The sequence below is a fragment of the Lolium rigidum genome, chromosome 4 (assembly GCF_022539505.1).
Source record: "Lolium rigidum isolate FL_2022 chromosome 4, APGP_CSIRO_Lrig_0.1, whole genome shotgun sequence".
In the NCBI taxonomy this organism is placed as follows: domain Eukaryota; kingdom Viridiplantae; phylum Streptophyta; class Magnoliopsida; order Poales; family Poaceae; genus Lolium; species Lolium rigidum.
In genome coordinates this window covers 274,885,638-274,944,517 of record NC_061511.1, presented here as the reverse complement: position 1 = coordinate 274,944,517, position 58,880 = coordinate 274,885,638, and the positions used below count along the sequence as shown (strand labels likewise).

The window sequence follows — 58,880 nt, the reverse complement described above, 5'->3', positions numbered from 1 at the left end:
TTTTAAATATGTTTGTGCGATTATTAAGCTAGGTTTTGTTTGGATTATTGGCAACTTTGAGTTTAATTACCAAAGGCATCATCACATAAGCACCTTTGATTCTAACAACAACTATCATGCCAACTAAACGACGGAATTGGAATTGGAGCCATCTTCTTTCCATCTTGGTATTGGTATTCCCACTTCAATTTAATTTCAAGGCCCAATTGCCTCCAAGCACATCATAAGATGTATCTTTGTCTACCGTCATCGACAGAGTTAACACATGAAGTATGATGCAAAAGAAAAAGAAATTATTCCTGGTGTTGTATTTTTGGCGAGTAAGTGTTGGAACTCGTTTTCCTAGGAAAGCACAGATGGATGATGATGCGTGTTAATTCAATTAAAGACTTCATATGTACATCTCCTTGAAAATTGTCACTCTCGGATGCTAGAATTTTGTGGAAAGAAAAAATTGGAAAAAATCTTGCGAAATAAGAGACCGAGTATTTGGAACTGGATAAGATAGCTTAAAGAATATCTTGCCTTTATCCACATGGTAAATAAAAAATTCATATCCATCGGCTCAAGTTCTCCATGTACTTTGTCTTCGTCGAAGTCCGTTGAAGACCGAAGTGTTATTCTTGGGACCGAGATGTAGTGAGCATCGACTGTTCTGTCCATATTGTGATATACAAAACACTAGTACTCCCTCCGATCATTTTTAATTAACTCAAATATATTATAACTTTATATTAAATTCGAGTCACTTAAAAGGGATCAGAGGGAGTACCTTATCACCAGAAGATTTATCATTAATGTCTAAAGTTAAAAGTGATGACATATCCATACCATATCCCATGTTAATTAGTTCTTACTCTCAACATGGCTGAGGCTTTATCGTAACGCCTGAGTTTCATTTACTACTAACATGGTTGTTGATGGATAATCTTGATGGCCAATCTAATGCCAAAATAAAACAAAAAATATGTTTCCTAGTCAGGTATGTTTATTCGCGAACATAATTATTAGATGGTATGTTATTATGGAATCATTGTATGTCTCCTTCTTTGGAATACTTTATCTTGTAATTACTTTCCGAACATGGTGAATGCCTTATCCTAATGTCTAAATAAAAGATGGCCGATGGTGGATAATCTCGCTGTCCAATGTTTAGTGTGACAGAAATAATTATGTTATCCTAATGTTGTATGTTTATTGACATACATAATTTTTGGTTGGTTTGTTACTATGGGCTCCTTTTTATATATTTCTTATGAAAACTTTTATAATAAACCTTTGATATTAACTTAAATAAACTTTAGGTATCGAAGTTCTTAGTGAAAAATCAGGAGATATTAACTTACATAAACTTGTGGGAGTGGAGCAAAGTTCTTAGCGAAAAATCAGGAGATGTCATCTGCATAGTTAAATCCTTTTTTATCTTTTAAATATGCTCCACTGCCACACTTATCTCTTGTCTCGTCATCTCTAAATATATTTTTAGGTCTTCAAGGGTGACCAGTTCAATTTTCTTGTTTTTTATGTGATATACCCACACATCAATGCTATATCAGATTTCTGTGTGTAAACTTTCATTTCTTCGAGATGCTATGCATTTCATAATGTTGTGATGTTTATAAAGTCACACAATGTCGTAATCAGTTTCTTCACCTAAAATGGTGAAACTAGACACTTCGGCAAACATGGGTCTGTCTCTTGACTTAGTGCAGATCATTTAAAATGTAATGTGTGCCAGTGCACTTAGAGGATCTGGAAAGCTTTTTATAAATTATGAAAGATATATTAGAAGTAATGCTTATCGGGGGGTCATTGGGCTTAGTTTCTGCTGTAATATATAAAACCTATAAAACTTTACCCAGACAATATGAGTGAGTATCGTTGGCCTCACAGCTGGTCATTTTTTTAATGCAATTTCGTAGGCTTACATGTTACAGACTTACAGTATGACAACCGTACTTCAACAAGATATGTTCCACCATACCGCGGCATCCTTTGACTCATACGATAAGCATATGTTACAGCATGACTTGCATACATAATTTCTACGCGTGCCAGAACCATGTGCGCATGCACATACGCTAATATAAACGAGTATCAGAACCTTCAATATCAAAGGTTGTCACAGTTTGGCACTTTTCTTGTGACACATCATCTAAAAGGATAGCCATTTCAAACATCACGAAACCGTAAGCCGGACACCAATATCAACTAGCTTCCCACCACCGTACAGTACAACAATCTCAAATTCACATGACAGTTCATCAGTTTTATAATGGGGATGACTGTGATGCAAATTTGGCATAACATGGAGCATCCTGAGTTGTTCTGACCAGACGAGTGAAGAAGCAATTTCAAATTATACCTGCAAGATTCTGCAGGTTCTATCAGGTCGGATCAGAGAACAATGTCGGAAGCTCAATTTTTCTCGCGAGAAGCTGGATCCTTAAGAGATAAAAGAATCAGCTGAGTTTCCCTATGCCCAACGAATCAAATCTTGCAGACATCACCACGACAAAGTGGACAAACCCTAGAAAAAGGAGACATAGGTTCACCTTAGCACAATAATAATAAATATTACTAGCAGCTCAGGAAGAGCAAAATTCAGACAAGAAATTTCCCAACAATTAAGACCTAGGTCAATTGAATATAGAAACCAAGCTGTCATACTGTATTTTGTATATAACAACAAAATTCAGACAACCGTGCTTTGTTTATGACTGAATTTTGTATTTTGTACAAAAAAATCTCTATAAGTTTCCAAATCATTTACGGGAAATCAGATCACCAAGCATGTGGCTTTTTCACCAGAAAATGTCAATTTTCATGTTAGATAGCATGTCAAGGAATAGCTTTAGAGCAAGTCAAAGAAATAATCATAGCATGTCGATTCAATCTTTTCCTTGACGAGTTTCATGAACATTTACAGAAAATCAGATCACCAAGCATGTGGCTTTTTCACCAGAAAATGTCAATTTTCATGTTAGATAGCATGTCAAGGAATAGCTTTAGAGCATGTCAAAGAAATAATCATAGCATGTTGATTTGATCTTTTCCTTGATGAGTTTCATGAACAATACCTGTGAATCTCTTTCAGCCATTTATCTACACATGTTAAATGGAACTCATGATTGCATGGAAGTATACGAACAGAGTCTCCCTCTTCATATTCAACAAGGCAAATATAGCATCTACATTGTGGAGGAAAAATTAGAAGTAAAAAAAAAAGACATGGTTGTTTAAATTCATTCAATAGATATGTACAAACATCAATACAAAACCCAAAAGATAATATTTACAAATAAATACATGGAAAAACAGTGTCAAACAGTGCCCTGTTGTAACATTATAACATATATCAGTGCTAGACAGCTGGAAATGATCCTGTAGCTTAAACTGCAATTGCAGAAACCACGTGCACCACTGAAGGAATAGCAGCTGTGCTCAGGATCTCGCAAGGCCTAGAATTCAACAATCCAAAGCACATTTTTTATAAGTATATACATGCTGCTTACGGTATTTGGACACCTTGCCCTTCAAGTTCAATTACAAATGCCCATAAATACCTTTTCATTCATACAGCTATTTTGGCGTTAATGGTAGATTGGGGCATACAAATCTAACATATTGTTGTCCAAGAATTTGGTTTGTGATTGAATGGTTCAGGTAATTTCTAATCAAATGGTTTACCTAAGTATGCAATTGCAGTTTGAAGGCAGTGAATCTGAATTCTTATGGATACTTGCAGTCCTTTAGAATTATCAGCAACAATAATGTCTATGCAGAAGTGAAAATGGGTATTGACATTTCAGGTATACTAACTTCCCATCATGTGCACATCTAAAAAAAACTTCCCAGCTTGTGCATGCATACTGCGTTATGCCCAAAAGTGCATCGCAGAGTACTAGTAACAAAACAGTGACACATGTACCAAAAGCTGCTTCTGCTTAAGTCGAAATATTTAAGTAACATTTGTGAACGAATTTCCAAATATGCCTAATACTTACTGTGCATCCTCATCAGTTTGGTGCTTTAATGGCTTCCTGTACACCTTGACAGGAAGACACTCGACAATCTCCTTTGGAGCAGGAACAGATCCAATTGAAGGAAACGATGGCCTTGAGGATAAAGCAGCAGACTGTTGGTGGATTTCATCCAGGACCTATGACAGGCATAACCATGTGGATGTAAGACCGCAGCCTTCTCCAGTGAAGGAAAAAAAAAAGCAATACGTGCACCACATACCTCAAAAGTGCTTCTGCTAGCATAACAATTCTTGATATGCTAGCCCTTGGGCCGGTTTCTTCATCAGAATTACCTGGTCGACTACTTGTTCTGCAGTTGCAGTTTCCTGTTCTATGCTGACCAGATAGAATGCATGATCTCTCGTGTCCTGATAAATTTTCAAACCTACTGCCCAATCTTTGGAGAGCTCGGACCTGCTACGAGAGCAAAATCTATAAATATACATGCAGGCAAGTCAGAAAGGATCAAAACAGTTTTAACTGTAGAGCGAAGACCACCTGAGATCGTATCCTCCTCCTCCTCTCAAGAAAAGCTGATCTGCGCTCAAGCAGATCTCGATTACCGGCCTCTCTTAGAGTTGCAGAGCCAGAATTGTACACGCTGTTAGCTGAAGGGTGTGGTTGCGGATCGGAACTTCTGTCTGAGTTAGTCCGTTGCATCATTGACGAATCTTGCATAGCATTACCATTTCCTGGTGGCCACACTGGCCTATCATAAAGAAGTGAAGGGGTGAATAAACCATCTGAGAATGGAGTCCTCCTGAGAACCCTGTCACGAAGTCGTCCAACACTTAGTGTTCGGCTAAACCGGACACTTCCTTCAGAAGGTTCCTGGGAACCTATCCTTCTGTTTGAATACCTCAAAGTAGCATCTTCGGATTCCAGCAAATTTCTCCTAGCCTGGTGAGCCGCTCTAGCTTGTGTTGTGACGCTATCTCTAAGCATATCCAGACTTGAATCGATCCCAGAAGTCGATGTGCCACCTTGTTGGGGGATGTTCACATCAGAAGAATTGTCCACAGCTCCACGGCCTCCAACAGGATTAGCTGAAGTGGAGAGGCCGGATGACAGAATGGAGCATGCCGCTGATGATCCCAAGCTGACAGCTCTGCTCAACCCATAGTTGACACCGAAGCATGGGCGCGACCTGTCAGAAGGATTTGGCAATCGGTTGTCCCCGACTGCAGTGCTGGTGGCAGTGGCATCCTGCAATGCATCATCATCTTGATCTCTGTTGTTACCTGATGGAGGCGCGTTTCTGCCTTCAGTTGGATTAGGTTTAGGAACCGCAGGAGCATCTTCATCTGATATGCCGATGCGAGTGAGTGAGGGCAGCCTTGCAGGCTCCCCTCCCTTGCTTGACTGCAAACACAACAATGCACCATTCAATTACAAGGGTAGAATTTGACTCTGAATACTACATATCCCTGGCATTTAACACAAGCAAAACTTATCATGTACCAAAACATATATTCCAAGTTTGAATTCTGCATTTCTCAAAATTGCAAAATAATGTCTGCCCAAGAGGACATAACCATTTTTTTCACTGATAATGGCTAATCATCAGAAGTCACGCATACTGACAAAATTATGAATCCACCAGCGAGGCACACTGAACAATCATCTCCCCATCCAACAAAAAAACACCGACTGGACAAGCCTGAAGAAATCCTGGCAGGAAAATGGGAGAAGCCAAACTCCTGAACCGAAACCGAAGTTCAAAGGCAGACAGAGAGAGAGAGGCAGAGAGCAGCCACCAAACAAACGCAAGATCTACCACGGCGGCGGAGGCAATATACTACTACTAGTATTATTTCGAACTAAAGGTCAACACCCGATTCACCAATGGCATAGAGAAAAGAAAGCGGCGGTCTCGTTACCTCAAGCCCTGGCGGCGGCAGCGTAGAGGAAGCGTCGCGCTCCGGCGAGAAGCCCCGGAAGCAGGAGGAGCTCGGCAGCCGCAGCAGGGTCCTGCCCCTCCCCTTGCCACTCCGCTTCTTGGCCTCGCCGCTGCCGCCAGACGACGACGATGCCGCCGTCGGCGCCGAGGCGGCCTTGCTGCTCCCAGATCCCATCCCGCGCCACCCGCCGCGCCGCGCAATGCCTACAGATCCGCGGTCTCGGCGGCCATTGTTTGGATTCCACGCCTCGCGCCCGCGTGCGTAGGTGGGCGCGCGCGGAAGGCAGCAGCTAGCTCCTGCTCCGACTACTGCTGCTAGCCTACCAAGAAGCAAGAAGGCTGGCAGAGAGAGAGAGAGAGAGATGGTTCGGTAAAATTAACCGGAGCGTGCAGCTCTCGGCAGCTTCGCTCTTTTCCCTCCTCGATATGATTTTGATTGGACAGTTACTACGCCTCAGGGATTAATGATGGCGGCCTCGTGGAGTTGAGCCTACGATGAGTGTGCAATAATGGCGTCCTCTACTTTCGCTGTTTCAATTCTCTGTTTTTTTTTCTCGTGTGAAAGGGCTCCTCCTTTCCATATTATTACTCCGTTCGGATGGATTAAGCTTATAAATTTAGTTAAAAGTTAATTTTTTTAAGGTTTAACCAAATGTAACGAAGAAAATATAAACATCTGAAACATAAAACAAATATACTTCCTCCGTAAAAACATATTCAATGATGAATCTAGTTACTAGCATTGATTTGTCATTATAAATGTTCATATTTTTATCTATAATATTGGTTAAATTCATACGATGTTAATTTTCGAGTGAATTTATAAGACTTATTCGTTGGAATGGAGGGGTATATAAGGTTTGGTCAAGGTTAAAGTTTGTAATCTTTAACCAACTATCTATAATAAAATATCAATATATGATGTGCGGTACATTGCATCATGATGCTAATAATATTATTTTTATTTTCTAAATAATAATACACTTTTACAAATAATTGGTTAAACTTGAAAAGGTTTGACTTTGACCAAAGCTTATATGTGCAGTAAGGGCACTTCCAACACTCAGATCCATTTGAAACATAAATTTTGTCCATTTTAATCCATGTGGGTTTGGCGGCAGACACAAAACAGGGTCATGTCCTCCTTATTGTCTGTTTGGGTCGAGGCGGCGGACCCATTGGCATGATGCATTTTATCATTTCATCTTTATTTTGAGATGAAAAACATTGTTAATTGATGGAACACATCATTCATATGGAGGAACAAGAGGAAGAAAATCATTCATTCATCAAATTGAAAAACTAGTACACGGTGTGCTTCCTTGTCTGAGGCTTCGTCGCCTGGGTCGGGAACCCGTGACGCTAGAGGCCGCCGGTAGCCTCATTAGAATCGAGGATGAAGCCTACGTTGCATTTTCGATGACGTCCTTGACGTGCGGCCATGCCTTGACCAGAATGTTATATTGTGTTCTAAATTCATAAGAAGGGCTCGTCACCGGAGGCTTGGGCCGAAATAGGTCGATGCTACCGTCTATATATACCTCTTATCAGTCAGCTAAGGAATATCACAATATAAGATAACACCCGTAAACACTCCCTGGTATAGTGAAGTTTGGCTGGCGGGCGCCCGTGTGTTGGAGGGGTTTTCCATGTTAAGTCTTGTGTCTCCACTGCGATTTCCTTTTCAATGTTCATTATTTGCTTATCGCGTTTATAACATAGATTGCGCTCGACCATGTTCTTCTCCGGTGGTGGGTGCTCGCCGTCGAAATGGTTCAACGCCGCCTCTCACTTCTCACGAAATAGCGTTGGCGAGTAGCCTCTATCGGCGTCCTACTTTATGTCGATCCACATCGCATACTTCTGCCTACGGCGAAAGACCTCTTGGCCAAAGTCCTTGCCGACAGGCAGCGGTGGCATGGGCACCTCACCGAGGTTGATGGTGAAGCTCCTCAGCACCGCCGCTTTTCGTGGCATTAGTATGTTGTACTTGACGCACTTAGTGACTTCGTGCTAGGACATCCATACCATGTCCATGCCGACTGTGGGAGAGAAGGCTTGAACTACCGGTGGTACGAGGAGCAAGTGGAGCTGGAAATTGCAATGGTGATGGACGTGGGGACTTGTGCGTGCCACCGCTTGCCTTTAAAAGTACGGCCAAACGACCATCATCAATGTCGATGCAGGAGTCAAGCGGCCTACGTTGACGATGGGGGTAGATTTGGACCTACCACTACTGGTGAGATAGGAGGTGAAGCAGCCATTCGATCGCTGCTAGATGAGCCCTAGGACTATGTAGGTGGACACGCGAGGACTGAAAATGGGTCCCTCAATTCGTTTGCGTCTAGCCGTTAGATTGGGTTTTTTCACATCCTCTATCCGCGCGGACTAAAACAGACCACATCGATCCAAGGTACGCGTTAGGACACCGAAGATGCACAGGTATAAAAGGGCGAGAGTAGCTTGTTAATTAGGTGAAAATGTATGGTAGAAATTTTTTCCTGGGAGACGTGACTTGACTGGAGATGCAATCCGGCACTTCTGCCGCCGGATGTGATCAAGGAGAGCTGCTATACACACGACAATATCTGTCCGATACCCGTACGAACTTTGGTAGCAGCGACCTTTTCTTCACACGGTTGGACGTCTCTGCATTTTGGGGGATGTCGCTCCCCAGCCGCGTCCCCCAAACGCTCCCCCAAATAAATAAAAATGAACAAAAATAAAGTTTTTATTCAAATTTGATTATATATTACAAGTTTGAATGAAAACGGCTAGATTTTATCTAACCCTAACCTATCGTCGCCCGCGGTGCGTTCGACGACCCCGCCCCGTCGTCACATCCCCTCCACCGCAGCCTCCCGCTCCGCGCGCCACCTCTCCCTGCGTAGGGTGGTGAGCAGGCGCTGCTGCTCCATCAGCGCGTCGTCGCCTGCCCTCCCCTGATGCGCCACATGGAGGGAGAGTTCGATGGCGCGATGAATCTGCTCGTTTCGCGGGCACGGGCGTCGTCCTAGAGCTTCTTCTCCGACTCGGAGGACTCTACGAGCGCTCGTTGCTGATTCACCGCCTCGTCCGGGTGCGGCCATCGTCATTGGGCCACTCGAAGTCGTTGTCGTCTTCCGCCTCCTCCATTTGCGCCGTCAACGCATCCACCAGCGCCCCCCCAGGCCGCCTCCGTTGCCGCCAGCGTCGCCTCCCACTGCTCACGCTACTTCGCCGTCTGCCACTGCTGATGCTCCACCGCCTCCCACCGCCGCTGCTCAATCGCCTCCCACCATTGACGGTATTGGAGATCCACTCCATGTACAGACGTAGATGCTCTGCACGCCACCGCTCGCCCATCTCCTCCGTCCGGCGCCACCGCGCCTCTTCCGTTGTGACGGCGTCGAACACCTCTATAGTGTCCGCCGCTTTACGGACGCGGCCGGAGATGCTCGAGGTCTCGTCGGCTTGGACGAGATGCGGGCCCTTGGCCGTTGTTGCTCGCATGTTGAAAGGACAATATTTATGTGCAACTTGGTTTGCAATTTTGTGGTTGTGTGGCGTTCCGCAACGGGGGACATGGGGGCGGCGGCCTCGGAAGGTGGTGATGGGTTGATGGCGGGCTATGCAGGGCATGATAGCTAGGTAGAGGCCGTGGTGATAGTCGACCATGTCCGTCACATCGACCCCTTCCGCCACAACGCGGCCCCCTTCGACATGCGACTCCGTCTGCCACATCGAGCCCACCCGTCGCGAACTCAACTATTGCGGACTCGCCACCTACAGGGCCTCGCCCGTCGCTGGCTCGCCTTTCGTGGACTCGTTACATGTCAAATAAATACAAAGAAAAAGTTCATTGTATATCTTGACATGTTACTTGATCATAAAGTTGTTTCAGCAAAAAAGACGACATGTTTTGTGGACTATGTAAAAAAGACAAATTTTGGTGCTAAAATAGTCCATTTCTCAACAATATTTTTGAACTTTTTGAAATATAATCTGTACATACCGGGTGTCTATGAACTGGGATCAGTTCTGAGTTTCCGTTTTGTCCCGTATAAAAGAACTGGGCAGGGGCTTGGGTCGTGGGACGGGGCACTCGATTAGGCCTATGGTACAGTTAGTTAAATAAAAAATAACAAGTACCGCTGTGGGAATGTATCGGACAAAGATCGTATAGAGATTATCGTGTGTGAAGCAATTCCGGTGATCAAGTGTCACGACTGTAGACATTGCGTACGGTGGAGTATGGCCACCTCGAGTGAAATAACTAGTTTGTCTCGTCTCATCGCGTCACTGCAGACACCCATTGACGATGGCAGTACCACAGGACGAGGACCAGTGTGCAGCATGGGGTAGGGTTAAAGCGACAGTACTCCTCACTGTACCACCGTCGACGACGCGAGTTCAGTCGAGAAGGGGATAGCTGACGGTGCAGTGAAGGGGGCAGGCTCCAGCCGAGCCGCACGAGATCCAGCGGCGCGTCGTCCAAAGCGGCACGCACTGCCTCCGCATGTGGAGGCACGAGACGACGACGGGCGACCCGCGCCGATGACCGCGCTCGCTGCGCCGGGCCTCGTGGCCCTGTGCGCCATGGAGCGGGACGCTGCCGCCTGTGCGCTCCCGGCGCGGCGGATGGCTGGATCCATCCCGTCCCGGTGCTGGTTTCGAAATTGGGACGGTGGTGTCTCGTCTGCGTCGGCTCTGTTCCGGCGGGGTGGTGGTACCGCGCGCGGTACGGAGGTCCGGTAGGTTTCGTTGTTTCGAGCTGCCCGTGAGTGAGGTCTGACACTGACAGGCGGCAGAACGGCTACTTCGTTGGAGGGCACGGGAGGGTTGACAAACTGTCAGGCTTTCAAATCGACCGGAGTGGAATGGAAAAAAACTTCTTACTTTCATTTTTTTGGGGGGGGGGGGGGGGGGGACCATGAAAGTATATTTTTTGGGGGTGCTTATTGGAGGTCGATATGTGCTTATATACCAAATTAATGGAGGACATGCATAGAACTCTGTCCGTTCAGTTTATTAGTTCTACGCGTATTCCTAGTTCGTTAATTTAACCAACTTAACATAAGAAATATATTACAAAAAATATACTATTATAAACTTTAGATTTATACTTTCTAATGATATAATTTTGTGTTATATAATTTATGTTATACGTAGTATAGATTAACTTGACGATCTAGATACACGTGCATGTCTAGTAAACTGAGATAGATGGAGGCGTACTTCCTCAATGTATGTATGCTTGTCCAGAGTCCAGGTGGACCCTTTGGGTGTCTAGGTGGCCACTTCCACCGAATGCCCCACATCACCTGTGAGAGTGGCGTCAGGCACCACCGACAGAAACCTCTAACGAGCTTTAGAGGCCGTCCATTACCGGTGTATGCTTGTCATAGCTGCCCTAGCCGCACGAGTGCGTGTTTAAAAGACGATGGCCCAACTAATGCACGTTAGTGGTATTAGTCACTGATCACGGGAGCAGGTGGTGAGTGATCGATCTACTCACATGGCCGATCAACCATTAACGCAATTTGTAGACGTCGCTACTAACAGATGGCACGGGGAGAGTGATGTGGGGCGAAACAATATTGCCGTGAATAGCAAGACGTGTGCGTTGACTTTATCAATTTTAAACTTCATGAACCTTAGATGAATTGTGTTGAGGGCATGCATATCATGTTTGTGTGTGTGTGTGTGTGTGTGTGTGTGTGTGTGTGCGGGCATGTTTTTATATTGTATTTGATGTTTTTGTAAAGGAAATTTCACACTACATATTTTAACAAGCGAACTCGATAGAGTAAGAGAAAATGAGAAAGTTAATCCCAAACCACCATTGAGCTAGGGATCTGATTTTCGTCGGTCCTCTCCCCTTTGCATTAGAAGGCAGGGGAACCACAATTTGTCGATTGGAATAACTTCCAGATTTCCTCTTTATAGGCTTTTGTGTCCTTGGCTCCATCTCAGCGGCGAAGGCAATGTTGCATGGAACAAAATTTCCAATGTTGCAAGGTCTTGGGTGTGCTCAAGCTTGTGTTGTTACGTTCCTACATATCAACGGCTCTAGATATTAGAGCATCTCCAGTCGCGTCCCCCAAACCGTCCCCCAAAGGGATTTGGGGCGCGCCGGACAAAAAAAGCGTTCCAGCCGCGTCCCCAAAGCCCTTTTTGTCCGGCGCGCCCCTATACGGTGTCCGGCGCCCCGAGCCCGTCCCCGTCCCACGGGGACGCACCGGGCACGCCGGACACAACGAAATGAGAGGCGAGGAGGCGCGGGGCCGACGCGTCGGCCGGCACGCTTAATTTTAACCTAACCGTCGCCTACCTCGCGACGGAAGTTATTCGCGCGCAGCCGGCATCTTTGCCTTAATGGCGACGGAGGGGCAGGCGAGACGTCTCGTCGGTCGCCGCGCAGCCTCCACGCGTCGCCGGCGTTCGCACGCCACCGCCCGTTCCCGCGCGATCTTCCCGCCTCTTCTCGTCCGTTCCCGCGCTTTCTTCCCGACGCCGGCGTCTATAAAAGATCTCCCGGCTCATCAATGGTAGCCACCACACCCCGCCGGCAACAAACACGGCCCTCGTCGCTCCACGGCCGTCTCCTCCATCACCGGTGGCAATGGCGAACCGCCCGGCGATGGCCACTTCCTCCACCGCCGTCTCCTCCATTGACGAGCCGGCAGCGGCGTGCGGCACTCGAGGAGGCACTCGAGGAGGAGGCCCGCCGCCGGCGTGAGGCGCGAGCAGGCGGCGGATCTAGCGGCGTTCTCCGCCCTCGCCTCCGCGGCTCGAGGAGGCCGCGGCGGCGGCAGCGTGGCGAGAGCAAGCGAGTGCGACACCGTTGCGGCGTTCGACGCCTCGACGGGACAAGAGGCGCGACGGCGCCGTGCACGGGAGGAGATGGAGCAGCCGATGGGCCGACGAGCGCCGGCGCCGGCGCGATGAGCGGCAGGCGCCGTTCCGTGAACGGCGTGACTTCGATCGAGCGCCGGCGGCGTGAGTCGATCGAGCTCCAGCCAGCAGGCGACGGCGGAGGAGCGTCGACGGCGGGAGTCGGCGCTACGGCGCTATGGGGGAGGCGGGCGGAGCAGTTGGCGGCGGCCGACGCGTTTGCGGCGGCGATGATGGAGGCGCCAACGGATGTGGAGGAGGAGGCGCCAATGGAGGAGGAGGCCGAGGCGGAGGAGACCGAGGTGGAGGACGACGACGACGACGAGTTCGACTGGTCCGACGACGACGCCCCGCACCCGGACGAGACGGCCGATCGGCAACGCGCCCTCGTCGAGTCCTTCGAGTCGGAGAAGAAGCTCCAGGACGACGCCCGTGCCCGCGAAGAGGCGCAGATTCGTCGCGCCGTCGAGCTCTCCCTCCGTGCGGCCCAGGCAGGGAGGGCGGAGGAGGACTATCGGCGGGAGCGGCACCGTCTCGGCCACCGCCGAACGCAAGGAGAGGAGGCGCGCGCAGGAGGAGCTGCGGCGTAGGGGAGGCGACGACGGGGCGGGGCCGTCGAACGCGCCGCCGGCGGTCAGTAGTCTAGGTTTAGATGAAATCTAGCCGTTTTCATTCAAACTTTGTAATATATAATCAAAATTGAATGAAAACCTTTATTTTCGTGCACAAATATTCATTTGGGGGCGGCGTTTGGGGGACGCGGCTGGGGAGCGACGTCCCCCAAACGCGGCACGAACAAAACACGTCCCCAAACGCTCGATCCGGCGCGGTTTGGGGGACGGTTTGGGGGACGCCACTGGAGATGCTCTTACAGATTGCTGCCTCATGCTTCGTCCGGACCTTATGATAGTATTGTTGAGTTTGGTATCGATTCTCTCTCTCTCTCGTTCGTGCCAAATCCAGAGCATATCATCCAATATGTGAACTACGAGTCTGTTTGATTTCACACATGCTGGCTTGTGATGCTCACCAAAAGAAACATAAGTAGTAGAGTAGCGCCGTGATAGTTGAATTCAGTCACTGAAACAGCATTAGTACCATGTAAGATTGCATTCAATGATCTCAAACATATATACTATACACTGTAGAGAAGTAGAACCCCAACAGCCAAAATGTTCACCCAAGTGAGTCCTTAGGTGATAGTGAGAACCGTAGCCAAAATGTTCACCCAAGTGAGTCCTTAGGTGATAGTGAGAACCGTAAACCAGTGCATCATTTGTCGTAGTGAATATGTTCACCAACCTTGGAGCACGCAAGTACGCAACAACAACAAAGGAGATAGAAGCTGCAAAAGAAGCATTTGTCAGAGTGTACGCAACAACAACAAAGGAGATAGAAGCTGCAAAAGAAGCATTTGTCAGAGTTTCAGAGAAGCAGAGGAAGAAAGTTAAACGAGTAGATGTATGCATCATCGTTATACATTGCACTTTAATTTAGTTGACCCCTAAACCATTGCCACTAAGCTTGACTGAACTGCCCTTTCTCTTTAAATGTGTACAAATTGAACGAACTGATGATTTTAGCGGTCACATGTCAAGATTTTTTCATTACTTAACTGAAGATCCAACTTACCATGACCAGAAGAAGCCAGCAAACCCAAGCCCACAAGAACCAGAGCCACTCGGGAATCCAGGCCCTCCAGGTGTTACCAGACGTCATCCTCCAGGGCCTCCTCAACCTGGTCGCCCAGGCATGCGGATCCATTCCGCCAACAGAAGCTGTTAGAGAATGCTACAGCAAGCTTCACAAGAACTCACTATAAAAAAAATGCTTCACAAGAATTCAACCAGCATAAAATCCTTAGAGAAGAAACCAAGGCTTGACGCAGCCGTTATTCAAGGTGAAGAATTTATAAAGGTACAGTGAGAACTAATAGTTGTGCTTGCATCTGCCTTCGATTACCTGCTATTCTGAAAAACTGGTTTATCTTCCAACTACTACTCTGAATCCTCTGCTTACTCTTTCCTTCCAAGGACACGTTTGAGCATACAGTCCGCACTAAATAGTTTCAGGTGAAGTGACCTTTAGATCGCCAGTTTGATATCACATACACATGCACTGGATCAATTAATATGGATGCTGAACATACTTTTACAACTTCTACGCTCTGAAGCAAATGATCAAAGTGACTTTCAACTTGTACAGCTATACTGTCACACAATTGGCATGACTCTATCCTGCTTGAGACATGAATACAATGTGGGACATGACCCAGACCATGGCAAACCATTTTTGCGCTTATTAGTACAGGTTTCGATTCTCAATTTAATTTTCAGATTTTGCATTGCATGAAGTATTAACCCTTAAAATGGTTAGCAGGCAAAGGGAAATAATAAGGGATCGCTCCAAACAACGCAACGTAAAAACACTGCCAGAATGGATACACAAAAAGGTACTTATAGATTTTCAGGTTGTAGTGCCAATCTTTTCTAGAAGAACGTTACAGCTCCTCAGAACGAGAAAAATAGAACCATGTCCAGTTCTCGCTATAATGGCAAGCTTATTGTTCTCCTGACCAGATGCAGATGATTAATGAAGAAAACTGAATTAATATAACATCTCATTGAGAAGTGTACTATGAATCTATGATGCAACCATTTAATTTAACGAGTCGTGCTCCAAACCCTTCTAAAAATCAGATACAGCTTGCAAGTCACAGAGGAAAACTGCTTCTCATCAACGTCAGCTACAACATAGGGTAGAAACAGGAAACACCCAAAATATTTACTATCAAGAATACCACTAGATAAAAAGGTAAAGTCAAATCTTCAGCTAAAGAAATAGGGATTTGAGGAACATAGATTCCTAGCAATTCTGTACTAAGAAGTACCTCAACAAAGTGAAGTCAATTCTTGAGGCCAAGAATAAATAAACATGAGGCGGTTGAGTTGGCAAAATTATAAAATCAGAGCAAAATGACTAGTTAATTTTACCAACACACGCTGGAGTCACTTCCCCCCTGGGTATGGAAGCAAGCATATATTTCATGCAAGCACATATCACGCTTCTGACCACAACTTCATATACATCAACATAAAAAGGAGAAGCCATCATCTTTATACTTGGTCCAATTCATAGATATTACAACTCAAAGGATACAACAGCTAGCTAGGCAGCTAAGAAGCACCACCACTTTGAAGAATCAACATCAATCAGATGAAAGGTGGTGAAGCGTTCACAGCATAACCTTCGAGTGCCGTGAAGAAGTTATGCCGCACAAGAGTTTGTTTGAGACGAAATTTACAAGCATATACTTGTTGCCCATCATGAAGGAAGCTGTCAACCAGCTTGCCATGAGTGTCAACGTAAAACAGCCACCGGCCACAAGCAAGCAGCAAGAGGACATCACCATCTGCCGACACCACGCTCACATTCAATTCATCTTCCTCCCCTCCTAACTGCCCACTGATTTCTGCGATCGGCAATTCAACCCGGTACTTTTTCTCCCAGACCTCACCTTCATAGTTTTGCAACGCCCATATATCAACAGTTTGCATAGCATCGTCATGGCTATAGATGCCAAGCGTGCCATCCATCTCAAAGATGTACGACTTGGTGGGAACATCTGGAGCACGCATCTCCCGGAACGACTCAGTTGTGGTGTCAAATACCCATAGCAGGCTGCTTTGGCCCTGATGGTGCGATGGAGACCAATGCAAGCTCTCACGGACGAGGGCAGGTGTGCCGCATAGAAAATCCGCCGCTTCCCCCCCAATGTACCTTCGCTGGTCGGAGCCGAGCGTGAAGATATAGAAGCCAACTCTACCATTAGGCTCCTCCTCGTCGTTGCTGCTCCGGTGCATTAACACTCTGTATTCGCCGGTAGGGCGGTGTGGATACATCCCCAAGAAGGAGAATAGCATGAAGTCAGGCGGTCCCCACAGGGAAGCATGCTGACGCGTGGCTGGGTTGCAGACGGAGACGCAGTCGCCATCCTCGCTAGCGACGGAGAGGATGAGAAGACCGTCGCATGAGGTCTCGGGGTATAAGCCCTCCAAATCGTCAAACCGGGCGACGGGCTGGAGATGGGGGTCAGCGGCCTGGTGGTCGAAGGTAAGGATGCTTTGGCAGCGTCCTCTGAACCCGCAGACGACGGGGAGGGTGGGCTGCCGGCCGTGGTGCGCCAAGAGGAAATCTTGGGCGGAGGTGGCGCGGCGCCAGGAGCGGCTGACGGCGGAACAGCGGAGGACGCATTGCGGGGACAGGCGGAGGAGGATCTCCCAGACGACGATCTCGTCGGGGAGGCCCGGGAGGAGAGGCGTCGCTCCTGCTGCTGTTGCGCCCTCCGCCATGGTCGCCGGGCTGGGAGCTCGTCCTGTAGATCCGTCCCAGAAAGAGAAGAGCTTTTTGTAGAAGATCCGTCCAAGAACATGAGAAAAGGAAGTCCGACCCGGACACCAGCACCTTTTTTGGTAGTGCGCCAGCAAGAACCAGAGCTCGCCTCCTTTCTTTTTTGGTTGTGTGCCAACGACCACCGTCCACCGATGCTAAAACCCCACACAATCTGGGCGGCTACCCTCCCTCTCTCCCTCGGCCGCCGCCTCCTCCTCCCCAAATCCAGCCCCTCGAATCCCTGCGGCCGCCGGCTCCCCTTCCGCCCGTAAGCAGCGCATCCCCCACTCCCCTGTTCCCCCGATTTCCTCTCCTCTTCTCATGTTCTGACGGCGGTTCAGGCTTTGCAAGCGGCGGATGAGCGCCCAGGCGCAGCCGAGGTTTGCCCCTCTCCCCACAGCGCAAACCGAATCTGATGCCGGTAAATTTCTTATCCGCCCTACCCTGATAAAACGGACCCATCGTTGCTCGTCTGCTCATGTATTTGGGGGGGTAAGCACTGATGGCTTCCTGTTTGGCTTTCCAGGGGCAGAGGAAGGGTACCAGTTCAGGCTGGTTTCCTACAACATACTGGCCCAGGTATGACGGTCTTCTGCTATTTCATTCGATATCATTCAGGCGTATGGAACTATGGATAGTGATGGATTGAACCCCTGGAAGAAAGGGAACGAACCAACCTTACGGCACATAATGATCTGCTCTGCACTGCAGGTTTATGTGAAGAGCGCGTTCTTCCCGCATTCTCCGTCCGCGTCTCTCAAGTAAGATCATAGTTATTAAGTGGAATGACTAACTATTTCTTAGCGAATTTAGAAATTCTTATTTTTAGGCCGAACTATCATGTCCGTTGGTTTTTGTGTCCAACGAAACAGCAAGTATTAACACATTTTAGAATCATATGTAACTTGGCCTTCTTGGAAACAAATCTCAAGTAATGTTGGATTTCTATGTCGATTGGGTAATTCTTATTTTTATATGTCGATGATCCTGAAAGTTGATTTTTTTCCATCCAAAGAATATCTACAATTGTTTGGTATAACTTGGTCGACTTAGACTTAGGAACTGCAATTTCTTGGCCAACTTAGAAATAACAAATTCGGTTGTTAAACTATTAATACTATTCGTCTGGATTTGATATCCCCATTGAACTCATGGTATCCTGAGTTACCTCTTGATGATTGAGCATCGTGCCTTGAAGGTGTAGTGACCAGTTCCCTATTTTCTTATAACTTGCATCTCATAATTCAGAATTCCATGAGCAATGTACTTATTTCTTTTATCATATATGCGCATTTTGTAAAGTTATCAAGAAATATACAAGCTAAGTGTATGCTTAGTAAAGTTTGCGTTGCCTCTTATTATCCAGAAACATATAAGCTAAATGTATGATTAGTAAAGCTTGCATTGCCACCTGGGTTCCCGGACTCAGCATTAAGATGCACAAAATTCTGACTACAAATGAACATAACCTTAGTTTCTATTTCGTATGTTCACTTACATTTGTTCTAGATAATATGCATGACCTATTCGCTTTGTCATTTTCCAATTGTCTTTGCAATATCCACCCTAACTTTACTTTTTGATTAAGCATGAAAGAAGCATAAAATCATCTAAAAAATACTTTTACTGATTGGTAGTTAGTGTTTGCATGAGATTCATTTCCCCAAAAGACAACCAATTTTCATAGCACAACAATATCTACACATGAGATGGTAATACAACATTTGTAGGGTTGAACATGCAAACTCCAGTTTTCATAGCACAACCAAGTCATACTCAAAACCACAGTTCTTAGACCATCCATGGAATTTAAAATAGAAATCTCTAACATCAAATTTTTGACATGAAGTGTTGAAGTATTAATTCTGAAAAGTATGCATCGGATCTACAATGAGGGGGCGAAGTTTGTTCTTCCAGTTGCCAACAAGGCAACACAATCCTGCTTAGGCTCCCAAATGGATTCATTGATAAACCGATGCTTAGCCAAGTCACGAAGATCTTTGCTATTCCAAAAAATCCTTTCATTAGGGAAACTTTTTTAATGTGCGTACTAAGCCTAGTTACCACGACCACAACCTTCTTTTGACGAGATTGTGTGACTCACACACCTCATGCCCTTTGATCCGTCTGACCATCCCCATGCATCCGAGCCCCCTTCTTCCTCACCTAAATCTCCAGGTAGGTTACTTAGATTAGGAATCTATAGCAATACTGAGATTAGGGAGCTATAGCGGTGTAAGGTGTGCGACTGTAGGTAGGAAGCTATAGCAAATTAGCAATGCCCTGCTGTCCCCAAACCAGAATTGAGAAACCGTTAGTGCTGATTACCCATTCCATGGCTCATTCCCCCACTCATATAAATCATAGCATTTGTTGTAAGGAGTGTCCCAAAGCGCCTCCTCACAAAGCTGAGACTCCTCGAATAACCTTGAATCTTTTGAAAGGACACCTTTTAAAATCACAGGGACTCCTACATAGCTGGAAGTATACTTGAGCACCACGCCCTCCATGTATAGACCCATTGTTGCTTTACTACTGTGCCTACATTGCCATAATAACCATCTTTCACAATTTAACTAGCAAATGCTTGATATTTTTGGTGCTTATTTATTTTGGGATTAAAGAAAACAATTCTTTTTTCCCCTTTATCTTTTTCGGTTCTTACCCAATTTTACCATTTTACCATTTAGCTGCGGAATTCATGTTTTACTTTCATGTTGGAATAATAGATGGAAAGCTCGTTCCAAAGCCGTCCTAGCAGAACTCAAGAGTTTTCAAGCTGACCTCATGTGCATACAGGTTGGCTCTTGTTTCTGGTGTTTCAATAACAACAATTTTTATTGTGTGGTTGCGTCTAGTTTTTTTTTTGTTATTACTATGCCGAATATGATGATTTTTGGATCATATCTATATTCTTATTGTACTTTATGTCAGCTTCATGTAACATGCCTCTATTGTTTTTGTAAGGGAATGCCTCTATATCTTGTTTGTTTGTGAATGAATAGATAATATAACCAGATGGCATGTGCACCAATGTGCAATCTTGGGGCTGTAATGCGATATTAGGTGGCCTATGCTGATTTATCTTTTTTTTCTCTATAAATTATCTGAGCTAGTAGGCGCTTTTTCCACGGGCCACACTCCGCACTGTCTGTTATGCCCAGTTACCTTTTTTGAGCTGAATATGCACAGTTACTTCAAAGAAGTATTTTCCTAAATTAAATTTGGGGACAAGCCTTTTGAGTTGCGATTCAAAAGTGAGTTGCCAACCCCTGCAACTCAGTGTATAGTCGATGTAAGTCGCTGTATAGCCGCGAGAGCATGTTTGAGGATACTACAATTTAAGAAGGGCATATGAGGTGAAAATGGGACAAATGATGCAGATTTAAAAATTTCGGATCGAATAACTAGCTAGATTGCACACACCACCCCAACACCACCACTTCAAGCATGTTTTACAAGAAAAATCTACAACCATGCAATGCTTTATACAAAAATACGTCAAGCCTACAAGGACATGGCCACACACGTTGCATGGCACCAACACGCCGCTGTGCGCCTCATTGTCACCTCGACTTTGGTTGTTCCCGGCACAAAAACGCTCTCGCCGGCGTCTCTTCCTCTGTGGGCTGGGAGAGGCGAGCCAAGCGCTGATTCTATTGAACAGAGTGATCCTTCAGCGGAGGCGTGTCAACGGAAGAGTCTAACCCACAATACACCTTACAATTAGAACTTTTCATAAATACCTATCGTCACACCCTATATCTAGGAAGAGGGGAGTACTGATTCTATTGAATGTACAGTGCATAGTATATTATACATAAAAATACATGTTTGGACAATATATCTGATTATGTGAGCCTTTAGAGGTGCTAGTGAAATACCACTACTTCTAGTGTTATTTTACTTGTTTCGTGGGTCGGAAGAGGGGCAAGCCCCCTCCTTTACACAATAAAAATATGTGTCACAAACTAGCTTCCATCCAAGGCTTTGAGTACATTGTCAGGTGGGGAGTTTGGCTAGGGATCAGATATAAGGTGTATAAGATAAGCTCAATGAGATCAGATATCTCATGTGGAACAAGAAAGTAGAAGTTCATTTGGTTTTTTGTTTCCAATACAAATACAAACCATGAAAGCATGACTTATTGACTCTTTAGATCTTCGGTGTTTGAAACCAGAGGTGTCAAAAAAAGTTACAACAAGGATAACTGGCTTGTGAAAGTCAAATGTTAATAGCAACATTGCTTTTGATCCTCGAATGTCAGCTTTCTTATCATTGTGAAGCAAAATTCACCAAGTCGATTGATGAAAAGTGTGCATATGAGATTCAATGTAGCTATGCACTCTTTCTCACTCATGGTGACCTTACCAGTAATCATCCTTTTGTGGAAGACAGTGTACCAGGGGCGGCAGCACAGTCAGTGATGTATGTGTGTTATGCGCTGTGCTAAGTGCAGACAGTGGAGAAGGAGTGGCCAGTACTGTTATAGGACATGGCTATAATATCCGGAACGCTCCCTTGTGGACAATGGCTCTAGCTATAAAGATACAAGAGATTCATTGTTATTACCCATCCAGAATCTATAATTGGGTGTAGCCAGTGTAGTTTTACTCAAGAAGACACCCGTGCCCTCTCTCGTCGCTCCCGTGGGCGACGGGGAGGGAACCCTAGCCGCCTCCTTTCCGCCCCTACCTCTCCTCCTCCCCCTCCTCGCCGCCGCCGGATGGCGTCGCCGGGCAAAGCCTGGGCGCTGGCGGCGGCGGGGCCCTCCTTCCCCCTCGCATGGAGAAACGGCGCGGGCCGCGGCGGCCGTCGAGGGCACGTACTTGGCGAGGGGTGCGGCGGCGCGGTCGGTCCTCCGGCGGCGTGGTGACCTCGTGGTGGTGTCGGCGTGCTCGGGGCGGCGTGCTGCTGCTGCTGCTGTGGCGGCGGCGGCGGCTGGTCTCGGGCGGCGCGGGCTCGACTCCATCTCCGGCAGCGGGGGCCTGCAGTACAACGGCGGCGGCTGAGGCGCGAGGGTCTGGCTGGGGGACGACGGCGGCAACCATTGGCGGCACGGTGGGCGGCGCAGCGCGGCAGGTGGGCGGCGCCGGCGAGATCTGGGCCCGATCTGGGCCAGGCGGGCGAGATCTGGGCCCGATCTGGGCCTGGCGGGCCTCTCTGCGTACGTTGGCCGCGACCAGTCCGGGGCCAGGCGGGCCTTCGGTTGGCAGCCACCGCGTGCTAGATCGGTGTCCGCTCATTCTTCAGCTCGACCTCTCACGCCCCTTGCCCCTGCCGCTGGTCCGTATGGTGGTGGCTGCCGGCTGATGGGTTGGGCGTGGATGCCGGGGCGGCGGCCCTGGAAGCTGCACGTTTGGCTCTACGGCGAGCGACGTTGCAGTGGTGGTGGCTTATCTCCTGGGACATGGGGATGGCGTGGAGTGGGCAGCGGGGATTCCTGGCGTCGGTGGTGCTTCGGCAGTGGCGGCTCCCAGATCTGGTCTCGGAGGCTCTGTTTGATGACGGCGGGCTGCACATCGGTCCATCGTGCGGCGGGAGTCGATTTCGGGCGAAAGCCTAGAGCTTTGGCGCCAACGGTGACGGCGCCCGCGGGTGTCGTGTCCCTCTTGGGGGCACCGTTGTGGTTGCTCCCCTGTGCTTGAGCTCCGGGTGAAAACCTTTGACCGTTCTTGGTCTCGGCGACGGCGGCACCTTGTGTCGTCACCCTCTTGGGGGCGTCGTCGTGGAGCTTGGATTCCCGTGGGCGGTTCTCGTTGTCATCGGCGGGCATGCTTAGATCCTCTCTCGGTGCTTCGATCCCGGCGAAGGGTGGACTTGGCGGCTTCCTATCTTTTACACGTGACATTGGGGTCTTGGTTCCTGGTACTTGTTGTCTGCGGGCAGGATCGGCGCTCCACGGCCCGGAGCGGGAGGGCAGGCGGCCCTTCCCGGCAAATAACTTGGTGGGTACGAGATGACGTTGTCCGGTGGTTTCACAAGGAGGCGGGGTGCATCTTTAGTTCGGAGTGTCGGTTGTACCTTGGAGGGTGTGACATCTCCTTTTTATTCTCTGTTTTTTATCTTTGATCTGCTTTGTAAAGAGGTCTCCCCCTCTACCTTGTATCGGTTTGGCCGTGTGTGGCTTTATTTATAAAGCGGGGCGAAAGCCTAATTCGAAGAAGTGTAGTTTTACTTCATATTGTGGGACCATACTGAAACTGCTATGCATTTGAATGTGTTGTTTTCGGTAGTAAATTCAGCTGATATGCAACATTCTTTTTAAATATACTACTTGAAGCTATTGTGCATTGGAGATGTTCTTAATGTAGACTTTACACCATTCTTTGAACATATTATTGGTTCATCCTTGTAAGCAATATATGTGGCTGTGACAGGAGTTGGACGAATATGAAACCTTCTACAAGAAAAACATGGAAAGTTCCGGGTATTCAAGTATTTATGTCCAGCGATCTGGGGACAAACGGGATGGATGTGGTATATTCTATAAACCGAAAAGGTAAAACATGTACGCTTAACTAATATACATGGTGCATCAGCTACTAATTTCAGGACAACCCCTTAGTGAACTTCTCTCCCTGCAAATATATGTGTTGCTTTGCTGTAATCTGTATTCAACTTGCAAACACATTGTTTGCAAATAAGTGGGTAGTAATGTACAAAGCTGCGCATGAAAGAAAGAGTTCCCGCAAAATTATTTCTTACATGATGCAGTTAATTTTCCTGACATATTTGTTACTTTTGCAGCATGGAACTAATGCAGAAAGAAGTAATACATTATAATGATTTGGTGGAAACATATCGTTCTAGTGATAATGTAATTAGTGCTACCTCAGATAATTCTTCGCCAGCAGAAGGTAATATGAAGTCGCTGAACCTGATATTCTTGTACGGACCACATCGTGGGAACCCATTTCATGGCATTTGAAGCTGTGAACTGGACACTAAGAGATAAACCTACTAATTTAAATCTTTGAAATAATAACCTAAAAAATATCCAAGGTCAAGTAGCATGGTCACAAATGGCTAGTTTTCCTTTTGGTCTTAATTCACTCTTTACTACTCTACTTCTTGTACCTGCATTATTTTTCATCAATATCTAGTGCTCCAGTTCTTTTATGTCTGTATAGTTGGACATTCTCTTTGTTCTGATGTTGTGCTTAAGTTTATTTTGTATGATGTTTTTAACAGAATCTAGTGGAAAAGAAGATAATAGCAAACATGGAGATCCAAATGATCCACGTGTGAGATTGAAACGCGACTGTGTTGGTTTACTTGCTGCTTTCAAGCTTACCGATCCTTGTGAGCATATCTTAATTGTGGCGAATACACATATTTATTGGCAAGTTAAATTTCCCATGTTCTCTGGTTGTTTTTTTTGTTTTGCATTTAGAGTTGTTTTGATAGTGACTCATCTTTTCAGTTTTGTTTTATATTTCTTAAGTGGAAGCTAGGTTTCTTATTCATGTTATTCTAATTTTACAGGGATCCAGCATGGATTGATGTAAAGTTGGCTCAAGCAAAGTATCTTCTTTCAAAAGTCTCTGAGTTTGAGAATGTTATCTCAAATAAGTTTACCTGTAAGCCTTCTGTGATCATTGCTGGTGATTTCAACTCCACCCCTGGTGATAAGGTATGGGTTGCAGTTCTTGCATTGCATTCTCAAGATTTTTCTACTATTGTTAATGATTATTGCTATCAAGTTCTATATAGATTGCAGAGTATAGTTACACACATATTGTTGTCAAATATTTTGTGACATGTCAACAGCATATGTTGAGACTATCTTATGAATTAGTCTAATCCAGGTCCCGTGACTTGTGACATGTTTCTTTAAGCAAATGGCATTGTTGTAGGTCTGGGAACTTTGTCCATGTGCTAACATCTATTTCAGTTATGTAAACATATTATTCGCACGATGAACAGATTCTCGTGGAGATTCCGAGTAGCTGCTTTATGTTTTTATATGTGCTACCTCATCACAAATTTGCTGTTTGTATCACCTTAACTAATTTTGTACAATCAATTCCAGGTATACAATTACCTTGTATCAGCTAACTCGGAATCTACGGATGAAGTTCCCCTCAAATTGCGCAGCCTCTATGCTGCAAACGGAGGGGAGCCAGAGTACACAAATTACACTCCAGGTTTTACTGGAACATTGGACTACATATTCTTATTGGACGGCAGTTCAGTAAAACCTACTAGCCTGCTTTGTCTCCCACGAGGGGATTCTGCGGATGTGGAGGGAGGCCTGCCCAACTTTCACCATCCTAGTGATCATTTGCCAATTGGTGCAGATTTTCAGGTTCTCAGCAGCTAGCGCCTAGCTGCCTAGGCGGGTTGCTCTTTTTCGACAGTGGGGCGAATGGCCCTGCTATTGTTGGCCATGATCTGTGCAGGTCAGAGTAAATCATAACTCATAAGGCTGCCGGGCATGCAACAATATCTCACAGCCATATTATTTTCATTGTTATTTCTCTTGTAGAACAAATTGATAAGTGGATATTTTGTAGTTGTCTTTTGTGTGACTGTTGTGATATGAATGGAAACGGTTTCGGGAAGAAACATGTTTGTTGTCGTGTTTTAGGTGTCTGCGTTCCAGGGTGTCATCAGCGAAACCTACTTTTTTGCTTGGCCCTCAGGTAGTTTCTTTAGGGAAACGGGTGTGCTTTATTAATCAACCAAATAAGGCCCGGATGCAATCCAGAGCACACCGTGCCACACTGATCTAAGCAAAGACTCAGACGAACGTGCTAAACAATGTGCTGCAACATTCTGCACTCTTGATATCTTCAAGGACTGGAGCACAGACTGATCGATCTCACAAGCTTGATTGGATGCGTTGTACCACATGTAAAGTCTGTGGCGACAATCAAACTGTGCAACTCTTGTGCAAAGGCAGACCAAACGAACAGCAATATATTGAGCAAGCTCAGGTAGATGAAAATTTTAGAAACTAGCAGAACAAGCAGCCAGGCAGTTCTCCTGCATGATTGCGAACCACTGCACCAGCGCCCATACTTCCTGACGAAGCAAACAAGGCAGCGTCAATGTTGATCATCAGTATACCTTCCGGCGACGGAGCCCAATGAACAGCACTACAGCAGGAGCAGGTTCACGCCTGGGGTTGGTTCCAGATTAAAAGAGGTGTGTGATGGCCATGCCAACATATGTCAAGTTAAGACAAATGGCTGAGGGCTGGGATAGTCTATTACATTCTTCAGCCAGTATTGTATTTAAACGACGATAATGCTTCTTTATTCTTAAGTTCTTACAAGTAACTTACTGTAAAAAAGAACATAACAAAATCTGTAAGGTGACCGAAACAAGCTTTAGCCTGGAACTTCTTCGGCAGCAAATAGAACAAAAGGGAGCAAAGAAAAGCTTACCATGGTAGCTTTCTATGGTTACATTCATAGACATCCAACAAAATGAGACCCATTACTCCACAATTCATGATCATCCAAATTACTAAATTTCTAATATACAAGATGAACATAGTGGCTCATCCAAGAACAAATAAATGTAACTATAGCAGACTAAAGACCATAAAGAGAGTACACAATATGCAGGATTTTCAACTAGATACAAACAGTAAAAAATTAGTACACAAGAATAATACTTTATCTATAGAAGAATGATAGCACACATGTATATCTGCTCTCGCCTTTTAAGATAATTCTTGGCAAGCCTCGGAGCACTGAAAACTGAAGAACCTAATCCTCTCTTAGGTTGTTTCTACCAGCTATAATCACATCAGGAAACAGAACTTTTGGCAACCCCGTACGGCACAAACAAGCACAGAGGGAAGCCTCAAAGGCGCCAATACCATCTTTGGATCCTATTAATGGATTCTACTCTTGTTTCTTCTCCTTCTCTTTCCTCTCTTTAATCAATGATGAGCAACATAGCGGCAGCATTGTGCATGCAGCCTCAATCAACAAGCAAACCGGCAATGCTGAGAAATCATCTCCAGATACTCCCATGTATTCAGCAAGCGCAACACCAAGATATCCGCTGATAATAGTCGACAGAGCAAGTGCAGACATGACAAAGGCCATAACTGATCCCTCGCACCCAGAAGGGCAAAGGTTTGCGATAAGAACACTGAAGGGTAGCACCTTGAAGAACATAAGACCCTCTAGCAGCCCTGAGAACACAATTGTGTATATGGAGTCTGGTATTCCGATCTTCCTGTATACTCCCTGAACAAATAACACATCTGATAACATTATGACCGCTGTGATGAACTGCAGAGCTGATAAGACCTTACGTGCAGGCATTGCTTTGAAGCACTTGTTGTATGCCATGCTCCAAGCCAAGAGAGCTACTTGCCCGAAAACCTTGGATAAACCGATAACGGATGAATCTAGTCGTAACACTTCAGTCTGATAGAAGAACATGGTCCCAAGTAGAAATGGTATGACAGCATAAGACACTGAAAACCATATGATTGACCAAAATATTTCAGGCATGCATAGCGCATATGACAACTCTTTGACTTGTTTGCGGATGCTGGAAACAACTGATGCATTAGTAGCTGCCTTTGGGAGTTTGAGAGAGCTCTCAGGTATAGCCACAGTAGTGAAGAACTGGAGCACGAGAAGGATTGCAAAAAACAGAAACATGGCCTTGGGAGAAAAGTAACTGAGAGCAATGCCACCGAGGAGGTTTCCTAACGCTCCAGCGGAAGAGCCAAACATACAGGCAAAGGATTGAAGCTGCCCCCCTGAGGAGGAGGTCGCTTGCTTCCCAGCCTCCGCTACAATGGCATCATTGGCAACCTCACATATTGATGCACCAAAGTTACTCAAGAGGAGAAAAATGGTAAGGACTGGAAGAGTAAGAGACGGCCAGAGCGCAATTCCTAACCATGAAACCGCCTGCAAGAGAGCTGCAAGTGCAGAAATAACAAGGTAATGTTAGAACAACAGTCAGCTATACAAGGGGAAACAATTGTGGTGTAGTTTACAGTAAGCATATCCAGAAGCATAAATTATAGTGTTCTTACAACGAGTCAGTGATTATCACGAGTGAATTACACTAAAAAATTTCTCATGCATCTGATTGTGCAAATAATATCAGTAAACTCCTAAACTTTGGCCTATCAAGCTGTATTGCTTAGTTGGGATATTTGTGCCCATATGGTCATGAGATGTTTGGGAAAGACAAGATATCATAGTCGCTAAAATCCCCACGTACAGTCATTATATACCACTTGTCTCGCAGAATGTGCCGCTTGAATATCTGCTATGCTATATTTTTCTGTTAGTTAACGAGAGGGGATCAACAGACAGACGAAGCTAGCTTCCAAATTATGCAAAGTAAAACTGATAGTAAAAGACCCAAGTGATGCTAGTGAATCAAAATTTGATGGTACTTTAGATATTCTGGCATAAGCGTAGAATCTGATGACTTGCAGTTTTAAGATTACGTGATGCTTGAGTATGACAGCACACCACCCATCCATTCTTAGAATTTGATCATGACACTTTAAAGTGGTCGGCAAGGGCCACATCCAAGATCGAGAAAATATTGACGCAAGGTTGCTGCTCTAAAAGACTAACCGGCCAAACGATGAGACTGGTTGGCAACCAGAAGAAAAAACGAAAAAGGTGAAGTGAGAGTGAAAGAAAACAAAAAGCATGGGAACAATCGGGAGGACAAAGCGTTCGAGTATATTCTTTGCGGTGCTGTCATTCGCCTCATGACGCCCATGTACAAACAGGCGAGCAGCACGCAAGAAAAGAATGTGGAAAGCTCTCCAGAGACAGCGCGAAAGGGAAAAGATATTCAGTTTCTGCTGCAGGTCCCTACTCTGCTCTGGTGGTGCTAGAACGCATACACCTCGCTCGCCTAATCAGTAATTCAGTATTCGGATTTCGGAGCGGTGAAAAAGCGAAATTGCGCGTGCAATATAGACAGAACAGAGCAGGAGGGTGAAAATTGCGGAGTGAATTATGGTTCTGCATCGCGAGGGCGGTTCCGAACATTCTACGTTTACCAAAGTAAGGAAGGTACGGAATCAGGGAGACGATCGTGGCGTGGGTTGGTTATATACACAGAAGTTGGCGCCTGCAGATCTGAACATGGCATTGCGACAACAGCGGCGAAAGGAAAGGGGGAGGAAAGACGTACCGCCGATGGCGACGTAGGGCAGGCGTCGTCCGCCGCGGATGGGTACGGCGTCGGAGAGGAGGCCGAGGAGCGGCTTGGCGACCATGGGCAGGTTGGCGGAGGCCTGGAGGATCTGCAGCGAGGAGGCGGCGACGCCCATGCCGTCCTTGAGGAAGAAGTTGACGCCGAGCCACGGGAAGAGGCGGAAGCCCTGCACCCAGAACCCCGCCCCGATCACCCACCGCTGCGCGGCCGCCGCCGCCGCCCGCTCCGCCCCCACCTTCTGCTCCTTCTCCATGATGTCTTGTTCCCACAAATCTCGATCCCCGCCGCCTCGCCGGACCTCTGCTCCGCTCTCGATCGGGGGAACGGAAGGAGAAGAGAGTGATGAGGGAGCTCGTGGTGGTGGTGGTTCTTGATTATGTTTCGGTACCGTCGGGGTGGAATGGAACGGAAGGACACGTGCGTGCGTAGGTGTTAAATGGTGCGATTTGGTTATTGACGCAGGGGAATGGATGGCACCAGACGATCCAACACGCACACGCGTGAGCCTGCCTGTGTGGAGTCTGCGCTGTATCATGCCGACATGTGGGCTGGGACGTCTTCGGGCCCCGTCACGGTATCGCCTGGGCCGCAGCCATTCGTCGACTAGTGCACGATGTGCTGTTCCTCGAAATAAAATGTTGAACCAGAGGAAGCAAATTTGGTGTACGTGAGCACCAGTGCTCTCAGTTTTTTAAAATATTTAAAAACTGTATTTCTGCGTTCCAAAAAATCATCACATTTATTCCATGAATACATACACATGTTCTGAATATTTATGCAAAGTTTCGGTAGAAATTGCATTGTATTTTGAGCTACAGGAAAAAAACAAATTTGTGGCTACGTATAGATGTATATATTTGTCAGAAAATTGTCTTTTTTGTATAGCTTAAAATATAACATATTTTTCACTAAAAATTCTACCGTATCTTCAAAATGTTTATATGTGTGTGGGTATTTAATTTCATATATTTTGGAATCCAAAAATATGATTTTTAAAAATCAGGAGCAGTGGTGCTCATGTGCCAAATACACTTTTCGGTTGAACCAGCACAAGATTCATTCCAGCAGTATCATAAATAGTACTATCATGTACTATATGCATGCAAAATAATGATGTATCATATCAATTAATGATGAAAGAGATGATAGTGGTATCATATGTAGATAGATACAGTATCATAGCACATAGAACCGGTTGTGGACGCCCACTCGGTTGCACTTCATGTTGGCCAATCGGCTCCTCGTTGAGCCCCGATACACCATCATTTACCTGGCATTGTGCTCATGGATGAGGGGGGCAGCGGCACCCATGAGCACCGACGTCTCGTCGAACGCGGTGTCCACGACTTCCATGCAGAGCATCTCGAGCGGAATTGTTGTTAGTTGGCCGAACAGTCCATCGGTATTGTACCGTGCAATTGACCGAATAGGGCCTATGAGTCGAGGTCGGTGGGCGCTCCGATCGAGCAAATGAGCGATGAACAATCACATGAGGATGCGGGCAAGGGCTCTCCCCTAACTCGACAATGAGCGTGGACTACGGCAAGTCGTGGCCTCAACAGAGGTTGGCTACTACGACGAGGGGGTAGCGGGTGGTGATGTCGCCCTAAGGATGCATAGAAGGTGAGAGGGCGCGGTTTCGGTCTGTTGGATTTGGTAGCTAACCGCTTCATGTCTGCGCGATCGCATTCGCGACCCAAATTTGAGCCAGGAATGCGTCTCCGCGAACAACCCGATCAATTTACGTCGGACCACTTGGGGGCTGAGGGCAGCCCCAAATTTTAACCACGCGAACGCAAACGATCACTTCACGTCAATTTGTGTTGGGCTGCTAGCTGGAGATGCGCTGGACTTAAGGCAGCACAACTAAATATAGTGCAACCAAATGCAGCAAATTAAAATACAATACAAAAATATAGTTAAGGCCATGCTATGCATGATGCAATGCACGGTACTTCTGAAGATGGTACAACAAAATAAAGTTAGGAAATCACACTTACTATGCCCAAGGCAACACAACTACGAGATAATACAAACCAATACGAGAAATAAAGTGGCGCACTTGTCGACAAAAAGGTAGTTCAAATAAAGAGTACCAAATGAACATTTGGTAACACAATTGCTGTAATTTGGGGAGGGCGAGATAACAAAATTAAATCACCAAAACATATTAATATGTAAGCTATTTTAGTATGTCTACATGAGTAATGCAAAGGTGTAATGGTCAAATTTTTATTTTACTTTTAATTTCAGATATACCAGAAAAAACCTTAAAATCTTATGGGCCGACCAGCCCACTTAATCTTATGGGCGGAGATCAGACTACACTCTATTGGGCCAGATATAGAGTGGGCTGAACATCGGCATCGACAGCAGCGTGCCCCGTTTGCAGGCAAAACCTATACACCGACCAGGTCGGTGGCTACCGGCCACCGCACACCTCCTGGTCGGGTATGGGCCAGGCCCATTTATGTCTATTTAGTCTGTAGCAGTTCGTTTTTCCTTTTTTTTCTGGTTTCCTTTTCTGTTTTCTTTTCTTTTTTTCCGATTTTGTTTACATTTTTGCAGATTCAACAATTTTAATTTTTAAAAAATGTTTAAATTGAGAAAATATTTAAATTAAAAACTGTTCAAATTTGAAAACCGTTCAAATGTGGAAACCGTTTAAATCTGAAAACCGTTCAAATCTAAAAATCGTTCAAATCTGAAAACCGTTCTAATCTGAAAACGTTCAAATTTGAAAACCGTTCGAACGTGAAAAATGTTCAAAATTTTAAAAATGTTCATATTCGAAAATTTTCAAATTTTGAAAAAAATGTTAAAATTCAAAAATTGTTCAAATTTCGAAAATAATCTAAAAAAGTTTCAAATTCGGAAAATGTTCAAATTTTGAATATATTTAAATTTTAGAAAAAACTAAATTTGAAAATTCCAGATTTTGAAAATCAGTTTTATAATGAATCAGCTTTTTAAAAACGTAAAAAGAAAAATCGAACAGAAAGAAACGAAATAGCAAAAAAATAACTGAGAATGTTGGGCCGGCCCAACAACCTGCCTGGAGGGTGTGCGGCGCCTGGTCCGCGCCGACCAGGTCGGCATACAGCACCCCCCCCGTTTGCACGGACCTACCGACAGCAGCGCAGTAGCAAAATCCCCCAAATCCCCAACCCTTCCGCCACCGCCGCCACCGACGCCGCCGCCGTTCTTCCTCGTTCGTCTCCGCCGCAGCCGCTCCCTTCTCCTCGCATCGGCCTCGACCCCTCCCGCCACCGATCCATCGCAGGCGGCGCCATGTCTCAGAACAACCCCTCCCAGCTCCTCCCCTCAGGTACGCAGAAAAAGCGTCGCTTTTATCTCGCAAAAACTTTTTCGATCCCCCCGGCTCCGTCGTCAATTCCCCGTGTTCCTGCGTTCGAGTTCGCGACTCACGTGCTTGCCTCTTATTTTCGTGCGCGTGTCCACGCGCGCGCGTGCGAACTGGTTGCGTTGAGCAGAGCTGATCGACCGGTGCATCGGATCCAAGATTTGGGTGATCATGAAGGGAGACAAGGAGCTCGTCGGCACCCTCTGCGGGTTCGACGTCTACGTCAACATGGTCCTCGAGGACGTCACTGAGTAGTGAGTGAACATCACCCAAACCCTAAACCCTAGTTTCTTTAGATCGATGCACATCGGTTCTTTATTACATAGTAGAATCTTAGGGTAATTCTCGTTTATTTGAATAAATTGTCAGGTTGTTTATACCCGTTTGGTTACTTGAATTTTGTAAGTACATATATTCTGTAGCAGTATCATATATATGTGACCATAGTGCAAAACATGTAAAAAATCTGCACCAAATTAGCAGAATATCTTATTTCTGATGGGTCCTAGGCAGGCTTGTGGAGTTTGTATGCTTCATCTTGTCTCTGATAGACTGAAAATAAGCTACTCTCACCAACAATGGTGATACGGCACAAGGTACTGTTTGGTTTTTTCCAGTCGATAGAACAAGAGCATTCATGCTGCTGGTTCCATGATGTGTAGCTCATGGTGACGCTTGATTGGCTTCCAAAGATGTCGTAAAACAAGTTTTCTTTTTGCGACTCATTTGCAGCAGTTTGCAAGGTTCTTGAGTCGCAAAGTCAAGTCGAGCCGCCACCAATCGGCTAGGAGACTAGGTTGATTTGTCGGTGATTAGTTGGGATTAATCGCCCCATGAAGGCCCAATAAAAAAAACTATTGCTTCCTTTAAGGCATCCTGTGCGTCCATACTTCTCCAAGCAATCTATGCCTTCCATTCCAACTAGAAGAAGGTAGGTGGGGTGATGCTCTATTTCACTGGAGCCACCACTGCGACATCCTTTCCATGATTTTTTCTCTCTCTCACGGTGACACCAGCATGTCAAGAATGGGAACCTAAACCAGAACCGGAGTGCTAAAATGTTCCCCTTCCTCCCCTCCCCCCAAATTCTGGCATTAGCCACCCTCCCTGCACGGACTAGGTGAATTAAGTGACTTAAAAACCTTGACAATTTGTAGTATTAGTTGTTGATAGAATGTAGACTGGAGAGAGACAACTGTAGAAGAAGGCTGGGAGGCAGTTTTCTGCTTAGAATAGAAGACATGCTATTTTTTTTTATATTGTCTAGACGATCTTGCAAATTTGTGGAGATGTTGGCGATAGTTTTCCACTAGTTTGCAGTAATTCTCTACTGACAATTCAATGGATTTTCAATTTCCATTGATCTTAAACTAGTTGACCAAAGATATTGAGAGGGTGGTCCATAATATAATGTTATATTGTCTGAGAGTGGACAAATGGAGGCCGAGCTACATATAGCTCATTATTTTCAAAAATTCAGAAATCATATTTTTAAGTTTCAAAAAATTATGTAAAAAAATCTTGGATGTAGCCAATGATGAAATCTACAAACATGCAAAATCTCAATTTGAAATTCTTAGTACTTTAGTTTACACAAAAATGACAAATGTGTGGATCTGAGAATAGTAAATAGTGCACATTTCGAAACTATATTTTGTCATTTTTGTGCAGTCTACAATACAAAGAATTTCACATTGACATTTTTCACGTTTGTAGATTTCATTATTGTCTTCATCTAGGATTTTTTTTTCAGATTTTTTTGAAACTTTAAATTATGATTTCCGAATTTTGGAAAATAAAGGGCTACATGTAGCTCTGCCTCCGTTTGCAGTTCTCGTATATTGTCTAGGAAATGTTGAATGCCTGATACTTAGTTGGGTGTGTTAACATGATATTGTTGGATCTTACTTTTCCTTAGATGACGCAGAGAAGTTGCAAAATGTTCTAAGTAACCAATTTGGCAGCTCATTAACTTCACAATGACGTTTATTGGAGTAGTTTTTTCTCATTAAACTTCTTACATACTTTAGTCTGTTTTTTTAGGACTCTCTTCTGAAATATAAGTCTATTATTAATTTTTCTATTTTCCTCTGATTGTTTTGCAGCGAGTATACTGCCGAGGGTCGTCGCATAACGAAACTTGATCAAATCCTCCTTAATGGCAACAACATAGCCATCGTAAGAATTTGCTGTGGAACAGCATGAACAGATTGTGCTAAAACAATTAGGCTAATAGCTAAATCGAATATCCACGTCTAACATTTGCTTTTGTTTATCCTTACAGTTAGTTCCTGGTGGTTCACCGCCAGATGCTTGAGCTAGAACTTCTGGTGGTTAATCCTGTTTGAGGCCAAACGTGACGCAGTGAACCCTGAGCCCTGTATTCTGAAAGCGCTGGATGTTTTCATGCTCAAATGTGCTTTCTTCTGTATGGAACTTACTGACCTGAAAGATTGCACCTGCAATTGCTGCACTTGTATGACTTGGCAATGTATTCTGCACTTGCTATGGGAGTTTGTAGTTGATGTTTAACGTAATCATTCTGCAATGTGGTTTTAGTAATTAAATTTAGAATTGTGAAAACCAGGTTGCTCCCTATGGTTCTGCAATGCAAACTTCGCATTTTCGTTGGAGATGTTGGTGTTAGGCGATTGGCTTGTTCACTCCTTGCGACTATTTAAAAATGTGGGGTTAAACGTTTGTACGGTCTATTTTGGATTTTTTGGTTGAAACCGGTTGCATAATCAACACGAAAACTCAAGTTCTGAGTATGTGAACACAAGTAGGATCTTCGCAAGTAATCTCACCGTCTCGTTTTTGATGTGGTTGGTCTCAATCATAAAACGTCCTGCTGGAACGTTGTTACTGATGACATTGGCAGCAATTATTAATACGTATAAAAAGTTGCATTCTTTTGCTGAAAATTTAGCCATGACACTCAAGTTTTTTGAACTGTAGATGTGCTCAGATATTATTCATATTCAGCCAACTAACTCGCTGGCGTGCAAACATAAGATCGAGGATCACAGCGGAGGTTGAGGATCAGGCTGGTGTTGTTGATCGAACTCATTTTCTTTCGAGGAGATAAAAAATATCAGAATTTATGTGAAACGAATTTACAAATTTATTGCGAGGGGCTTTGGAAAGCGAAATGGTGAAGACTGATTTAGATCCTATGAAAGCGCATGAAGGTCCTAGGAAAGACTAAGTTAGAGAAATCATTCTCACATCTATAAGGATCTAAATGAAGTCGCAATTTAATCACCGAGCCCAAGACATTGACTCTAAGCAGATCTGGAGAATTTAATGTGCAAATCACATTTGCAGTAATATGTAATCAATCACTCCACGCCAGCCAAAAAGCAACAATGCAACATGCATAAGTCAAAATAAAAAAAGCTACACGCATAAGTTAAAAACGCACAAATCTAAAATCGGGGATTTGATTGAAAATAATAGGCTAATTATTCATTCTTTCCTAAATTACTCGTCACATGCAATAAATAATCTAGATAGAAACGATAAAAGGCTTGTTATCAACTTAATCAAATAAATCAGGAAAGGACTACAAGAATTTTGATAAAAAATTCCTACAACAAAAATCATCTCACTTAATTTTGCATAACTCATGACAACGCTTGCTCAATAAAAAACAAGTATCAGTCGACCCTTCTTTTTTTACAAAAATCCATGAGGGCGGAAATCTCAGTTGGTCTCTTTTAAGAAAGAAGGCCCCAGTGTGAAAAGTCAAGTAGTGCACCCAGTCCATGTACATAAGGTTGCATTTTCTGTGCTGTAAAAATTATTTATATGCAATTAGCATGTAGGACAGCATATTGCACGAGACATGGGAAACAAAATAAACATAGAAATCAAGGCGATACCTAGCACAGATGGTATCAGTAATTAATTATTCATATTCAGCCAATGAACTCGCTGGCGCGGAAACATAAGATCGAGGATCACAGCGGAGGTTGAGGATCAGGCAGCTTGCCGAGCGCGAGTATGACGTCCATGAGCATGACGAAGTGCTTCTGCTTGGCAACCATATCGCCGGCGGTAGGTTTGCCCGGGCAGGCGTCCCAGTTTTCGGCCAAGACGTTCCTCTTCTTTTGGACGAAGTGGTACACCAGCTGGAACGGCTCGTTGCTGTTGTCCACGAGCTCCGGGTCGACGAGATCGAGCTTCGAGGCGGCGGCGTCGAACCCCGCCGCACATCTTTGCATGCATCTCCGCCGCGCGCTGCCGCCCGGTAGTCTGACGCTCTCAGCGCGCGCCATGGTGGTCAGGTCGTGGCCGATGCGGGCGGCGATGGACATCAGATATTGGGCCATGTCTTGTGCCGTGGCCATGGGGTAGTCCGGATCGTAATATCTGGCCTTGGTGATGGCAAGGCAGTATCCGGGGTACGGTGTCTTGTCGCACTCCGCTTTCAGCTGCTTGGGATTCAAGTTCCCGTAGGCGTCAACGGGGAGGGAAACAGAGAGGATGAGGAGAGCGACGGAGGTGTAGGCCATCGCCATCTGCATAGCCGATCTACTATTTGTGAAGGAATGCACAAGGGCCTACATGGAGACATTGCATCTGGCAGGGCTCTCTTATAGCATGAACTCTGCAATTATAATCTTCCTAAACAGGAGTTGCTATTTCCATTAAATAGCAAGATTTTCTCATTGATCATCGATATACCAAGATTTGCTAGTATTTCCATTAAATGAAAGACCGGGGATAGCGAGTAACAAATGCAATCAATTGACCTTCCTAAACAGGAAGCAAGCAATACATATAAAAAGGCCAAAAAAATGCAATTATAATCTTCCTAATTTGTACCATGCACATTAATTTCTGTATAATCCCGTGTCTCCCGTGTCTCCCCATGGCCTCAAGCCCTCACCACCTTCTACTAAAATATTTATTATAGTGCAAACTTATTATATTTATTGGGACTAACCTATTAATAGTTGTAAACGTGCACAAGTTTTTGTTTTATACTTTGTTGCGTAGGAAATAGGCAAATATAGAAGAAAACCGGCCATTATTGTGAAATCTAGAGTTCCCTGAAATCTGTCCATTCAGGATACTTTTTAGAGATTGTCCCAAATAGAACCGAACATGGCCTCAAACGGAAAAGAACTTTCTGAAGTTTAATTTGACGAAAAAGAACGTCCCAAACGGAGTTCGTATGATAAATCGGCGCCCGTTTTACTTAAGGATACAGAGATAGTTTCGGAAACCCAAATATTGATGCGTGATTGACACAAACTCTTGCCATATTTAATGGATTCAAGCCACGACTTTAGAGCATCTCTAACAGAGCCCGTAAACATACGAACTGAAAACACCGAGTTCAGTTCACCAAACTCGTGTTTATGGATCGAAAAATTGTTGGTGCAGAACAAAACCCGTAATCCTAAACTGTAAAACAGCATATTCAAAAATATGTCATTAAAGACACGCCCAACTATTATTACCAATGAATAAACATAGCCATGATAGCTTTCTCTCTCGAGAAAAAAAAGAGTAGACACGCTATTAAAATTGAAAGTACTTCAAACTCTAGTTAATGTGTATCCTCCGTTTGCTCGTCCGTAGTGAGTAGACGGCACAGCGGGCATTGTAATCGACCGGAAACATAACTTGCTCAACGAGGAAAGCTACCGGATCCGAAATCCGCTCCCCCAACATCTGGCCGGGAGCAGGGAATAGGGAGACAACGTCTGGCCGCTGGTTGCGTTCTTTCCCTGGGTAACAACCTCTAGCTAGTTCTTCTGCTTGTGCTTCGAGGAGACTCCTCCCCGCTTCCAGGGCCTATATCATCGCCTGTGCCATGGGGTAAGATCTAGCTAGTTTTTCTGCGCATGCTTCAACGCGACTCATGTCCGCTTCCATGGCTTGGAAGACCGCCTCTTCCTCGGCGGCGGTGAGCATACAACAGTAATCACGAAGAGGGTCTGCGCTAACGGCTTTGTCATCCCACCCACCCCCCACCCCGGCCCACTCCTCCTCACCACTCATTGCAGGGATGGCAGGGTATCTCTCCAGGGCGGCCTCGATGATCTGGGCCCACGTGGTGAGCGGCGGACGGTGCGGGGGAGACAGAGGAGCCATTGTTGTAGATGTGCGGCCCTGCCCGAGTCCCCGGCGAGGTTATTTATAGCACGGTGGTGGGGAAGATCATCGAGGTCGCGGAAACCCTTGCCCTCCCGCAACAACTTTGGCGACCAGAACGCGAAAATCTGCATGGTCATCTTCTTGCCCAATTCTACAATGTCACACATGACGTTGTTGCCCACTATGAAGCGCTCGAACTTCACTCTGAGACGACCGAGATGGTAGAAGTCTCGGTCATAGTACATGAACTCGAAGCCGTATAGCCGCCCTTCGCGGTCAAACACAGATATCTCCCTCTCTTGGAATTTGTCCCGGTCCTTGGCTGGATTGGTATCTTATCTCTCGCTAATCCAAACACTATCTTTGCCTGGGTGCAAACTTCTCACGAGGATTGATAGTGTTGTTGCCCATGTACGTTTGATGCATATGTTTTTCTACGATGCGATCTACAATCGATGAGTTAGTGCATAGTTGGTGCTCGCTGCGTATTTTTCAAATCATGTTATGTGCGCGTTAATCTTCAATCAACAGATAATCATTGGACCGGTTTCCTCAACACATTGAAGTAGTATAATACTATAACATTAAAAAAAGGGAATTAAGAAATTACAATGTTTGTTCAGGCACATTGAGCATCCGTTCACCAAAAAACCGCAGATTTATTAGCCTCAGTGCTGACAAAAGATGTTATTGCCAATGAATAAACATAGGGCGTTTCCTAAAAAAATTAAAACTTGATCAAACTCAAGTTAATGTGTATCCGCCGCTTGCTCGTCTGCAGTGGGTTGACGGCGGCGAGCATCGTAATCGTAATGGACCAGGAACATGGCTCGTTGATGGAAATCTACCGGATCCGAAATCCGCTTCCCCAACATTCGAGGGAAGGCCGAGACAACATCCGGCCCCTGGTTGTGTTCTTCCCTGCGGTAACAGCCTCTAGGTATTTCTTCTGCGCGTGTTTCGAGCCGACTCCTCTCCGCTTCCTGCAGGGCCGCCTGTAGCATCGCCTCTTTCCTGCGGTAAGCTCTAGTTAGTTCTTCTCCGTGTGCTACGATGCGAACCCTCTCTGCTTCGAGGGCCTGGAACATCGCCTCTTCCTCGGCGGCGGTGGGCATAGGGCAGTCGTAATCTCCCGGTGACGGATCTGCTTGCTCCTCAGCTTCTTCATCGTCTCGCGGTTTGACTTGTACACCGAATATCCTGGCTAACCTGTCCATCTACAAAAAGTAATCTAGTACCCCTGCTCGTTATTCTGGCGATTGTGCTGCTGTAGCTAGCTGTAGGCTTATGAACTTCCTGGCGATCTATGCGGGACGGCGCTATTTATTAGTCCAGGTTATGAACTTCCTGGCCGACTCCAACTGGAACTACAACGCAAACTACGGAGTAGTTGGTATTGAGAAACGGCTGAATCCAAGCCCTTGCTGATATCGGAAACGACTCATCTGACCGAGTCCGGTATTGGCAATTGGAACTTCTTTTTTTTCGATCTTGCTGCGGTAGAAGGCTAGGCCGTGTTAGCTTTACTTTCTTCCTGTAAAACGACCGTCTAACGTTGAAAGCTAAATATGTTCAACTTTGGAGCTGTGGCGTAATATAAAGTACACTTCAGTAGCAATATATTGTATATATGCCCCGGCTACTTGAGTACTCCCTCCCCTTCTATGCATATGGCGAAATTCTTTTGGCTCGCCGATTAAGGAGAGCCCAGTGATTGCAAATCTTTGCAAACATACCCGAAATACATCCTGAGATTTGTTTCTTAATTAGCTCTCTCACCTTGAATTGCCTCCCTTGTTTCTCTGAAATTCTGAAAAATTATTTCCACCCTATGTATAGGAATGGAGAGAGTATATGATAGAAGAACCTGATGTGCACAAGGCACCAGCCCATGTAACGGAGTATCGGTGGATGGCCGAGGTGAATGCCCTGCACAGCGGCGGCCGGTGCTACCACGGCAACGGCTCCAGGCGCCAATTTCTCCATGGAGGCGTGTTAATAGCCTTCACTATGCCTTCCTCTCCTCGGATGCGGGAATCCCTGGGTCTGGTCCACCAGATCGGTGGTGGCGCTAAAATGTCGTTGTATTTTAGAAAAAGTGGTCTAGGATGGGCGCAGCTTGGTCGACGTCTTCCATGAGTCCGTTAGAATCCGACCTTCTACTCGCCGACCCGTAGTCACAAAAAGGGTATGCTGGCCCGGGTTGCCTTGGAGTCGAGGTCAAGTTGCGATGGTACCTTGCTTGGTTCATGACACAATCCTAAAACCATGTGCTTCATTTCCTCACTATTATGTGGTAGGATTTTGGGCAAGGTGATTTGTTTATCATTGACCTTGTAGAGTGTGCGTCGTTTGCCGCTTGAAGATGTATCATGCCGGATACGTGAAGTTGTAGTCTTTTTATCGGTGTACCGGCCATCTAGTCCTTTCTTCTATATGATTAGTACACCTTTGATGGTGCATTCTTAAAAATGTATCAACAAGATGCTAGTTTGAGAGATCATGCTGGCTTTTATTTGACAAAGTTCTCATTTAAATAATGTTGTCCTCCAATGAACATTGACACTGCTACAGATTGTACCTAATTAAGCTTACCATGGCCTCTACGCTTAATTAGGTACAATTAAATAAAGAAATAACAAAAGTCCCAATATATGTGCACAAATACATATCTCAGCATACAAAAACCACATTCTTATTTCTGGTCTCTTCCTCAAATCTGTAGACAACAGAAATATATACAGACAGCTCTACAGCTACATATTGTTTCCTGGGCATTAGCCACTGTATATTACATACGATTTTCTTGCCTTCTATGCATGTTCTGTGAAGTATGGATACACAAAATTATTTCTCACAAGCCACCGCATCAAACCATTGGTGGTACCAAACACACTGGAAGTGAGCACTGCGGTCATCAAACCTGCTCAACAGTTGAAATGTACTAAGATTTCAGTTCAGCAATAAATGTAAGTAACTTATCAGAAACTATGCTATACTTCCCTAAGTTACTCCCTTCGGCCCAAATTACCTGGGCTGGAGGAGGTACTTCAATTGTCTATTTTGCAACAACTACTTTACAAGGTGCATGCAAGTAGCCATTTTAGAAAATGTTGTGCCATACCAAGATCTTGGCGTCAAACTACTATCTTCTTGATACATTATTGCCAATGAATAAACATAGGGCTTTCCCAAACATCCTAGCACTTTACACACATCAAACATAGATTGTTGATGACGGTAGCTTTTATTAATCTTATGATCGCATCAAGCCGACACAAGTGCACAAGAGTTTAACCTCCAGCTTCTGCATGCACATCATAATAGATTATGAAAAGTTGCACAGGGATACCCGATGACATCATCAAATCAGTTGATCCTTACTGGTGAAATGTAGGCATATGTAAATACCTAGTAATATGGAAACAGTAGCAGCTCATTCCCATTATGTTCTCTTTCCTCTAAAAAGCTCACACTAGTTTTGGAAAGGAAAAAACTAGTCCATACATATTTTTTCTTGGGTAAACTAATTCTTAGATTTCTGCAAGTTAAGACGAGGAAACGTTCTAAAATTGCAGCTTTAGTTAGTTAACAAATTCCTTAAGCTTCCCACACAGAAATGATTATAGCGATTTAGTTGACACATTAAAGGAAAACTAAAATATCAAATGTACTGACAGGATGACAAGAAGTGACAATACAGGGTCTGTAGTCTTTAATTACCAGCTAAAATATCCTGGCTATGGTAAGTTCATACCGGGTCACTCCTGGTTCTTGAATGGGTCACTAGAACCCACCTCATTCTTTGCAAACTGTCACAAATATAATGGTCAGATTCAGCACCAAGAAGCAGAAAATATATCAGGCATAGGAACAAACCGTTGTTGATGTTATTGTCGCAATTGTAACGGGTTGACTCGATGGCAAGATGAAGTTGCTCCAAAATAGATGGTCGGAGGAAGGATCAGCAGAGTTCCATGTACTTCTCATTGTTGTAGGCATAGCAGGGGCCAATGTGTATGGTGCTCTTTGTACTAGCAACCCATTCATGTTGATGCCAACTGCAGATGTATCATGTCCTGTAACAGGTAATGGTGCAACAATCTTTGCTTCATCTATTTCTTTGCTAAATGTACATTCTTCAGATAATTTTGTAGACTTCTCCAAGAAGCTTTTGAAAGCAACAGACTGTGATAAGATACTGCACGCAGATAGCCCAGGGGAAGGGGGATTTGAATGAGAACTGGGGCCAAGAGAAGGCAGCTTATAGGGCTCAGTAAGTTGCATTGAACTTTCAATAGCTCTGATTTCATCAGCCACCTCTTCTGCTTTTGATGTATCTGACTGCCGTGCCTTTCTGGGTACCCACCACCTAATGTAATTCGTTAGATCAATTTTCCTCTCTAAGCCAAGGCTTCCAACAAATTTTCCATCCAGTGCAATGTCCTTTCCTGTAATTCGAATAAGAAAAAAACATGTTAAAAGGTATCATATCTTTTTTTCTTCTTTTGTAGTTTGTTAACTTGAAAGAACTGTATAGCAGTATGCATAGACGCACCACAACTGAGGTTCAGGTAGTCATTGCCAAGTAGCTGTCCCAGAGAACCATCCCATCTGGAATTATGGAGCTGTCTGCATGGCAAGGTACACTAGCATAAAGCTTAAATAATGCACATGCAGCGTTGCAGTGGACAGATTTGTTTCATGAAACCGAATGCTAAATTCGAATACTTTTTGTTGCAATATTTTATAATTACAATCTGTATATTGATGTGGCATGCATCCGCCAAAACTTTTAATTATATGTCACATACAGTTTTAAGTTGAAAAGGTTAGCCTTTAATGCTGACATCTGCCCAAAATTCACTTATATGTCACATACAAATGTCTGCCCGTATATGGACTGGCCCCATGTTGGCAATGATAAACCCGGCAAATATACAGTGTGAAAAAATTAGATACTTGATGTATTACCATAAGGCCCAATGGTCATACTACTGTATGATTGAGCAATTGGTTTTGTGCAGCTGATGGGTATTTGAAAGCAATTCATGTCTGGCACGCATTGCAGATATGTTTGCAGCCTTAGCTGAATTACACTGTTTATTTCCCAAACTAAGAGCATTTTTTGTCTCAAGGGGTTACCGAAGTCTAACTACGAGCAACCCATAAGGAAGCTAAGCTATATTCATTTCTTTGATTAAATTTTTAAGAAAATTGATATGCTGTCACAGTGAAGAACTAACTTGGATACAGAAGCTAACCAATATTTCTTTGTTTATTTTAGTTTTGTTGTGCTGTTAGAAAAAACAGAAAACAGAGCAGAAGGTTATTAACTAACTAATATGCCAGATTGTAGCTCAATTTCGCAAACCATAAGTTGGTGTTGCCGTAGTGCCTTTTTGGCAATAATGCACAATAGTCAGATTAAGAAAACCATAGACAGTTTAGACAACATGGGAATAGATGATTTGGATGTGGAAGACCTTTCACAGGGATGCATCACCAGAGTAAACACTTAGTAGACAACCAACACAGAAGTAGTTTTCATGCCAGAGGAAATATTTCCCCAATGTACCTGGGAAGTCCACGATATTTTGGTAATCCTCTAGAGAAGGCACTGCTCTTTCTGCAAGGCATGCATCTTCCAATCACTGATTAAGTAAAATAAAGTAATGTGCATGCATTATAAATGCACAAATATACCTTCGAAGAGATACAAGATAGTCTTCCTTGGAGATCATCTGCATCTCTTCAAGATCTCTTGTATAATCGGAGACCTAAATAGGAAAGTGCATAACTAACATAAGTCTGGCAAAAATATAAAATCATAACGTACTTTGACAATCCATGTGGAATTTAATTACATATTGTGAAAATTAACATGGAATCAAAAACATTAAGGAAATCATATGTTTGTTTTGCCAATACTATGCAAGACATCGGTGTATATGTTTTAAAATTTTCTCGCTTGGAGTGTATGTTTTAAGTTACTCCTAAAACGTAACATAACCAAACCAGATAAGAGAATCATAAGCGTACATGCGAAACTGAGCTGGGCCATACTATATATTTTATTATATCCTAATATATATTGTGCTTTATGAAAAGCAAGCTCTAGACAGCATACACTATATCTGTAAAAAGGTAACCCCGCCAAACCAGATGAGAGACTGTAGGCTTAAATTGAAGTGGGATATCAAATAGGTTGACTATCTTTTTCGAGAAAACGCAAAGGACCTTTGCGCTTCATTTCATTGAAAAGATAGAATAGGTTGACTATCACCAAAAAGTGTCTGTTTCACCATGAGACACTTACTGAATTAAATGAATAATTCTTTACCACTAAACTATGATCTTATATTATTAAAAGGGCAACTATATACCTAAATATTTGAAGTGGAGTAATTTAATAGAGACTAAAAAACAGTAAATTCTAAGCAGCAAATAAATATAAATGACACTAACACAAAATGACACACATTTCAATGTGCATTCGAGAAAAATGCAAATAAGTTACTCACAGGAAAATTTATCTGTGTTCCAGCTCCCCAATATTTCAATGCAGCTAGGTCATAGGCTCTTGCCGCAGCCTCTTCATCGTCATATGCGCCTGCGTTGCATATAAAATGGATGGGCATTAGAAACATCATATGAAGTTAACGGTTGTGCATTTTAATTTTAACATCAATTGTGCCCCATACCTAAATATACTGCAAGATTGGTGTGTAGAGCAGTTTCCCATGCAAAAGAAACAATGCCATCAAATTAGATTAAAGGAAACTAAAGAAAAAACAATTAAAAAGTAAATCATGCATATATAGTTAACTTAAGGAAATATGAAAGAATTCAAGTGCATGAAAAAAAGAAACTGATATTTCTTTAGAACAAGTGCATGCAGTGGTTAGACTCAAGCAAGGGTAGAAGAGCATGTTTCACTGTAAAGTTATCTAATCAATACTCCCTCGTTTTAGTTCAAATTTGAAATACAATCACGACAAGAATTAAGGAACGGAGGGAGTAACAATTTAATCACTACATGCATTCCATATTTCATTGTCAGAAGATGAGTTATTGAGGATTAGAGAACTTAAGCCAAATGACCTATGCAATTAAAGGAAGCTAATATGGACATGATTTCCTACAAACCTATGTCAATTTGTTCAAAAAATTTCGGCAACTTTACTAACGCTTTGACTCTTCAATAGAGATGGCAACAATGTCGATGGATTTGGGCATCCACATATACCTAGCCTGTTGGACATGCGTTTGGAGGGCATTTGTCTATGGATATTCACGGGCGTGTACCCGTTTAAGTCAAGGGTTGGGATTGGGATACAAAATAGGCTCCATGGACACCCATATGACAGGTGGGACCCACATGGAAGAGACTAATAAAATCCCCAACCCCTAACACCCCAGTCCCAAAGCCCAAACCTAAGGTTAACCTTAACGTAAGCTGCGAAAGGAGGTTGAAAATGGCTTTTCGCTAAGACATTATATGAATGAGTGCAGTTGTTTTTTTGAATTGCTCCACGGATAGCTGGATATCGAGTGGTATGGTCGTGGGCATGATTTTGCCCCTTGGATATCTTTGCGGGCGGGCAGCTGGATATGGGCATGGACCTGGAAGAGTTCCTCCAGACTTGACGGGATAGTTGCATACCTTGTTTCCCTTTTTTGTTCTGATTCTGATTCCATGTGCTTTTGTCCCAAAGGTGAGCCTCATACCGCCCAGTCCATCTATGCCTATTGATGCAACAATAGAATCAGTAATAAATTGAACGAATGTATGTACAGTAATAAGGAACATGTATGTACAGTAATAAGGAACATTAAAAGGGGGTCATATTTGTGCATAACAAGTTTAAGATATGTCTATCAGAGGCAGACAAGAATAGTATTGGGGATAGAAGCAGGATATAGCGCTCTTAGATCCGATTCACGATTTTTTTGGCGGAGGGAAAAGGGACGATTAATAAATTGATAAGAGCGAAATATGAAATCGTGCAAAGGGAATCATGTAGTGCCAAGTATGGTAAGCATATATAGCAGTTTCATGTAACAAGTGTTTGTGCACACAAGTAAAGGTGGCCAAGTATTCGTAACCGGATGCAGTTAATGCATGAGCATGAGTCGTTGAGCGATTGCGCGGAACATGGCTTGAAGTGTAAACAGGTGCAGACTGTGAAGTACATGAACGGATGTACAGATTTCTTACTAGTTGTTTTTTAAACCAGAGACGAACTCTGGCCGCAGCGTGCAGATACACTCCTGCCTAAGAGCATCTCCAGCCGCCCAGGCCACAAAATCCGGCGCTACCGCCCAGGCCGAAATCTGGTGTTATTTAGCGCCGGATGGATGTAAAATTTAGCCTGGGGAGGCCCATATTCCCAGAGGCGAGTCCAGGATGGATGTAAAATTTGAACAAATATAGGCAAATTCAAACGAAACCAGATGAAATACGTTCAAACATAGGCTAAATTTAGAGATGTTTAATATATATAGGCGATTTTTTACATAAATAGGCCGAATCCGTAATATATTTGAATTCGGCCAGATGGAAACATAAACTAAAATTTAAAAACGGCTTTCTACATGCCGAAACCTTGACGTCGACCCCGACGAGGGCGTGTCAGCGCGACACGGAAGGCACCGCCGCCGGCGGCGGCATCCCTAGGACGGGGAAGTTGCCGCCCTCGATGTGCGCGAGCACATTCTCGAGCGTGCGGCCCGGCACGCTCCACCAACGGCGGGGGCCGGCGGCGTTGTTACGCGCTGGAGGAGGGGGGGACTGTCGTACGCTGCGAGTTCCCGTTCGTACCGGCGACGGAAGAACTCGTTCCAGGCGTCGTAGTTGTCGGGGAGGGTGACTCGCACAACGTCGATCGCGGCGGGATTGAAACGCCCCCCGCGCTCAGGCGCCATCCTCCGGGCGCGCGGAAGTCCGGCGGCGCTGGGTAGCCCGCCATGTGCAGAAGTCCCACCTCCCGCCAAAGCCGTTGTTCGTCGCGCCGTCGTTGTGGCCCGCCATTGCTCGCTGGAGGAGGATTGGGGAGAGAAGACTGGGATGGGGATAGAAGGGAGACGACGGTGGTGAAAGCGGCCAGACGCGGTAGTTCCGCGATAAATAGAGGGAGCCGCGCGTGAATTCGAGGCGATGGCATTAACTCGCCGCGTGGCAGCTACGGGTCCGGCGAAGACTGACCGGCAGCAGGCTTTTGCAGCGCGCGGAAGACGATTGGCCTCCAGCCGCACTGGAAGTTTTCTGGACGTTTCCCGCGCTTTCATTTCCTCCGGACTCCCCGAGCGTTCCCCGGGGGGCCGGGGATGACCTGGGCTCGCCGGATGGATGAAAGCCCAAATCCAGGTGAAAACGAGGATCCGGGGGCGCGACTGGGTGTTTTCGTCCACCGGCGCCCCCAAAGCATTTTGGGGGCCGGCATCAAAAATGGGCTTGCACCGGCGCGCCCCAAAAAGCGTCGGTGCTTTTTCGAGCTCAATAGAAGCGTCGACAACCCCGTGCAGGCCGCTTCGCGAAGGGCGCTAATCGGGCGCGCCGGCGCCTCCTGGCACGTCGGTTTTCGCGGGTGGGGCCGCCTTGGCAGCGAGAGGACGCGACAGTTTGAGTGGGAAACAGCGCTGGAAGGTTGGTCATCGGCGTTAATGGCCTCTCGCGCGGAAACCGAAGCAGCGACGATGGCGGTGACTGGCCACGCGGCGTCCACCCACCTCCCCACACGCCTTCAATGCGCGTCCACCGCCTCCCTTAAAACCCACCGGCGCGCACCTCTCTTCTTCCCCGTCTTCCAACCCTAGCTGCCGCCATTGTCGCAGACCCAGACGCCGCGCCAAACACCCACCTCCCCCACGCACCCCACTGACGCGATGGCACACAACGACGAGGCCGGCGGCGGCGTGCTCCCTGAGCCCTGCTTTTAGTTCGTGCCGGGTAGTTTCAGCCGTGGTACAGTCCAACGGCCTCTTTTCGATCCAAGAGTCGCATGAGAAAATATCTTCCGGTTAGCATCAGTTAGTGTTAGTTAAGTAGAACTAGAACCTCGTAACTATGCCAACCCGATCTTGGTTCCAATGCAGTAGAGAAAGGTTATGGTAAAAAGGTCTTTATCCTGGTGTTGCGAGACTGGTGTTGTTGATCGAACTCATTTTTTTCGAGAAGATAAAATATATCAGAATTTATGCGAAACGAATTTACAAATTTATTGCGAGGGGTTTTGGAAAGCGAAAGGGTGAAGACTGATTTAGATCCTATGAAAGCGCATGAAGGTCCTAGGAAAGACTAAGTTCGAGAAATCATTCTCACATCTATAAGGATCTAAATGAAGTTGCAATTTAATCACCGGGCCCAAGACATTGACTCTAAGCAGATCTGGATAATTTAATGTGCAAATCACATTTGCAGTAGTAATATGTAATCAATCACTCCACGCCAGCCAAAAAGCAACAATGCAACATGCATAAGTCAAAATAAAAAAAGCTACACGCATAAGTTAAAAACACACAAATCTAAAATCGGGGATTTGATTGAAAATAATAGGCTAATTATTCATTCTTTCCTAAATTACTCGTCACATGCAATAAATAATCTAGATAGAAACGATAAAAGTCTTGTTATCAACTTAATCAAATAAATCAGGAAAGGACTACAAGAATTTTGATAAAAAATTCCTACAACAAAAATCATCTCACTTAATTTTGCATAACCCATGACAACGCTTGCTCAATAAAAAAGAAGTATCAGTCGACCCTTCTTTTTTTACAAAAATCCATGAGCGCGGAAAGCTCAGTTGGTCTCTTTTAAGAAAGAAGGCCCCAGTGTGAAAAGTCAAGTAGTGCGCACCCAGTCCATGTACATAAGGTTGCATTTTGTGTGCTGTAAAAATTATTTATATGCAATTAGCATGTAGGACAGCATATTGCTCCAGACATGGGAAACAAAATAAACACAGAAATCAAGGGGATACCTAGCACAGATGGTATCAGTAATTATTCATATTCAGCCAACGAACTCGCTGGCGTGGAAACATAAGATCGAGGATCACAGCGGAGGTTGAGGATCAGGCAGCTTGCCGAGCGCGAGTATGACGTCCATGAGCATGACGAAGTGCTTCTGCTTGGCAACCATATCGCCGGCGGTAGGTTTCCCCGGGCAGGCGTCCCAGTTTTCGGCCAAGACGTTCCTATTCTTTTGGACGAAGTGGTACACCAGCTGGAACGGCTCGTTGCTGTTGTCCAGGAGCTCCGGGTCGACGACATCGAGCTTCGAGGCGGCGGCGTCGAACCCCGCCGCACATCTTTGCATGCATCTCCGCCGCGCGCTGCCGCCCGGTAGTCTGACGCTCTCAGCGCGCGCCATGGTGGTCAGGTCGTGGCCGATGCGGGCGGCGATGGACATCAGATATTGGGCCATGTCTTGTGCCGAGGCCATGGGGTACACCATGGGATCGTAATGTCTGGCCTTGGTGATGGCAAGGCAGTATCCCGGGTACGGTGTCTTGTCGCACTTCGCTTTCAGCTGCTTTGGATTCAAGTTCCCGTAGGCGTCAACGGGGAGGGAAACAGAGAGGATGAGGAGAGCGACGGAGGTGTAGGCCATCGCCATCTGCATAGCCGATCTACTATTTGTGAAGGAATGCACAAGGCCTACATGGAGACATTGCATCTGGCAGGGCTCTCTTATAGCATGAACTCTGCAATTATAATCTTCCTAAACAGGAGTTGCTATTTCCATTAAATAGCAAGATTTTCTCATTGATCATCGATATACCAAGATTTGCTATTTCCATTAAATGAAAGACCGGGGATAGCGAGTAACAAATGCAATCAATTGACCTTCCTAAACAGGAAGCAAGCAATACATATAAAAAGGCCAAAAAAATGCAATTATAATCTTCCTAATTTGTACCATGCACATTAATTTCTGTATAATCCCGTGTCTCCCGTGTCTCCCCATGGCCTCAAGCCCTCACCACCTTCTACTAAAATATTTATTATAGTGCAAACTTATTATATTTATTGGGACTAACCTATTAATAGTTGTAAACGTGCACAAGTTTTTGTTTTATACTTTGTTGCGTAGGAAATAGGCAAATATAGAAGAAAACCGGCCATTATTGTGAAATCTAGAGTTCCCTGAAATCTGTCCATTCAGGATACTTATTAGAGATCGTCCCAAATAGAACCGAACATGGCCTCAAACGGAAAAGAACTTTCTGAAGTTTAATTTGACGAAAAAGAACGTCCCAAACGGAGTTCGTATGATAAATCGGCGCCCGTTTTACTTAAGGATACAGAGATAGTTTCGGAAACCCAAATATTGATGCGTGATTGACACAAACTCTTGCCATATTTAATGGATTCAAGCCACGACTTTAGAGCATCTCTAACAGAGCCCGTAAACATACGAACTGAAAACACCGAGTTCAGTTCACCAAACTCGTGTTTATGGATCGAAAAATTGCTGGTGCAGAACAGAACCCGTAATCCTAAACTGTAAAACAGCATATTCAAAAATATGTCATTAAAGACACGCCCAACTATTATTACCAATGAATAAACATAGCCATGATAGCTTTCTCTCTCGAGAAAAAAAAGAGTAGACACGCTATTAAAATTGAAAGTACTTCAAACTCTAGTTAATGTGTATCCTCCGTTTGCTCGTCCGTAGTGAGTAGACGGCACAGCGGGCATTGTAATCGACCGGAAACATAACTTGCTCAACGAGGAAAGCTACCGGATCCGAAATCCGCTCCCCCAACATCTGGCCGGGAGCAGGGGAATAGGGAGACAACGTCTGGCCGCTGGTTGCGTTCTTTCCCTGGGTAACAACCTCTAGCTAGTTCTTCTGCTTGTGCTTCGAGGAGACTCCTCCCCGCTTCCAGGGCCTATATCATCGCCCGTGCCATGGGGTAAGATCTAGCTAGTTTTTCTACGCATGCTTCAACGCGACTCATGTCCGCTTCCATGGCTTGGAAGACCGCCTCTTCCTCGGCGGCGGTGAGCATACAACAGTAATCACGAAGAGGGTCTGCGCTAACGGCTTTGTCATCCCACCCACCCCCCACCCCACTCCTCCTCACCACTCATTGCAGGGATGGCAGGGTATCTCTCCAGGGCGGCCTCGATGATCTGGGCCCACGTGATGAGCGGCGGACGGTGCGGGGGAGACAGAGGAGCCATTGTTGTAGATGTGCGGCCCTGCCCGAGTCCCCGGCGAGGTTATTTATAGCACGGTGGTGGGGCAGATCATCGAGGTCGCGGAAACCCTTGCCCTCCCGCAACAACTTTGGCGACCAGAACGCGAAAATCTGCATGGTCATCTTCTTGCCCAATTCTACAATGTCACACATGACGTTGTTGCCCACTATGAAGCGCTCGAACTTCACTCTGAGACGACCGAGATGGTAGAAGTCTCGGTCATAGTACATGAACTCGAAGCCGTATAGCCGCCCTTCGCGGTCAAACACAGATATCTCCCTCTCTTGGAATTTGTCCCGGTCCTTGGCTGGATTGGTATCTTATCTCTCGCTAATCCAAACACTATCTTTGCCTGGGTGCAAACTTCTCACGAGGATTGATAGTGTTGTTGCCCATGTACGTTTGATGCATATGTTTTTCTACGATGCGATCTACAATCGATGAGTTAGTGCATAGTTGGTGCTCGCTGCGTATTTTTCAAATCATGTTATGTGCGTGTTAACCTCAACACATTGAAGTAGTATAATACTATTAACATTAAAAAACGGAATTAAGAAATTACAATGTTTGTTCAGGCACATTGAGCATCCGTTCACCAAAAAACTGCAGATTTATTAGCCTCAGTGCTAGCAAACGATGTAACTATTATTGCCAATGAATAAACATAGGGCTTTCCCTATAAAAATTAAAAGTTGATCAAACTCTAGTTAATGTGTATCCGCCGCTTGCGCGTCTGCGGTGGGTAGACGGCGGCGAGCATCGTAATAATGGACCAGGAACATGGCTCGTTTTTGGAAAGCCATCGGATCTGAAATCCGCTTCCCCAACATTCGAGGGAAGGCCGAGACAACATCCGGCCCCTGGTTGTGTTCTTCCCTGCGGTAACAGCCTCTAGGTAGTTCTTCTGCGCGTGTTTCGAGGCGACTCCTCTCCGCTTCCTTTAGGGCCGCCTGTAACATCGCCTCTTTCCTGCGGTAAGCTCTAGTTAGTTCTTCTCCGTGTGCTACGATGCGAACCCTCTCTGCTTCCAGAGCTTGGAACATCGCCTCTTCCTCGGCGGCGGTGGGCATAGGGCAGTCGTAATCTCCCGGTGACGGATCTGCTTGCCCCGCAGCTTCTTCATCATCTCGTGGTTGGACTTGTACACCGAATATCCTGGCTAACCTGTCCATCTGCAAAAAGTAATCTAGTACTCCTGCTCGTTATTCTGGCGATTGTGCTGCTGTAGCTAGCTGTAGGCTTATGAACTTCCTGGCGATCTATGCGGGACGGCGCTATTTATTAGTCCAGGTTATGAACTTCCTGGCCGACTCCAACTGGAACTACAACGCAGACTACGGAGTAGTTGGTATTGAGAAACGGCTGAATCCAAGCCCTTGCTGATATCGGAAACGACTCATCTGACCGAGTCCGGTATTGGCAATTGGAACTTTTTTTTTTCCAACTTGCTGCGGTAGAAGGCTAAGCCGTGTTAGCTTTGTTTTCTTCCTGTAAAACGATCGTCTAACGTTGAAAGCTAAATATGTTAGCTGTGGCGTAATATAAAGTACACTTCAGTAACAATATATTGTATATATGTCTAAACCGAAGATAAACTGCAAATTCAGAAAAGCGTGTCTAGGTCAGAAACTTGCGCTCAGTTTAGCCCCGGCTACTTGAGTACTCCTCCCCTTCTATGCATATGGCGTAATTCTTTTGGCTCACCAATTAAGGAGAGCCCAGTGATTGCAAATCTTTCCAAACATACCCGAAATAAATCCTGAGATTTGTTTCTTACTTAGCTCTCTCACCGTGAACTGCTTCCCTTGTTTCTCTGAAATTCTGAAAAATTATTTCCACCCTATGTATAGGAATGGACAGAGTATATGATAGAAGAACCTGATGTGCACAAGGCACCAGCCCATGTAACGGGGTATCGGTGGATGGCCGAGGTGAATGCCCTGCTCAGCGGCGGCCGGTGCTACCACGGCAACGGCTGCAGGCGCCAATTTCTCCATTGAGGCGTCTTCCATGAGTCCGTTAGAATCCGACCTTCTACTCGCCGACCTGTAGTCACAAAAAGGGAGAGGTATGTTGGCCCGGGTTGCCTTGGAGTCGAGGTCGAGTTGCGATGGTGCCTTGCTTGGTTCATGACACAATCTTAAAACCATGTGCTTCATTTCCTCACTATTATCTGGTAGGATGTTGGGTAAGGTGAGTTGTTTATTATCGACCTTGTAGAGTGTGCGTCATTTGCAACTTGAAGATGTATCATGCCAGATACGTGAAGTTGTAGTCTTTTTAGCGGTGTACCGGCCATCTAGGCCTTTTTTCTATATGATTAGTACGCTTTTAATGGTGCATTCTTAAAAATGTATCAAAAAGATGCTAGTTTGAGAGATCATGTTGGCTTTTATTTGACAAAGTTCTCATTTAAATAATGTTGACCTCCAATGAACTTTTGGTTCTGCCTCGAATTGTACCTAATTAAGCTTACCATGGCCTCTAAGCTTAATTAGGTACAATTAAATAAACAAATAAGAAAAATCCCAATATATGTGCACAAAATATATATCTCAGCATTCAAAAACGACATTCTTATTTCTGGTCTCTTCCTCAAATCTGCATGGTCATGTTCTTGCCCAATTCTACAACCATGAAGCGCTCGAACTTCACTCCGAGACGACCGAGATGGTAGAAGTCTCGGTCATAGTACATGAACTTGAAGTCGTATAGCCGTCCTTCGCGGTCAAACACAGACATCTCCCTCTCTCGGAGTTTGTCCTGGTCCTTGTGGATTGGTATCTTATCTCTCGCTAATCCAAACACTATCTTTGCCTGGGTGCAAACTTCTCACGAGGATTGATAGTGTTGTTGCCCATATATGTTTGATGCATACGTTTTTCTACAACGCCATCTACAATCGACGAGTTAGTGCACAATTGGTGCTCGCTACGTATTTTTCAAATCATGTTATGCCTCGCGACGAGAAAGTTCCCTGACCTAGCCGCCGCCCCTCCACCTCCACCCTCCCAGCGCCGCCACCGCCCCTCCCTTCCTCCACCACCGCCCCTCTCTCCCTCCACCACCACCCCCTCCCATCCCCTCTCCTCCCTTTCCACCTTCGCCCCGGGTCATCTCGCGCGAGGCGGCTCCGGCGACGACCCGAATCAAAGAAGAGGCGGCCCATCTTCCTCCTCTTGGCTGCTGCCGCCGTCAGGGTCGGCGGCGGCGGCCGCGTCCGGCTGCCAAAGGCAGGGGTGGTGGTGGCGCGTGATACGTCCAATTTGCATCACTATTTTATATCATAATTTGCTGTTATTCATTGATATATTTCGTATTTGGAGATGATACTTATGTTATTTCATCTATTTTGCATGTTTCATGATTATTGGAGGATCGCGCACCGGAGCCGGGATTCTCACTGGAAAAAGCACCGTCAGAATGCAATATTTCGGAAGATCAACAGTTGACGGAAATTATATGAAAAATCCTATTTTTCCAGATGACGAAGGGAGCCAGAAGGGGGAGCCGAGGAGGGCCGCCATGGGCCCCCCTCATAGGCCGGCGCGGGCCCTGCCCTGGCCGCGCCGCCCTGTGAGGAGGGGGCCCACAGCCCCCTCTTGCCTCCTTTTCTTCGCGTACGCCTTCGTCCCGAAAACCTAAGATCCAGGGGTACGTCGCGAAGAGCCACAGCCGCCTCTGCGGGGCGGAGAACACCAGAGAGAAAAGAGCTCTCCGGCAGGCTGAGATCCGCCGGGGAAATTCCCTCCCGGAGGGGGAAATCGACGCCATCGTCACCTTCATCGAGCTGGACATCATCTCCATCACCATCATCATCATCTTCATCATCATCACCGCCATCTCCACCGCTGCACCTCGTCACCGCTGTAACAATTTGGGTTTGATCTTGTTTGTTTGATAGGGGAAACTCTCCCGGTGTTGATTTCTACTTGTTATTGATGCTATTGAGTGAAACCATTGAACCAAGGTTTATGTTCAGATTGTTACTCATCATCATATCACCTCTGATCATGTTCCATATGATGTCTCGTGAGTAGTTCGTTTAGTTCTTGAGGACATGGGTGAAGTCTAAATGTTAGTAGTGAAGTATGGTTGAGTAATATTCAATGTTATGATATTTAAGTTGTGGTGTTATTCTTCTAGTGGTGTCGTGTGAACGTCGACTACACGACACTTCACCTTTATGGGCCTAGGGGAATGCATCTTGTACTCGTTTGCCAATTGCGGGGTTGCCGGAGTGACGAAACCTCGAGCCCCCGTTGGTATATCGATGCAGGAGGGATAGCAGGATCTCAGAGTTTAAGGTTGTGGTTAGATTTATCTTAATTACTTTCTTGTAGTTGCGGATGCTTGCAAGGAGTATAATCACAAGTATGTATTAGTCCTAGGAAGGGCGGTACATTAGCATAGGTTCACCCACACAACACTTATCAAAACAATGAAGATTAATTAGCCGTATGTAGCGAAAGCACTAGACTAAAATCCCGTGTGTTCTCGAGAACGTTTGGTCATTATAAGTAAACAAACCGGCTTGTCCTTTGTGCTAAAAAGGATTGGGTCACTCGCTGCAATTATTACTCGTCGCACTTTACTTACTCGTACTTTATTCATCCGTTACATCAAAACCCCCTGAATACTTGTCTGTGAGCATTTACAGTGAATCCTTCATCGAAACTGCTTGTCAACACCTTCTGCTCCTCGTTGGGATCGACATTCTTACTTATCGAAGATACTACGATACACCCCCTATACTTGTGGGTCATCAGCGCGTCCATGGATTCACCTTCGCGCGGAGGCGGGGTCTTCCAGGGGCGGCAACAGTGGATGGTGGGTCTGGTGGCGGTGGCCTTCGGCTACTTCACCTAGATCATGGTGGGAGACGCGGTGGGGTGTGGTGGAACTCGACGGGGAATGGGCGGCAGCGGGATCGCTGCTGACCTCCACCGGTCGGGTTGGAGGAGGAAGATGGATCGCGGTTCCCAGCCATGGCGGCGGCGTGGCCGGCCGTTCCGGCTTTCATGGTGGTGGTCCTAGGGTTTTTCTTTCGCGAAGATGAAGACGTTCCGGATGCCGATCTTTTTTAATCTAGCCAGAGTGATGAATTCCGGAAGGCTTCGACGGTGAATGGAACGATGCATCTTTTCCCCGGAGTTCACATGATCGGGTGGCATTCGGTCGCGCACACCCATGCTTGAGAGTGGAGACTATCTTCAGGGTGAAAACCTAGGATCTTTGATCGGGCGACGACAACGCTGGTGCACTGTTCCCTTCTTGGAGGGGTCTCTTTTGGATAGTCTGTATTTCAGGTGTTGTCTAGGAAATGGATGTATTACTGTTGCTAGGCCTAGGATACTATAGCAGGACTTTTCTTTCTTAGTTTTCTTTAATCTTTTTTGACTGTGTGCATCCGTACTGCCATTAGGGTGTTGCGTTGTTGCAGAGACTAGATGTAATTGGTTTCTTTTGATATTAATATATTCCCTTTATCGAAAAAATATTGCTAATCTTCAATCAAGAGATAATCATTGGACTGGACGGGTTTCCTCAACATTTTGAAGTAGTAACATTAAAAGAATGGAATTAAGATCCGTTCACCAAAAATCGAAGATTTATTAGCCTCAGTGCTAGCAAACGATGTAACTATTATTGCCAATGAATAAACATAGGGCTTTCCCTAAAAAAAATAGACACACTAAAAAAAATTAAAAGTTGATCAAACTCTGGTTAATGTGTATCCGCCGCTTGCTCGTCTGCGGTGGGTAGACGGCGGCGAGCATCGTAATGGACCAGGAACATGGCTCGTTTATGGAAAGCTTCCGGATCCGAAATCCGCTTCCCCAACATTCGAGGGAAGGCCGAGACAACATCCGACCCCTGGTTGTGTTCTTCCCTGCGGTAACAGCCTCTAGGTAGTTCTTCTGCGCGTGTTTCGAGCCGACTCCTCTCCGCTTCCTGCAGGGCCGCCTGTAACATCGCCTCGTTCCTGCGGTAACGTTCTTCTCCGAGTGCTACGATGCGAACCCTCTCTGCTTCGAGGGCCTGGAACATCGCCTCTTCCTCGGCGGCGGTAGGCATAGGGCAGTCGTAATCTCCCGGTGACGGATCTGCTTGCCCCGCAGCTTCTTCATCATCTCGTGGTTGGACTTTTACACCGAATATCCTGGCTAACCTGTCCATCTACAAAAACTAATCTAGTACTCCTGCTCGTTATTCTGGCGATTGTGCTGCTGTAGCTAGCTGTAGGCTTATGAACTTACTGGCGATCTATGCGGGACGGCGCTATTTATTAGTCCAGGTTATGAACTTCCTGGCCGACTCCAACTGGAACTACAACGCAGACTACGGAGTAGTTGGTATTGAGAAACGGCTGAATCCAAGCCCTTGCTGATATCGGAAACGACTCATCTGACCGAGTCCGGTATTGGCAATTGGAACTTTTTTTTTTCCAACTTGCTGCGGTAGAAGGCTAGAGGCCGTGTTAGCTTTACTTTCTTCCTGTAAAACGATCGTCTAACGTTGAAAGCTAAATATGTTCAACTTTGGAGCTGTGGCGGAATATAAAGTACACTTCGGTAACAATATATTGTATATATATGTCTTGTTAGATGTATATATTTGTATATTGTAGTTTCCCCAGATGTTAGAGACTTCCTGCATATTTGCACCTGTACATGTACTATATATTGTGGCATTTGACCTCCTGGTAATACAACAAGCATATTGCCCTAACATGGTATTAGAGCAAAATTGGTCCTCCTCTCCGTACGGACGTTTTTCTTGAAGACTTGTTCCCGGCCGCCCCTCCGCCGGCTTCTTCCCGGCC

The 58,880-nt window shown here is 45.4% G+C and overlaps 4 protein-coding genes and 1 pseudogene across 5 annotated transcripts; 2 read left to right on the top strand and 3 right to left on the bottom strand.

Annotated features, from left to right (window-relative positions):
- Nucleotides 1-2,059: 2,059 nt before the first annotated feature.
- On the bottom strand, nucleotides 2,060-6,100 carry LOC124648815 (annotated as a pseudogene).
- A 10,995-nt stretch (nucleotides 6,101-17,095) lies between these two features.
- On the top strand, nucleotides 17,096-25,550 carry LOC124650651 (carbon catabolite repressor protein 4 homolog 4-like). 2 transcript variants are annotated; one of them, XM_047190167.1, is made up of 10 exons: nucleotides 17,096-17,461; nucleotides 17,535-17,614; nucleotides 17,720-17,772; nucleotides 17,905-17,954; nucleotides 19,923-19,992; nucleotides 23,574-23,695; nucleotides 23,944-24,053; nucleotides 24,388-24,538; nucleotides 24,682-24,884; nucleotides 24,920-25,020. In XM_047190167.1, exons 1-10 carry the CDS (start codon nucleotides 17,232-17,234, stop codon nucleotides 24,997-24,999), a joined length of 1,149 nt encoding a protein of 382 aa, XP_047046123.1. In that variant the 5' UTR covers nucleotides 17,096-17,231; the 3' UTR covers nucleotides 25,000-25,020. The 2 variants fall into 2 exon arrangements, with proteins under 2 accessions (XP_047046123.1, XP_047046122.1); XM_047190166.1 differs by lacking the exon at nucleotides 24,920-25,020 and adding an exon at nucleotides 25,229-25,550 and having other exon boundaries at nucleotides 17,100-17,461; nucleotides 24,682-24,829.
- A 1,071-nt stretch (nucleotides 25,551-26,621) lies between these two features.
- On the bottom strand, nucleotides 26,622-29,629 carry LOC124707792 (probable folate-biopterin transporter 7). Its single transcript, XM_047239485.1, has 2 exons — nucleotides 29,338-29,629; nucleotides 26,622-28,093 (listed from the first exon to the last, which is right to left on the bottom strand). The coding sequence occupies exons 1-2, from the start codon at nucleotides 29,612-29,614 to the stop codon at nucleotides 27,054-27,056; spliced, it is 1,317 nt and encodes a 438-aa protein (XP_047095441.1). The 5' UTR covers nucleotides 29,615-29,629; the 3' UTR covers nucleotides 26,622-27,053.
- Nucleotides 29,630-32,569: 2,940 nt separating this feature from the next.
- Nucleotides 32,570-35,308, top strand: LOC124650650 (sm-like protein LSM5). The gene is made up of 4 exons (XM_047190165.1): nucleotides 32,570-32,689; nucleotides 32,856-32,979; nucleotides 34,831-34,903; nucleotides 35,010-35,308. Exons 1-4 carry the CDS (start codon nucleotides 32,653-32,655, stop codon nucleotides 35,040-35,042), a joined length of 267 nt encoding a protein of 88 aa, XP_047046121.1. The 5' UTR covers nucleotides 32,570-32,652; the 3' UTR covers nucleotides 35,043-35,308.
- A 7,289-nt stretch (nucleotides 35,309-42,597) lies between these two features.
- On the bottom strand, nucleotides 42,598-47,764 carry LOC124648814 (AP2-like ethylene-responsive transcription factor SMOS1). Its single transcript, XM_047188514.1, has 9 exons — nucleotides 47,661-47,764; nucleotides 46,503-46,585; nucleotides 45,541-45,549; nucleotides 45,361-45,449; nucleotides 44,543-44,616; nucleotides 44,415-44,465; nucleotides 43,395-43,468; nucleotides 42,716-43,287; nucleotides 42,598-42,648 (listed from the first exon to the last, which is right to left on the bottom strand). The coding sequence occupies exons 1-9, from the start codon at nucleotides 47,762-47,764 to the stop codon at nucleotides 42,598-42,600; spliced, it is 1,107 nt and encodes a 368-aa protein (XP_047044470.1).
- Between the last annotated feature and the right edge of the window lie 11,116 nt (nucleotides 47,765-58,880).

Coding starts and splice junctions, on each gene's coding strand:
- LOC124650650 (XM_047190165.1), top strand. CDS start 32,653: ATGTCTCAGAACAACCCCTCCCAGCTCCTCCCCTCAG. Junction 32,980..34,830: donor CTCGAGGACGTCACTGAGTA/GTGAGTGAACAT, acceptor ATTGTTTTGCAG/CGAGTATACTGCCGAGGGTC. Junction 34,904..35,009: donor ATGGCAACAACATAGCCATC/GTAAGAATTTGC, acceptor TTATCCTTACAG/TTAGTTCCTGGTGGTTCACC.
- LOC124648814 (XM_047188514.1), bottom strand. CDS start 47,764: ATGGCGCCTGAGCGCGGGGGGCGTTTCAATCCCGCCGCGATCGACGTT. Junction 43,469..44,414: donor AAATATCGTGGACTTCCCAG/GTACATTGGGGA, acceptor CTTGCCATGCAG/ACAGCTCCATAATTCCAGAT. Junction 43,288..43,394: donor CTACCTGAACCTCAGTTGTG/GTGCGTCTATGC, acceptor TTCGAATTACAG/GAAAGGACATTGCACTGGAT.
- LOC124650651 (XM_047190166.1), top strand. CDS start 17,232: ATGAGAAAAGGAAGTCCGACCCGGACACCAGCACCTTTTTTGGTAGTG. Junction 17,462..17,534: donor CGCCGGCTCCCCTTCCGCCC/GTAAGCAGCGCA, acceptor ACGGCGGTTCAG/GCTTTGCAAGCGGCGGATGA. Junction 24,830..25,228: donor ACTCCACCCCTGGTGATAAG/GTATGGGTTGCA, acceptor AATCAATTCCAG/GTATACAATTACCTTGTATC.
- LOC124707792 (XM_047239485.1), bottom strand. CDS start 29,614: ATGGAGAAGGAGCAGAAGGTGGGGGCGGAGCGGGCGGCGGCGGCGGCC. Junction 28,094..29,337: donor GCCCTACGTCGCCATCGGCG/GTACGTCTTTCC, acceptor CTGCACTTGCAG/CTCTCTTGCAGGCGGTTTCA.